At 37.8% G+C, this 72,089-nt stretch overlaps 1 protein-coding gene across 7 annotated transcripts; it reads left to right on the top strand.

Annotated features, from left to right (window-relative positions):
- The first annotated feature begins 41,362 nt into the window (after nt 1-41,362).
- Nucleotides 41,363-68,647, top strand: MYL1 (myosin light chain 1). Of its 7 annotated transcripts, none has more exons than XM_004004891.6 (7): nt 41,363-41,626; nt 54,535-54,562; nt 59,367-59,510; nt 62,823-62,996; nt 63,449-63,526; nt 65,383-65,425; nt 66,254-68,647. In XM_004004891.6, exons 1-6 carry the CDS (start codon nt 41,501-41,503, stop codon nt 65,409-65,411), a joined length of 579 nt encoding a protein of 192 aa, XP_004004940.1. In that variant the 5' UTR covers nt 41,363-41,500; the 3' UTR covers nt 65,412-65,425; nt 66,254-68,647. The 7 variants fall into 7 exon arrangements, with proteins under 7 accessions (XP_004004940.1, XP_004004941.1, XP_060266371.1 ...); XM_004004892.6 differs by lacking the exon at nt 54,535-54,562 and adding an exon at nt 54,256-54,280 and having other exon boundaries at nt 41,363-53,480; XM_060410392.1 differs by lacking the exons at nt 41,363-41,626; nt 54,535-54,562 and adding exons at nt 53,411-53,480; nt 54,256-54,280 and having other exon boundaries at nt 65,383-68,647.
- The last annotated feature ends 3,442 nt before the right edge of the window (nt 68,648-72,089 follow it).

Here is a 72,089-nt window from a genome sequence, read left to right as displayed (position 1 = left end):
CTATTAGTGCTATTGTATGAATAATATTAAGTATTAGAGAGACAGTCCTTCTGAGGCTGGAGGAATACGGATGACTGCAGAAATGAAAGCCAGGATAGTTATCACAAATGTAGAGAAATGTGGAAGACAGGAGGGATGGACAGACCAGTCAAGGGGGTTAGGACATTTAGGGGCCATGCAAAGATATGAAAAAAGGATTTCCCTGGTGATCCAGGAGTTAAGAATCTGCCTGCCAATGTAGAGGACAGTGGTTCCGTCCCTGGTCAGGGAACTAGGATCCCACATGCCATGGGGTAACTAAGCCTGTGTGTCATGACTACTCAGCCATCACTTTAGAGCTCGTGCTTGCTCTGAAGAAAGAGAAGCCTGTGTACCACACGAAGAGTAGCCCCATTCACTGCAACTGGGCAAAGCCTGTGTGCAGCAATGAAGACCCAGTACCGCCATAAATCAATAAATAAAAGATGTGAAAAAAGATGGCATGTTTGAGGAAAGGGGCCAGGTGGGAGGTGAGTCCAAGGACGTAATTGTAAAAGGGTCTTAGGTTTCTTCTTAAGGAATCTGGATATTATCTTGTCTGCCAGTGGTTATCTGAACCAGCATCATCAGTATCACCTGGGAATTTGTTGGAAGTACATGTTCTAGGACCCCATCACAGACCTGTACTGTGCTGGACTTAGTCATTCAGTCATATCCAATTCTTTGTGACCCCATGGACTATAGCCCCCCAGGTTCCTCTGTCCATGGGGATTCTCCAGGCAAGAATACTGGAGTGGGTTGCCATGTCCTCCTCCAGGGGATCTTCCCAACACAGGTCTCCTGAATTGCAAGCAGATTCTTTACTGTCTGAGCCACCAGGGAAGCCCTAGAATACTGGAGTGGGTAGCCTATCCTTTCTCCAGGGAATCTTCCCAACCCAGGAGTCGAACCAGGGTCTCCTGCATTGCAGGTGGATTCTTTACCAGCTGAGCTACCAAGGAAGCCCCCATCACAGACCTACTAACTCCAAAATCTAGTGGGGAGTTGGGGAGAACCTATCAATCTGTGGTTTAATAGGCCCTTCAGCTGATTCCAATTTATCATAATTTGAGAACTGTTGTGATCTATATTAGGGGGCCATAATACCAATCATATGTTTTCAGAAATACCATCAAAATATAGAAAAACCATCCTCTTTTTTTCTTCAGCAGAGTGAAAGATAAGGCTAGATTTGCAAATGGAAGATTTATGCATCCACATGGAAGATGAGTGAAGGAAATGAATTTGTGAGGATGGATGGCGGCCAGTCAGTTATGGGAAAGGAAGCAAGGAAAATGTCAAGGAGGATCTATTTCTTTAACTTCCTTGAGAATCTTGTGTGGAGGCTAGCACACTTGGTTTTTAATAGTGTGGCCAGAACTCACATCCCAGTTTCTTTTATTTTGTGATTACAATTTAGAAAAGGATTGCACAAGCCCAGTCTTAGTGATCAATAATGCATGTATTTGTGCTACTTTAGGAAACAGCCTATCCAAGACCCAGGACTGTAAGAACAAAAATAACATACTAATCAAAAAGATCTGATATTGGGCTTCTTGTGGAAGTGATCAATTCCAGGGCAAGGGAAAAGAAATACAAGAGGATCCTGGAACATCCTTTGGTGCCACAAAGCAAAGAAATGCTTGAAAAAAGGTTGTGGGAACACTGACATGACACAGAAGTCACAACTCCTAAGAGCCATATGCTGAAACAATTTAGCAAGAAAATAATAGTACAAGTGTAACTCAGAGATAATTTGGGTTTGGTTCCAGGCCACTGCAATAAGGTGAGTGTCACAAAGCAAACCACACTTTTTTCAGTTTTCCAGTGCATATAAAAGTTATGTTTACACCATACTCCCTTAAGTGTGTACTCTTAAGTGTGCATAGTCTTAAGTGCATACTCTGTTAAGTGTACAACAACATTTTGTCTAGAAAAAATGTATATACCTTAATTAAAACATACTTTATTAGAAGTTGTGGCACATATATACAATGGTACATTCGGTTCGGTTCAGTTCAGTCACTCAGTTATGTCCGACTCTTTGCTACCCCATGAATCGCAGCACGCCAGGCCTCCCTGTCCATCACCAACTCCCAGAGTTCACTCAGACTCACATCCATTGAGTCCGTGATGCCATCCAGCCATCTCATCCTCGGTCGTCCCCTTCTCCTCCTGCCCCCAGTCTCTCCCAGCATCAGAGTCTTTTCCAATGAGTCCAACTCTTCGCATGAGGTGGCCAAAGTACTGGAGCTTCAGCTTTAGCATCATTCCTTCCAAAGAAATCCCAGGGTAGATCTCCTTCAGAATGGACTGGTTGGATATCCTTGCAGTCCAAGGGACCCTCAAGAGTCTTCTCCAACACCACAGTTCAAACGCATCAATTCTTCGGCACTCAGCCTTCTTCACAGTCCAACTCTCACATCCATACATGACCACAGGAAAAATGGTACATTACTCAGCCACAGAAAGGAGAGGATTGGAGTCAGTTCTAATGGTATGGATGAACCTAGAGCCTGTTATCAGAGAAGGCAATGGCCAGTGTTCTTGCCTTGAGAATCCCAGGGATGGGGGGCGCCTGGTGGGCTGCCGTCTATGGGGTCGCATAGAGTCGGACACGATTGAAGTGACTTAGCAGCAGCAGAGCCTGTTATACTGATTGAAGGAAGTCAGAAACTGAAAAACAAATATCATATATATTAACGCATATATATAGAATCTAGAAAGATGGTACTGACGGACCTAGTTGCAGGGCAGCAGTAGAGATGCAGACAGAGAACAGGCTTGTGGACACAGTTGGGGAGGAGAGGGTGGGACAGACTGTGAGAGTAGCATTGAAACATATACAACCACCATCTGTAAAACAGATAGCCATGGGAATTGGCTGTGTGACACAGGGAGCTCAAACCCAGGGCTCCGTGACAGCCTAGAGCAGTGGGATGGGGTAGGATGTGGCAGGGAGGTTCGAGAGGGAGGGAACATATGTATCCCTATGGCCGATTCATGTTGATGTATGACAGACACCAACACGACATTGTAAAGCAATTATCCTCCAATTAAAAATAAATTTTCAAAAAGAAAAAATATTTTATTGCTGAAAAATTCTAATCAGCATCTGAGCCTTCCATAAGTCATAGTACTAACATCAAAGTTCACTGACCACAAATCACCACAAAACAATAAAACATTTAAAAGTTTGAAATATTATGAGACTGACCAATAGAAGTCAGCAAATGCTGTGGGAAAACTGGTACCAATAGATGTACTTGATGCAGGGTTGCCACAAACCTTCAATTTGTAAAAGAAAACGTGATATCCTCAAATTACAATAAAGCAAAAGTTCAATAAAATGAGGTATGCTTGTCCTGGATGATGATCCAGGAGCACATCACTTTTGTTGTATTCTTGCCAGAAATACACACACACACACACACACACACATATAAATATATATACACACACATATATATATACATAAAACCTCAATCTAATTATGAGAAAACATTGTACAACACATACTGAGAGCCTTCTACAATATACTGAGCAGTACTTTCAAAAGTATCAAGGTCATGAAAGTAAAAAAGAGACTGAGGGCCTATCACACAAAGAGGGAGAGACTAAAGCAACATGCCAACCAAATGTGTGGGATCCTGAACTACATCCTAAAGTAGAAATAAACTACTGGTGAAAATTTGGTGAAAAACAGGTAAAATGTTAAGAAAGTCTGTACTTCAGTAAATAGTATTATAAGAGTGTTAACTCTCTGGTGTCAGTAATTGTACATTGTAAGTTTCCATGTTAGGGGAAGGTGGACAAAGACTACACAAGTGCTCTACCTACTATTTTTTACAATCTTCCTTTTAAGCCTAAATTTATTTCAAAATTAAATTTTTAAATGAAATAAATAACTTTCATCATTTGAATCCTCTTGCTGACATGCAGTTAGATGAATAACACCAGTAGTTCTTTTCTTGGGAGGTCTAATGGCTACAGCCTACTATAATTATTTTGAAGCTGGGAAGTGGAAGTGGGAAGTGTTAGTTGCTCAGTCGTGTCTGACTCTTTGTGACCCTGTGGACGTAGCCCACCAGACTCCTCTGGCCATGGAATTCTCCAGGTAAGAATACTGGAGTAGGTTGCCATGCCCTTCTTCTGGGGATCTTCCTGACCCATAGATCAAACCAATGTCTCCTGCATTGTAGGCAGATTCCTTACCATCTGAGCCACAAAGGAAGCCCATGAGGCTGGGAACCCTACCCAATGTTTCTTGATTTCCTAAAACCCTAGAGGCAGATTTACTTTGAAGCTTCATGAAGCTTAAACTTCACTTAACAGGTCCCACTGAGCGCTAGGAGTAGCTGGGAACTGTACAATGTTCTGTCTAAGTGAGGAGAAAGCCAGGTTTCATTCACAAGCATTTCTATGTAAGCAATTTTGGTAAATTGCCTAAAGAGAGCTCAGAAGAAAGTTAAATCTCTAAGCTTCAGTAACTTGTTATGATTTCTCACTCTGAATATTCACTTGTTCACCTAAGCTTGTGTTTCTAATTGCATTTTTATAAATTGAGTCCCCAAATTATAGAAGATTCAGTTCCAACAAACCTGAATAAACTTTTGTACCTAGCACAGGTGCTCAATAAACATTTCAATTAAATTATTAGAAAAATAACCTCCACTTCTAAAATGGAGTTGATTAGTCAACTAACAGCGGACTTGGAAAGGATTAATTTGAGGAAGATTTTTGTACAATAACAATTGGCCACACAAATCCTTTAATCTTTAAAGGTACTTTTACATTTATACTCATAGCATGTTAGCACTTTCAAGATCCTTAGAGATCTTTGAACGCTTCCTTTTATAAATGTGTGAAGTCAGTCCCAAGGAGGATAAGCAATTCAAGGACACACAGCTAGTGGCAGATTGCTTGGGGGTGGAGGGGTACAAAGTACTGATTTCAGAGAAGGTCAGAGGAGGGTTGTCAGAATTTGTAATCACTCCCTGGAACAAAGTCTTCTATTTTTTATTCCTCTTACTGATAACTACTATCCCAGAATAGCACAGGGTAGCTCTGTCCCTCTTTGTATGCTTTACACAATATAATGCAAGTTTGAGGGAAACAAATATTAAGCTAGCCTAGTACACCAAACTAGCTTAGCCACCAAGGTCTTTGCAAAACTCTAAAGTTTAAGCAATCAGTACAGCTGTATTCAGAGAATGAAGCAGACTAATATAGGGTAGGATTTGGAGTTGCCTTGAGATTAGAGTTAGAGGAACGTTCCTTAGAGGCTGTGCAACCTCCTCCAGGGCGGTATGTGCTCTGGAGAACACTTGATGCCCCTAGACTTTTGCAGTGACTGCAGTCTGTCACCATCTCCCAGTGACTCCAGGCTGAAATCAAATCCACCGTGACTTCCTCCCCCCTCAGTCTGGAGCCAAGCCTAGAAATAGTTCCACTGCTGTTTGATGGCGTTTGGGAAGGGAGCAAATGTTCTACACAGTGGCGCCTGTTGGCTCTAATCAGATAAATTAAGGGGTCGAGCATGTTTCCACCATTTGGTTTAGTTTTATTTTAGTCCCCAAGTCCCCTCGCTCCCATTTTAAGGCCTGGCACTTTCTCACTGGCGAAGCCCACGCTGCCTTGTCACTGAGAGAAGCTTCCTCAAGTAGAAGTACCACATACCATAGCCACCGTGAGGGACACCAAGGTCCTGCAAACCAATTGTGCAGCTGTTCTGTAACATCACAGAAGACACTTCTTTGTCTTCACATGCTTACAATCATCACCCTTCAAAAATAAACTAATGAGGTCTTCTTGGGAGAGAGAGAGCACGCTGGGTGACTTTTTAGAGTAAAAGGGCATTTCTTAAGAATGGGAAGTCAAATGGGAAGTTTGGGCAAACAGACTCTGGCTCTGTTTGTAGAGAGGGTATAAGGTTATAATTTAAGAATAATATCTAATTTCATCTTTGAAGATAGTTGCAATTCAAATCACAATTTTTCATCTATTGCAATAACACTCAGTTGAACCACATTCTGCTGCTATTCTGATGCTAAGTCGCTTCAGTCGTGTCCGACTCTGTGCGACCCCATAGATGGCAGCCCACCAGGCTCCTCCGTCCCTGGGACTCTCCAGGCAAGAACACTGGAGTGGGTTGCCATTTCCTTCTCCAATGCATGAAAGTGAAAAGTGAAAGTGAAGTCACTCAGTCGTGTCCAACTCTTAGCAACCGCATGGACTGCAGCCCACCGGGCTCCTTTGCCCATGGGATTTGCCAGGCAAGAGTACTGGAGTGGGGTGCCATTGCCTTCTCCGTGAATCACATTACCGTGATGATATTCTACTGTTTCTGACCTACAAAACTATAATTTTATATAGTTCACATAAACATGTATTTGTGTCTTCAGATAATTGGTTCAGCTCTCTCCTTTTCCTTCCCTATGTACATACGTCTTGGAATTCCTAACTGCAGGAAAAATCCCCAAAACCACAAAAAACTGCAAATGACATTGTTCTGAGGTTACTAGATTACTAAGAACCTTCCTTCTGTCATTGTAGTTGATTCAGTGCTGACATGAAATAGCTTCCCTCTGTAAATTCATATACTGCCCTCAAATATATAGAGAGAAAATACCAGCAGGTAAACATGGAATAAAAGAAAGCAATACGAATTGCCGTTAGTTTTGTTTTCTCTCTCTTCCTATCTGCCCAGTTAGCTATAAACCGTGAATCGGTGATACTGACTAGAGAAAATCTTATGCCAATAAAGTCATCTCATCAGTGATAAATCCACCTTTTATTTTAGAGATGAAACATTGGCATTGGAACAGCACTTAAATTTCTAGCAGAAGATTGGTTACAATGGCAGAAAAGATTGCAATTCTTGTTCCAATACATACAAGTTGTGTGTTTTAGGACAAACTGCTTAACATTTCTGGGACTTCAGATTCTCCAGGTGCAAAATGGAGACAATGACTGTTCTCCACTTTATAAGGCAGTTGTAAGGGTTTGACAAGATAACATGATGTCTGGCCCCAGGCTCCTGGTGACCATCATTTTTTCTTCCTTCTTTTTTTCTTTCTTTTTGCCTGCCTTCTTTCTTTCCTTTGTTTCTTTTATAGAGTACTATGTAAAACACAAACAGCTGGCTGTTTACCCTTTCTGAAAAGAGTGAGGAGAAAGAAAAGCTGGATGGTGCTTATTCCTCTATGTGTATCCCACTATCTCTCTGCTTGTATTTTCCCCATTCTGCTTCTTTGCTACCTTCCTTGGAGTTATGGAAAGAGATTATCGATCCCTGCTGCTATAGCAATTTCATGATCCTTTGAATTCAAAGGATTTGAAACCAGATAGAAAACTTGACAGTGAATCTTGATAATCAACTTTATCTGAAAATCATTCAAAACAGCTTTCCAGAGAGGCATAAAAGACCCTCTGAGGTGTCAAGAGTATTCTATAACTTGATCTAGATGATAATAAAAATTCATTGTGCACTTTAAGTAAGTTATACCTCAATTTTAAAAAAAAATTAGGGGAAAAAATGTCAATTTAAGCTTCACAATTGGTTGGTTCTTTGGATAGATATCAGTAGTCTCTGACAGTGAAAGAGACAGGTAAGAGCCAAATCTTCTGGTAACCTGGCTAACTAGGTTGGAATATTATCTAAGAAGCAAATCTCAGACAGAATTCTGTCATTCATATAGACATCGATTAATCAGCAATCACAAAAGCATCCATACAGTCATACAGCCGGTTCAGGGAAGCTCTGTGAAGTCCAATTCCCTGTCCTTTAGGCACGAATGAGCACATAGTGCAAACGGTGTCCCAAGTCAGATACAATGATGCTCTAGAGGCAGGATCAGCAACTTTCTGGTCAGGGCAGTCAACTCAATTCCAGGGTAATTTGTAGGGACTGGCAAAAAAATCGGTCCTTGAAATAGAGCACCTTCCAAAGGGTGTGGATTATTGATTTTACCATATTTATAAACTTTTCAGAAGCCCCTGTTCTATATTTCCAGCTAAACCACATATGTTTAGGGCTTCCCTGGTGACTCAGATGGTAAAGAATCTGCTTGCAATGCAGGAGACCCAGGTTTGATCCCTGGGTCAGGAAGATCCCCACATATCTTTAACATCACTCAATAATCATTGAAAAAGTATCTCTAACTCTCCTTACAAAAAAAGTCTTAATGACCTGAATAACTGCGATGGTGTGGTCACTCACCTAGAGGCAGACATCCTGGAGTGTGAAGTCAAGTGGGCCTTAAGAAACATTACTACAAACAAACCTAATGGATGTGATGGAATTCCAACTCAGCTATTCAATTGCTAAAAGATGATGCTGTTAAAGTGCTGCACTCAATATGCCAGCAAATTTGGAAAACTCAGCAGTGGCAACAGGACTGGAAAAGGTCAGTTTTCATTCCAATCCCAAAGAGGGGCAATGCCAAAGAATGTTCAAACTACCACACAATTGCACTCATTTCACATGCTAGCAAGATAACATCCAAAATCTTTCAAGCTAGGCTTTAACAGTATGTGAACCGAGAACTTCCAGATGTTCAAACTGGATTTAGAAAAGGCGGACAAACCAGAGATCAAACTGCCAACATCTGTTGGATCATAGAAAAGCAAGGGAATTCTAGAAGAAACATCTACTCCTGCTTCATTGACTACACTAAAGCCTTTGATGTGTGGATCACAACAAACAGGAAAATTCTTAAAGAGATGGGAATACCAGACCTCCTTACCTGCCTCCCCAGAAACCTATATTCAGATCAAGACGCAACAGTTAAAACCAGACATGGAACAATGGACTGGTTCCAAAGTGGGAAAGGAGTACATCAAGGTTGTATATTGTTACTTTCATATCACAAGTTTATAAAGGAGTTTATAAATACGGTAAAAATCAATAATTCACATCCTTTAGAAGGATCCTTTTCAAGGACTGATTTTTCGCTAGTCCCTACAAATGAACCCGGTATTCAGTTGACTGCCCTGACCAGAAAGTTGCTGATCTTGCCTCTAGAGCATCATTGTATCTGTCTTGGGACACCGTTTGCACTACGTGCTCATTCGTGCCTAAAGGACAGGGAATTGGACTTCACAGAGCTTCCCTGAACCGGCTGTATGACTGTATGGATGCTTTTGTGATTGCTGATTAATCGATGTCCTTTTAACTTATATGCAGAGTACATCATGTGAAATGCTGGGCTGGATGAAGTACAAGCTGGAATCAAGACTCTAGGGAGAAATATCAACAACCTCAGGGATGCAGATGACACCACCCTAAAGGCAAACAGTGTAGAGGAACTGAAGAGCCTCTTGATGAAGGTGAAAGAAGAAAGTGAAAAAGATGGCCTAAAACTCAACATATAGAAAACTAAGATCATGGCATCTGGTCCCATCACTTCATGGCAAATTGATGAGGAAAAACTGGAAGCATTCACAGACTTTATTTTCCTGAACTCCAAAATCACTGCAGACAGTGACTGCAGCCACGAAATTAAAAGATGCTTCCTCCTTGGAAGAAAAGCTATAACATAGACAGTGTATTAAAAAGCAGAGACATCACTTTGCTGACAAAGGTCCATCTGTTCAAAGCAATGGTTTTCTCAGTAATTATGTAAAGGTATAAGAGTTGGGTTATAAAGAAGGCTGAGCACCAAAGAACTGATGCTTTTGAACCGGTGCTGGGGAAGACTCCCGAGAGTCCCTTGAACTTCAAGGAGATCAAACCAGTCAATCCTAAAGGAAATCAACCCTGATATTCATTGGAAGGACTGATGTTGAAGGTGAAACTCCAATATTATGGGCCACCTGATGAGAGGAGCCAACTCATTGGAAAAGACCTTGATGCTAGAAAAGATTGGGGGCAGGAGGAGAAGCAGACAGGAGAGGACGAGATCATTGAATGGTATCACTGACTCAATGGACATGAGTTTGAACAAACTCTGGCAGATAGTGAAGGACAATGAAGCTTTATGTGCTGCAGTCCATGGGGTCGCAAAGAGTCAGACAAAACTGAGTGACCGAACAACTCCCCTTACACAAGTTAATGAACTCTCTAATGTGAATTCAAAGAGCCACATTTGCAGGCTTTATTGTCTCTGGAATCCACACTCATTGAAGTTTCAAATGCTAAGGAACAATTCCTGTTGTAAAGTATTTAAGTATTTAAAATTAAACATGAACAATACATTTGGTATGTGTTATATATCTATAAAGTCTGCATTTCATACTCGAGTACACACCTTGGACTGTTGAAACAGCAATAAAAATGACTCTCCAAGCATCAACATTGACTCCCATTCTCCCCTCCTCTACCCTGCTCTCCAGGAACAGAAGTTTAGATCTAAACCTTGGGCAAAATGGAGTCATAAGACACATATACCTGAACCCATAAATTATAAAGATTTAGTAAAAAAAGAAAAAAAAAAGCACTAGAACAAACACTTTCTCATAGTACTTTGTTGTTCCTTCTAGAATTCTCCTCTATAAGTGCTTTTTCTCTCTCCTCTTTCTCCCCTGCAGCTGGCTGGCATGGTAAATGGGACTTGGAAGCATCTCCCATCCCATTCTGGATGTCAGATGAGACCTGAAAGTGAAAGTCACTCAGTCCTATCTGACTCTTTGCAACCCCAAGGACTATACAGTCCATGGAATCTCCAGGCCAGACTACTGGAGTGGGTAGCCGTTCCCTTCTCCAGGGGATTGTCCCAACCCAGGGATTGAACCCAGGTCTCCCGCATTACAGGCAAATTATTTATCAGCTGAGTCGCCAGGGAACCCAAGAATACTGTAGTGGGTAGCCTATCCCTTCTCCAGCAGATCTTTCTGACCCAGGAGTCAAACCAGTGACTTGGAATCATTGTAGGCAGATTCTTTACTAGCTGAGCTACCAGGGAAGCCTGAGACCTAGTAGAACCAAATAAAGGTCAGCTAAGGTTCAGGCCAGTTCTGATTGGGGAATTAAGGATACAGTCTCCATTTTCTGTATGTTTCCTTACCTCCTTCTCTATTAATTAAATGTAAGCTGCAAAGCCTCATTAAGACCTCAGCAAAAGGAAAACAGAAGCAGGTTCTTTTCACCTGCATCAAATCTTAAGGTAAAAAAGTAAAAGCAAATCTAAGGTAAAAGAGTCATCAAACTCATATTGATTGGACAAAGTAAGATAAAAGACCACAGGGATTCAGAAGGATTCAAAATCAAATCCCTAAAGACAAAGAAGTTGTATGCAAACTTGGAGCATTTCTCAGGATTCTAGCAAGAGTGGCTGTGCAGTGTCATCAAGACCCAAGTTTGCACCCACACTCCTAGACACTTATCCCATCGACTATTTATAGTTTTTGCCACTTATCATCTGTCTGAGCAAGAATTATAACAAAGAAGAGAGAGAAAGCAAACTGGTATATCCACTAGTAAAATTCATACTCAAACTTGGCAGGGCAAGTACAAAATTTTACAAATTCTACCATAACATTAACATTGCCTTTGTTGAAACAATGAATAAAAGGGTGACGTCAGTTCCAAAAGATATTTCACTGAGATCAGGCACTTAAAAGCCTCTACACTGAAGTCTGCTTCAAATAAAACACTATATTTTTGAGCAATCTAGATTTCTAGTTGGAAAGTCTTCCTGGTTGCAGATGTCTTATTGCTATGAACATTTCCCAGCACCGTTTTCCTGGAATTATTCCTCATTCATTTTATTCTGAACTGCTTAGGAGAAAAGAATATTGTTCACATAATCTCTGAGAATGGAGAACAAACAGATTCAGAAACGAGAGTTTGGAAATATTCTGCTGGTGTTCAGCTTAATACCAGAGTTGAAGCTTTGTCCTTTTCCCTTTTAATCCTTCACACAATCAACAAGATGTGTTTCAGGACTAATTACACAAATACCAGCCTAAAAGCCTCATTATACTTTACAATAACCTTCAATTAAATGCAATGGTATTGAATTCGAAAGAGAGCTTTGCACTGACTCAAAAGCTCCAGTTGGAAACAAAATGTGCTTGTCCAGAGAGGTCCATTCAAAATGTTAGGTCTTAATAATTTCAAAGAGACCCTCAGATCTTTACAAACATTTGTCATTAAATTTAGTTATTAAAAGCACTAAATTTTTAAAATATTTAAACCATTCTGGGTGCATGTTAATTCTTATTATGAGTTACTTATTTGATTTGCAGCATTTACTAAATAAACTGATAGTTACACTTTAACTAAAGAAAAACCCCGCAACTGTTGGATAATAAAATCATTATGAAATTAATTAAGATTAAACTCAGAAACCCATCAATAAGGAAAGTAGCAAAACTGAGTTGAGGCATTTCTCATGAGCTGGTGTTTCCTCAGTGAAGGAAACACTAGAATGTGGCTTAGTCCTCTACCCCTACTCTAATTGGAACTCATCTACTATTTATGCAATAAATGTTTACTAAACACTTCTGCCAGGTGTATCCAAGTTCTGACACCCACAATCCAGTGTGACAGTAGCTTTACCAATAACTAGAAACCCCTGAGGCATTCCCCTACTATATGAATGACCCTTACTACCTTTGAAGGAAATTAGAACCCCACCAAGAACAGGGCATTTGGAGTAAATTCCATGGGAAATATAGGAACTATGGGGAAGCAACACTAGTCACTATTTATCACAATCATGGAAGAAGCCAACCAGAAGGGGAAAAAAAATTTCTCCTGTCCCTGACCCATTCACTAAAATCCCCTCAATCAGAAGACAAGATGGAAATGACAAAAAGATGGAGCAGTAACTGTGGGAATAACTCCAATCTTGCCTGAATCTCCAGGTTAGTACAGGAGTCTACACTGAATGGGGATCCATGAACTTTCTACAACCCACATGTAAAGGCTGGATGGTTAGGTAAAATTGCTAGAAATCTTGTTTTGAAATTTTCATTCAAGGACATGAACCATAAATCCAAATAAAGATTTAAAGGGGCATAAGAAACCTTAGGTGTAATGGATATACTTATTACATTGACTGAGGTGGTTTCACAGATACAGATGTAGATAGATATATACATTTATAACACACTGTACATTTAAACATATTCAGTCTATTATTTACCAATTAAGCCTATGAAAGCAGCTTTAAAAAGTAATTTGATGTAGATTAATAACATGGAAGAGTAATTTGAGGAAGAAGACAAAATTTTCAATGGATTTGAGAGTTATGTGAATAATTATTAATATAAAAATGTTTTTTCAAGAAGATTCATAATAAAATATAATGCTCTGAATCTTCAATTCCAGATTGCATCAACAAATTCTAGGAAATGAGAAGGTGAATGTGTACTTAAATGTTAAGAAATCAAGGGGAAGCCAGTAAAACTGCTTAATTGTTAAAGTTCACAATGAAATATATTTGTAAGTATCTTTAATGTAAAGTTATCCAATGAGGAGTATAAAACTCCTAACTAGCAAAAAAAAAGACAAAGAAAATTTAAAAAATGATCAACTTTCAAAGACAGAAAGGTTTATGTACACTAGATTCATTTTTAATAAAATTATAGTGAAAAGATAAAATATATATAGTTGATACTAGTGACACTAATCTCCCTTCTTTAATGTGATTTTATTGGGAACACTTAATACTACCAGAAAGCACTACAACATTGGCTTCCAGAATATTTTACAATCATGTCACTTAGCATAGGCATGTTCTGTGAATATTAATATCCTGATTCCAAGCTGTTCATCAACAGTGACCTTCAAGCATGCTAAGTACCCTTTGCAAAGCTTGAATTTAGAGAAAGAGATCTTATAGCTGAGAATTTAATTTTTTCTTTACAATATAAAAATGAAAGAACTGGAAGGAATAAGGAGGTACCTGGCTTCTTCTTTTTATCATACAATTAGCACTAAATGTATTTTAATTTAAATATAACCATCAACACATTTGAAAAGATACTTCTCCAAAATGGAATCATTGGAAAAAACATCCTTCTGCATAGCATGGTTACTGTACAACTACAGAGGCTGTCCCTTGAGATTTTAGCATAGGCATAGAGAAATAGATCAAAAGGGAACAGTAAAAACTCCAGAAACATTACAAAGTATATGAAAACTTGTTTATAGTGGGAAAAACAGACTGTTCAATACGTAGACTCAAGACATTTTATTTCTATGTAAAAAAGACACAGATGTGTATAACGGACTTTTGGACTCAGAGGGAGAGGGAGAGGGTGGGATGATTTGGGAGAATGGCATTCTAACATGTATACTATCATGTAAGAATTGAATTGCCAGTCTATGTCTGACTCAGGATACAGCATGCTTGGGGCTGGTGCATGGGGATGACCCAGAGAGATGTTATGGGGAGGGAGGTGGGAGGGGGGTTCATGTGTGGGAACGCATGTAAGAATTAAAAATTTTAAAATAAAAAAATAAAAAAATAATAAAAATTTTAAAATCACTATTTTACACCATACTCAAAAACACAGAAATATAGAAGACAATATAGGAAATATTAATACCTTAAAGAATTTGGATTAGGAAATAATTTCTTTAGAATGATTTCTTAACCAAAAACCACACCCTTTAAAAGGAATGGTTAGTAAAACTGACAACTTTGAAATTAGAAACCTGTATACAACAACATATGAATAAAAAGGTCTATCACAAAGAGAGCATATTTACAAGCCATATAATAATTATTTGAATTCAGAATAAAGAGCTCATTCAAATGGATAAGAAAAAGGCAAAAAAACCTAACCATAAAATGGGCAAAGGTTATATTCATACAATTCACAAAAGATAACTCTAAATGGCCAATAAGCATATCAATAGTAATGTTCATCCTCATTAATAATTAAAATGCTAAGTAAAGTAAGAATATTAATTTATCCTATTCAGATTGAAATATATTTTTAAAATCTAATTATTTCCCAAGTTTTAGTGAGAACTTGGAACTCTCAAGTATGACAGGACAATGAAGTCTGTCTTAGGAGATCAATCCAACAATATGTAGTAAAGTTAATACCTGTATCCTATGAACTAGCAAGTCCATTCTATATATCTTAAAGAAACTCTTGCAGGTATACAAAGACATATATATAAGAATGCTCAAACAGCTTCAACAGGAGAACAGATAAATAAATTATGTGATATTTGACCAGTGAAATATTATATAGTCATGAAAATGACTGATTTGAGCATCATGTATCAGTATGGATAAATCTCAAACAATACTAAATGTATGAAGCAAGATACAGAAGTGTATGCATAATTTATTATAGGTCCCTATATTTTTACATGCATTCAGTTCAGTTCAATCACTCAGTCGTGTCTGACTATTTGCAACCCCATGGACTGCAGCACACTCTGTCCATCACCAACTCCCGGAGTCCACCCAAACCCATGTCCATTGAGTCGGTGATGCCATCCAGCCATCTCATTCTCTGTCGCCCCCTTCTCCTCCTGCCCTCAATCTTTCCCAGCATCAGGGTCTTTTCAAATGAGTCAGCCCTTCGCATCAGGTGGCCAAAGTATTGGAGTTTCAGCTTCAACATCAGTCCTTCCAATGAACACCCAGGACTGATCTCCTTCAGAATGGATTGGTTGGATCTCCTTGCAGTCCAAGGGACTCTCAAGAGTCTTCTCCAACACCACAGTTCAAAAGCATCAATTCTTCAGCATTCAGCTTTCTTTATAGTCCAACTCTCACATCCATACATGACTCCTGGAAAAACCATAGCTTTGACTAGATGGACCTTTGTTGGCAAAGTAATGTCTCTGCTTTTTAATATGCTGTCTAGGTTGGTCATAGCTTTTTTGGCTGCAATCACTGCAGTGATTTTGGAGCCCCCCCCCAAAAATAAAGTCTCTCACTGTTTCCATTGTTTCCCCATCTATTTGCCATGAAGTGATGGGACTGTATGCCATGATTTTAGTTTTCTGAATGTTGAGCTTTAAGCCAACTTTTTCACTCTCCTCTTTCACTTTCATCAAGAGGCTCTTTAGTTCTTCGCTTTCTGCCACAGGGTGGTGTCGTTTGCATATCTGTGGTTGTTGATATTTCTCCCGGCAATCTTGCTTCCAGCTTGTGCTTCATCCAGCCCAGCTGGATATGCATTAAATACTTTATAATTTTATAGGCAAGGAAACAGAATAAAGACTTTTATTATGAATACAGAAAGTAAACAACCAGTATTCTTTTTCACTGTGCCCCATGACAGCTATAATAGGCATGGAGTTAACTCAAAGTCCAGAATGGGTTTTATGTTAACCAAAATTTCTTGAGAGAAAATTTACATTTACATAAGAGTTGACTCATTGGAAAAGACTCTGATGCTGGGAGGGATTGGAGGCAGGAGGAGAAGGGGAAGACAGGGAATGAGATGGCTAGATGGCAACATTGACTCAATGGGCATAAGTCTGAGTGAAATCTGGGAGTTGGTGATGGACAGGGAGGCCTGGCGTGCTTCGATTCATGGGGTCGCAAAGAGTCGGACACGACTGAGCGACGGACCTGAACTGAAGTGATGGTTATCTGTTTTAAACCACACACAAACAATCTCCTTTCCCAAAGAGGTGGGAGTCTGACAACAATAAAAGCAAGCAAGTAATGCAGAGGCCTCGAGAATATCCCTTTAAAGTTGTACAGTGAATCACAGTGTTTTGTGGCACGTCTGTTAGAGGCTGCATTTCAAAGTGTTAAAAAAAATCAAAAGAAAGAGGAAAAAGATATCAACTAGACTAACTAGGGAAGGCTAACTCTATGTAAGTAGGGTTGCAAGATTTAGCAAATAAAAGTACTGGGTGCTTAGTTAAGATTGAATTTCAGATAAAATAATTTTCTAGTGTAAGTATATCCTAATATAAAGCCTCCATCATAACTCAGAAATTCACTCTAAACATGGGAATTTCTGCTAGGAAGTAATGTGGAGTTCAGTTCAGTTCAGTCGCTCAGTCATGTCTGACCGTTTGCAACCCCATGAACCGCAGCCAGGCCTCCCTGTCCATCATCAACTCCCAGAGTCCACGCAAACCCATGTCCATTGAGTCGGTGATGCCATCCAGCCATCTCATCTTCTGTCATCCCCTTCTCCCACCCTCAGTCTTTCCCAGCATCAGGGTCTTTTCAAATGAGTCAGCTCTTCGCATCAGATGGCCAAAATATTGGAGTTTCAGCTTCAACATCAGTCCTTCCAGTGAACACCCAGGATTGATCTCCTTCAGGATGGACTGGTTGGATCTCCTTGCAGTCCAAGGGACTCTCAAGAGTCTTCTCCAACACCACGCTTCAAAAGCATCACTTCTTCTGTGCTCAGCTTTCTTCACAGTCCAACTCTCACATCCATACATGACCACTGGAAAAACCATAGCCTTGACTAGACAGACCTTTGTTGGCAAAGTAATGTCTCTGCTTTTGAATATGCTATCTAGGTTGGTCATAACTTTCCTTCCAATGTGGAGTAGAAAAGAAAATTACAAAGTAGACAGGAAAAACAGAGCTTGACTACTTATAAGAGTGACTGAGACAGGATGTGTTATGAACCTGACTCACAGCAGTTACTCACTGAATAGCTTTTAAAAACCAATTTAACATTATGAATATGCAATACGACAGCTGCTTTACCAATATTGGGGCTATAAAGATGAATTGTTTAAAATGATCTCTTGTTCCAAAAGAGCTCACTTTTTGCGTGTGGAAGATATTTACAAACCACATAAGTAAACAGTCACAGCACAGCTTGCAACGTTCTGTAACAGAGTTGTGTGTGAAATATGTAGTCAACCACCTGACTAGAGATCATCAACAGACTTTCGATTTCTTTTACGTCAGACGCCTAAGCCTTGCATTTAAGGGCCTCCAGGATCTAGCCTGGAGATATCTCTGCGGCTTTATATCCTACCGCTTGCTCTGTATGCGTTCTTCAACTCTCACATTTCCTTGAACATATCATGTCCTTCAGGGTCACATGCTTTAGGTCACACTGTTTGCACCAGACCTTTTCCTTACTCTCTTATCAAAATCCAACACAACCTTTGAGGTCTAATGCAAACCACACTTCCGTCCCAAAATTTCACCCATTCCCCTCAGTCAGAATTAGTCTCTCCCTCTCCTATTCTACTCAGAAAGTTCACTTAAACCACTGTTGGGGAACTTAAAACTCAATGGCTTTAACAGTATTTAACCCTCTCTGTTACCTGCACTAGACCGTGAGCAGGCACACAATTTATTCATCTTTGTACCACCCTACACACAGCAGATGTGCATGTTCAGTAAATGCTTGTGGTGCCTTTCCAGATGGACCTAGGCTATTATTTCTGTGAATGCAAATAAACAATCATGATGACAAAAATCCTTTCTCAGGTGCCTAAGGATAAAGTTTTTTAATCCAGTTGAAACATGAAAATTTGACATACATTTTTATATGAAGTAATTTAAAACTGACAATATAATATATCCCCATATAGATGGAAAGATAACTAGTATATATTCTGAAACAAAACCAAAAAATATCACATAATGTGTAAAATATAATCTTGTTTTTATAAAAAATACCATTTTTAAATTATTACTAATATTAGGCTATACATAGAAAAATGTGAAAAATATATGCTAAAATATTATTACTGGGAAAGGAATTATGGGAAATATATTTTTTCTAAATTATAGACTTCTACAGTATTTAAATGTACAGGTGTTAGTTATACAAAAGAAAAACAACAAAAATTTTAATAAAATACATAAACCCAAAGACTCACATCATGGAGTCTTATGCCCACTATTGCTTTTTTTCTTTTTTTTTTAATTGGAAGATAATTACCTTACAATGTTGTGTTGGCCTCTGCCATACATCAACAAGAATCAGCCACAGGTCCACTATTGTTTTCATGTTAAAATTTTTACTTTTGTCTAGCATTAAAAATAAGACTTTTCTGAAGGTAAATGAGTGGCAATAATTTTACTGTTCAAAAAGCCCAAACACTTCCTCTGCCTTTCTTCTCTTCCCTGTTGGAGTCCCCAAGGAAACGACCACCTGGTATCAGGATATTAGGACTCATACAAAACACAAAAATAGTCAACTAAAATTTACTTCTTGGGATTTTTTTTCCTGTGCTTATTAGTCTGACAAACTTAGGTACCTCTATTTTGGTCCAATCCTCCTCAACGTTAGCTGAAAGAAATTTTTCTCTAATACTCACATAATGAGTCAAGTGCAGTATTGATTTAGCAGAAGGATGAGGAAAGCACTTCAATATCTCCCTAACTCCCCTGGGCAGGTTAAGGAGAACTTAATTTCAACCTGAAGTGGTGAACTATCCTGAGATGAAGCCCCTTTAACTGAATTGATGGAAGCAAGCTAACCGCGGTCTCAAAGCGAAAGTACATCTTCTTCTGCAAACCAGTTTACAAGAGTTTGGCACAGAGGGCAGGGGCGCCAAGGTAGGGGAGTGAAAAGCAGAACAGCTTCCTGAGCTGATAAGGAAATTAAAAATCATCCCAGAACAAACACCTATCAAATGCTCTTTTCAATACTTAAGGTATTGCTGAGAAAGTAAAAAAAGAAGTATATCTCATCTTGAAATATTCTTGAATGTTCAGTGTTTAATTTGGGGAACCTCTTGATTTTGGGACAGGCTTCCCTGATGGCTCAGACAGTAAGGAATCTGTCTGCAATGAAAGAGACACCAGTTCGATCCCTGGGTTGGGAAGATTCCCTGGAGAAGGTAATAGTAATCCACTCCAGTATTCTTACCTGGAGAAACCCATAGACAGAGGAGCCTGGTGGGCTACAGTCCATAGGGTCACAAAGAGTCAGAAACGACTGAATGACAAACACTTTACTTTTGATCTTGGAAAGCTGTGAAGAGTTTCCCTCTCCCAGTGTCCTGCAAGGGAACTGAATGACAGGTGAATTCCAACTGGAACTGAGATGATCAGCAATCTCTCTCCCACTTAAGATTAGGAAGAATCAACATTACAAAAATATAGCTCCGTTCAACAAATGCCGTGGGAATAAATAGAGTAGAGATGTGGGACGTTAAACTTTTTTTCAGAAGTGTTATAGAATCACTAGATGATTTTGGTTCTCACCAATATGATACTTTCACTGAGTATTCCTTGTATTCAAAGCTCCCTTCATTTATTAATGTATTCATCCCTTTATTCAGTGAATATATATATTCAGTGCTCACTATGTCCAAAGCACTGCTAAGTACTCATGATACCATTTCACAGATGCTTTTTACCCACAGACACCAATTATAAGTTTTTGCTTCTACTCAATTGTTACTATTTAGTCACTAAGTCATTTCTGACTCTTCTTCAAGGAGAGGGGAAAATGGATATTATTCCTTCTCCTTTGCATCCTGGCTGCCAGCTCTCATTTCGGTGTGCATGGGTCTGGCTAGCAATAGCACTGATTTAATTAGTTACCTTTAATCTGTATAAACTGATTCAATGGTGGGTAGGAATATTTGTGAATTGAGAGTCAATAAGTTTTCAATTGCACTTTCAGGCCCTCTCATACAGGAAAAATACTTTTTAATTTAATGCAGTAAGTAGTTCATAAACTTTACATTAGAATCACCTGGAAGAGTCTTTTTAAAATTCTGATGTCCAGAAGCAATGGAGAGCAGACAGAGAGAACAAATTTATGGACATGGGGGTGGAGGGTATGGAGAGAGTAGTGAGTAGCATGGAAACATATACAACTGCCCATGGTAATTTGCTGTATGACTCAGAGAAATGAATTGGGACTCTGTAACAATCTAGAGGGGCAGGAACAGGTGGGAGGAAGGCTCAAGAGGGAGGGAACATATGTATACCTATGGCTGATTCAAGCTGATATATGGCAGAAACCAATACAACATTGTAAAGCAATTATCCTTTGATTACAAGTAAATAATTTAAAAAAAAATTCTGATGCCCAGGCTGTAATCAGAATTTCTGGGAATGAGACCAAGCATCAGTGTTTTTTAACAACTCCCCAAGTAATTCCAATGTGCAGTCAAGGTTGAGAACCAATGGTTTAATGAAACTTGGGACAACTATATTTTTGCATCTGGGATTTATTTTTCCTTTTTTTCATTTGCAGGGTTTGGTTTTTGTTTTGTCTGTTTGTTTACCATATTGCTGACAGCTAGAATGCTAGAAATTTCACCCCATAATATTGAGATGTCATTTTCTTAAAATCATAGAGATTTAAATATAGTCATCAGAATAGGATAGCCACTCCAGCATAGCCAATGCCCAGTGTCAAAACCTGTATTTCTCCAACTAAGGGTAGTATGCTCACAGACTATATGAGGGAACTTTCAAAGTACTTGCAGAAATTTAATCTGCAAATCTCTGAGTGCTTGCCTGGTGATAAAAGTGCAGTAACTCTACCACATACAGGAAAAAAACCAGCCACCCTTGGAACGTCCCTTCCTTTATCTTTTCTTTCTTTCTTTTGCTGATCCATTCTGTAACACTAGAAAGGCAAACAGAGCAGAAGAGCAAATAACTGTTAAATGTTTGTGCTTCAAAGATCATTTAGAATATATGAGGAAGCAGTTTAGAAATTTTTAATTCTCCCTTTTGTGAACCTAGATTTCTTTTTCAAGGTCTTTGTTTTGAATACTCATGTTTTCATACTTCAGCCAAGCATTATAGCCATATAAAACATTAGACCAAAAATGACTTGATGCAACCAATGCAGTTTTACAGAGCAAAGAGAGAAAGGGGCACATTTGATTTCAGTCAAAATGATCACTTGGATAAAAGGAGAAATCAATGTTGTCAGCAGCAGAGGTCTATATAAAAATATGGAAACTCCAATTTTAAAAATCACATAAAATGTTGTTTGCACTCATGTTGAACTGTTGTTATATTAATATCTCAGTTCTCACCATCAGGTAGCCAAACTATGATTCTCAAAAGATCTCACCATTTCACTCAAATTTTTAAAATTATGAATTGTTTTGCAAAGCACAAATCGTAAAACAAAAATCCATATAAGTACCATATAGCTCAAGAAATAAAACATTACAACTACAATTAAATCCGTCTATCTACCCCCCCATATCTTATTCATCCCCGCTCCTTCTTAGAAGGAACATTTCTATATTAAATTTGAGGTTTGTAATTTTCATGTATATTGTATTTTTATTCTGTCTGTTTAGACCATAGACAATATAATACTGGTTGGACGTTTTAGGCTATAAATGGAGTCAGACACTGTGTTTGCTTGTATAAACTGCTTTTTATCTTTCAGCATAATGCTTGTGAGATTCACCTAAGTTGATGTATGTACTGTTTTATTGATTTTTGCTTCTGTAGAATATTCTGTTATATGAATTATATCAATATTTTATGTTGGTAATGGTTTATGTTGTCATCCATTTGTGCTTTTGCTTTTATGCTTTCCGAATTTTTCACTCCAACAACGTTGCAATACACATTTTTGCATATGAGGTAATATATAAATACCCAGGACTGGAATTACTGGTCCATAGAAAGTACACAATTTCAACTCCAATCCACAAAGTAGTTATACCATAAATGTACACTCCCACAAGCACTGGATCAGAGTTCTTGGTTTTAATTTTCTGGTAGTGCTCTAAAATTATCTTTAGCAAAGCCTAGCCACCAAATCATGTAAATGAGAATCACAATAAATGATATTTTTAAGATATAAAATGTCACTTGATACTCCACTGTTAAAGAAGGATCTTATGTGTTTTGAACCTTTTAAGGAAAAATAACTTGTGTAGGCATTATTGGAGTGTGGATATTTTTTAAATTACAAAAGCATTTTACAGATAAGTAGGATATAAATTTAACAACAGTAGTTAGGTCCATAGGGACAACATTTATAGAATAGTTCTGGAAATGGATTATAACTAATGTAAGTAGGTAAAGGATTAAAACACCTATTCTGTGTATTAGGCATTAAACTTAATGGCCAGAATAAATTTCAACAAATGCAAATACTTAAAAAAGAAAGAGAGAGAAGAAGAAAGGGATAAAACTGCCCATTTGTGAAAGTGAAAGAATTGCCTGGTTTGTGTTGAATGGGTTTCAAGTCTGATAGGCATCTACCCAGACTATGAAAGTTAAAAATTAACAGCATGGTTTTTTTTATTATTATTAAAATTGATGTGTATTTCTGAAGGCTGGAAATTGTGTAAGTCACAGCACAAAACCAGACCTCAGGTTCATGAGGGGAAAAAAACAGATTCCTTTATTTTTTTCATTCGTTCACGCAAAAAAAAAGATATATATATATACATATATATATATGTTACTAGAGAACGTCCTGTGTGTTTTTCCATTGTGTAGGCACAGTGGGCCCAAGGGGAGCTCTGTGCATGCAGAAATTGATTTCAGGAAGCACAATGTTTTTCCTCACATGCAGATGCCTATTACATTGTCTCCGGGCCCTGAGATATTTCCTTATGAGAGGGTTGATGTTGCTATTAGCTGACTGAGGGAGAAAAACAGAGACAAGAGGGAAAACCCCAGAAACTAAAAACACAACCACATTGGGATTTGAAGAAGCTGGCCTCCAAAATGGCCTCCAGTGATTCTTACCTCCTGGTTTTCACACCTTATGTAGTCCCCTCCTGCATCAAACAGGACTGACATAAGTAACTATGCTGAGAATAAAAGGGTGTGACACCTGAGGCTAAGCTATGAAAGACTTTGCAGCTTCAGCTTTCTGTCTTGAATCACTTGCTCTGTGGGAAGCCAGCAGTCATTTTGTGAAAACACTCATCCAGCCACACAGAAAACCCACATGGCAGGGAACTGAGAGCTCCTGTCAACATCCCTGCTAGCTAGCCATAGGCATGGACCACCGGCGCCTTTGCAGATGACTGCAGCCCCAGACGACATCTTAGTTAAAACTTTATGAGAGTCTCTGAGCCAGAAATACTCATTTAAGCTGGTTGTGAGTTCCCAATTCATGGAAACTATGTGAGATGAATGTTTATTGTTGCTTTAAGCTGTTACACATGTTGGGGTAGTTTGCGATACAGCAACAGATGACTAACACAAGGTTGGAAAGATAAATAAGACCAACTCTCTTTCTTCCTGTCTCCAAAACTGTAATATATGTTTCTCTTGGCTTCCCTGGTGGCCCAGACAATAAAGAGTCTGCCTGCAATGCAGGAGACCCGGGTTCAATCGCTGGGTCAGGAAGATCCCCTAGAGAGGAAATGGCAACCCACTCCAGTATTCTTGCCTGGAGAATCCCATGGATGGAGGAGCCTGGAGGGCTACAGTCCATGGGGTCTCTAACAGTTGGACATGACTGAACAACTGTCACTTACTTTTTCTACTTAAAGGATTATAGGACTTTCCTAGTGGCCCAGTGATTAAGAATCTGCTTGCCAATGCAAGAAACACAGGTTCAATCCCTGGTCTGGGAAGATCCACATGCCACAAGGTAAATAAACTCGTGTGCCATAATGACTGAAGCCTCCCCTAGAGCCCGTGTTCACCAACAAGAGAAGCCATTGTAATGAGAAATCCATGCACCACAAGAGAGTATCCCTGCTCAAGACAACTAGAGAAAGTCCTCACAGCAACAGAGACCCAGCACAGTCAAATATTAATTAGTTAATATTTGAAAAGGATTATAAGTCTCTAAGAGAGAAAAATATCTAAGACACTAGCCTCAGAAAAAAAAACCTTGCACAGTACAAAGAAAAATGTATCACCCAAAATAAGCCTATTCATTTATTTACTCAACAAATATTTATTGAGCATAATACAAGAAGACTCTACACATGGACATCACCAGATGGTCAACACCGAAATCAGATTGATTATATTCTTTGCAGCCAAAGATGGAGAAGCTCTATACAGTCAACAAAAACAAGACCGGAAGCTGACTGTGGCTCAGATCATGAACTCCTTATTACCAAATGCAGACTTAAATGGAAGAAAGTAGGGAAAACCGCTAGACCATTCAGGTGTGACCTAAATCAAATCCCTTATGATTATACAGTGGAAGTGAGAAATAGATTTAAAGGACTAGATCTGATAGATAGAGTGCCTGATGAACTATGGAATGAGGTTTGTGACATTGTACAGGAGACAGGGATCAAGACCATCCCCATGGAAAAGAAATACAAAAAAGCAAAATGGCTGTCTGGGGAGGCCTTACAAATAGCTGTGAAAAGAAGAGAGGTGAAAAGCAAAGGAGAAAAGGAAAGATATAAGCATCTGAATGCAGAGTTCCAAAGAATAGCAAGAAGAAAGAGAAAGCCTTCCTCAGCGATCAATGCAAAGAAATAGAGGAAAACAACAGAATGGGAAAGACTAGAGATCTCTTCAAGAAAATTAGAGATACCAAGGGAACATTTCATGTAAAGATAGGCTCGATAAAGGACAGAAATGGTATGGACCTAACAGAAGCAGAAGATATTAAGAAGGGGTGGCAAGAATACATGGAAGAACTGTACAAAAAGATCTTCACGACCCAAATAATCACAATGGTGTGACCACTAATCTAGAGCCAGACGTCTTGGAAAGTGAAGTCAAGTGGGCCTTAGAAAGCATCACTATGAACAAAGCTAGTGGAGGTGATGGAATTCCAGTTGAGCTGTTTCAAATCCTGAAAACTGATGCTATGAAAGTGCTGCACTCAATATGCCACCAAATTTGGAAAACTCAGCAGTGGCCACAGGACTGGAAAAGGTCAGTTTTCATTCCAATCCCAAAGAAAGGCAATGCCAGAGAATGCTCAAACTACCGCACAATTGCACTCATCTCACATGCTAGTAAAGTAATGCTCAAAATTCTCCAAGCCAGGCTTCAGCAATACGTGAAAGATGAAATTCCTGATGTTCAAGCTGGTTTTAGAAAAGGCAGAGGAACCAGAGATCAAATTGCCAACATCCGCTGGATCATGGAAAAAACAAGAGAGTTCCAGAAAACATCTATTTCTCCTTTATTGACTATGCCAAAGCCTTTGACTGTGTGGATCATAAGAAACTGTGGAAAAATCTGAAAGAGATGGGAATACCAGACCACCTGACCTGCCTCTTGAGAAATCTGTATGCAGGTCAGGAAGCAACAGTTAGAACTGGACATGGAACAACAGACTGGTTCCAAATAGGAAAAGGAGTACGTCAAGGCTGCTTACTTAACTTCTATGCAGAGTACATCATGAGAAACGCTGGACTGGAAGAAACACAAGCTGGAATTAAGATTGCCGGGAGAAATATCAATAACCTCAGATATGCAGATGACACCACCCTTATGGCAGAAAGTGAAGAGGAGCTAAAAAGCCTCTTGACGAAAGTGAGAGAGGAGAGTGAAAAAGTTGGCTTAAAACTCAACATTCAGAAAATGAAGATCATGGCATCCAGTCCCATCACTTCATGGGAACTAGATGGAGAAACAGTGGAAACAGTGTCAGACTTTATTTTTTTTGGCTCCAAAATCACTGCAGATGGTGATTGCAGCCATGAAATTAAAAGATGCTTACTCCTTGGAAGAAAAGTTATGACCAACCTAGATAGTATATTCAAAAGCAGAGACATTACTTTGCCAACTAAGGTCTGTCTAGTCAAGGCTATGGTTTTTCCTGTGGTCATGTATGGATGTGAGAGTTGGACTGTGAAGAAGACTGAGCGCCGAAGAATTGATGCTTTTGAACTGTGGTGTTGGAGAAGACTCTTGAGAGTCCCTTGGACTGCAAGGAGATCCAACCAGTCCATTCTGAAGGAGATCTACCCTGGGATTTCTTTGGAAGGAATGATGCTGAAGCTGAAACTCCAGTACTTTGGCCACCTCATGCGAAGAGTTGACTCATTGGAAAATACTCTGATGCTGGGAGGGATTGGGGGCAGAAAGAGAAGGGGACAACCGAGGATGAGATGGCTGGATGGCATCATGGACTCGATGGACGTGAGTCTGAGTGAACTCCGGGAGTTGCTGATGGACAGGGAGGCCTGGTGAGCTGCGATTCATCAGGTTGCAAAGAGTCGGACACGACTGAGCGACTGAACTGGACTGAACTGATAATACTATATATTAGATACTATTCCACATTAGAGAACTACAACAGTAAACAAGATAGCCATGAATTCTGTCTCACATAATTTACATAATAATAAGTAAAACTGCATAATAATCAGGTAAATAAATAACTGAAATTCTTATAAATACCATGAGTCCATCAAATGAAGTGTTGCGATAAGGAATAGGGGAAGTAAAACCTACTTTGGATAGTGTGATAGATAAGGTTTCTCTGAGGAGATGACATCTAAGCTAATAGTTGTTGGACAGGAAAATACAGTCACTGAAAGAAAGGTGGAAAGGTCAGTGCAGGGAGAGACAATAGCATTTTCAAAGGTCCTGAGGCACAGAAACATAATGAATAAGATGAAGAGTCAAATGACAAGAGTCCATGAATGAGGAGGAGGTTAGCAGGGATAAGGTGGGAGTTCATCCATTTTTTTCCAATATTCTAGGAAAAATAGGTTCATTGTGAGAAGGCAAACTATAAAAATAATTCCACTCACACACAAGGCCTGCTTTAGATACTCCCTTTCCTTCACACCTAAAGAAATATAAACTGAGAAAGAAATAGGACAGAAAGATTAAACCAGTCAATCCTAAAGGAAATCAACCCTGAATGTTCACTGAAAGGACTGATGCTGAAGCTCCAATACTTTGGCCACCTGATGCGAAGAGCCAGTTCATGGAAAAGACCCTGATGCTGGGAAAGATTGAGGGCAGGAGGAGAAGGGGGAGAAAGAGGATGAGATGGTTGGATGGCATCACTGACACAATGGTCACGAGTCTGAGCAAACTCAGGGAGATAGTGAAGGACAGGGAAGCCTGGCATGCAGCAGTCCATGGGGTCACAAAGAGTCAGACACACCTTAGCGACTGAACAACAACAACGAAGAAGTGGGACCAAACCACACGTCAAACTTGAGCACTCAGATTTCCCACTCCTCCCAGCCCCAGCCAAAGGTCTTTCTCCCTCTCCCAGGATATCTTAGATTTCTAGACTTGTAGTATCAATGCACAGCCCTATAGAGGGTTTTCATATGCCTCTGATGGTGGAGTCCAGTCTTAAAGTTGGAGAAATGTACAGGAATATATATGTAGCTCAAAGACTGAATTTGAGGGGAAACCTAAGGCATATTGGATTTAACAATTACTGAAGACATAAAAAGTTTAGTTGGAAAGTTTCTAACACCTCTCAGGGGATTATACGACAGCTTTGGAGTTCGAAGACCAAGTTTCCTGAGTGTTCAGACTTAAAATTCTGCCTCTGTGTAAGACCTTTCAGACTCTGTTTGCTGAAGAAAGAGACTGTGAAATGTAAAGGCTGGAAGTCACATTGTAGCTCTGCTTGCTGGCTAGGTGCCGAGAGGCCTCATGCTATTTATTTAGCCTCGTTGTAATGCCCTTTCCAATCCAAAATTCATTCTCGCCTCCAGAAGATTATTGAAATGGGACTTGTGAGATATACAGTCTATTTCAACAAACAGCAATCTAATTCTTCCTTTACACATTCCTGGGAAGGAAAAAAAAAAAATCACCTTGCCCGCTGGTACACAGTCTGCAGTGCACTGAAGCTACAAGCATCTTGACTGCCAAAAGGACACCGAGGGGATTTTCATATATACAGTGTGGATGTGTCAGAAGAAGCATCTTATGAGGAGTTTAATCTGTTTGTTTGAAAGAGTGCAGCAGGAACAGTCCCATGGGGCTCACCTCAGGGCAGGCGATGCTTTCACTCTGCAAAGAATCTCACTTGATGAGAATCAATAAGCGTGCTTGGTCTTGACTGCAAATAGTTCATTACAAGCTGAGAAAGAGGCCACTGCAGTTCCATTTTGCCTTCTTCCCAGCTTTCATGGTCCTAACTTCCTCCATGTCAGAAAAGCCCACAGTTGTGTGATATACAAGAATGTATGGGGCAATTTAAAAGCAAGAAATCTCACATTGAAGTTTATTATTATGGGGAACAGGTATCTGGCATCTTTTAGATCCTGGTGCCGTTTTGGAGTGGGCCCAGCATGCTCTTTGTGCTATCCTCTCTTCTAGAACTCCTCCAAACGCACAGGCTAAGGCTGCCAGTCCCTAGAGAATGTTTAACATGCCACAGTGTGGCCTCCTGGAGTCACAGATACTCTCCTGGCCGGAATTAGAAAACCTTGACCGGGAGAAGTAGCAAATGCACTGTCAGCCATGGCTATTCCTGTCCCTGCAGTTGCTGCCCATCCTCCAAATGGAGACAGCGACACTCACGCCCCCTGAAGCCCCTAAAACACACTTGAAAACAGCAGCCCTCAGTTCCTTCGACTTCATCTGTGGCTCAATTGCTAAGTCGTGGCCGACTCTGTACCCCATGGACTGCAACACACCAGGCTTCCCTGTCCTTCACCATCTCTTGGAATTCACTCAAATTCATGTCCATTGAGTCAGTCTACTCTCACTCATTTTACTTTGAAGGGCAGTATTACTTCTTTTCATTACTGAGCTTTTTATTAAGTTATATGTTTGGGACGGTGGCAAAATAAGTGTACAGCTTGATGAATAATCACAAAGTGAATATATTCAGGCAGCTACCAATCTCTCCACTACCTGACTCTCCTTTCCGAGTTAACCACCACCCTATCTTCTTATGCAATCAGTCCATTTCACTTGGTCTTGAACTTCATATAAATAGAATCATATTATATATACTGTTTTTTCTAATCAGCGTTCCCTAAGTCAACACTACATGAGACTGATCGAGTTATTATATATGCCTGTAGTTTGTTCCTTCTTACTGCTGTGTAACGCATCATTATATGAATACACTGTGCTTTACATGTCCTCTCTACTGTTGATGGATATCTGAATTGTTTTCAGCTTTGTGCTACTATGAATAATGTTGCTAAGAAGGTTTATGCCCACATGTAGACATTGTGGTAAGGTATGTTTATAGCAGTAGAATTACTGGTTTTTAAGGTAGGCACATAATTAGTATTTCTTCTTAACGTTTTTTGCCCTGGGAGTTACTTTGTACTTTATTTCCCAGAAAAACAGCAAATGCTTATTTTGCCAGTTTGTTCTTGGAACGATGGTAAGTATTATAGAATGACCGTGAGCTAACAGACAGTCGCTGTCCTTGGGCATCTGTGCTGTCGGCGGTCCTTCTCCGGAGATGACCAGGAGGCATTTCTGACCCGGAGTCTGACCAATCGGCTCCTGTGCGTCTGCTGCCGCAGACCCTTTACTTGAGGTAGCGCCTACTGCATGCGCCCTTCTATGTCACCGTCTGGGATTTTCTGTCCCTTTCATACTCCCCTCTTGCCAAAATCACATACTACAGTATCAGGATTACACAATGAAGCAAGCTCTGAGCAATTTTAATCACTATAAATGTCCTTCCTTAAGAAACCTTACACCCCGCCCCCAAGGGAAGCAGCATGCTAACCATGCAAGGAATCGCGCTGACTCCTTTTCCACATGGCTCACCATCTCCCTCTGAAGGAAGGATTCCTAAGCACTGATCCCGGCTTGCCCTGGATGTGGCATGACCTCTAGCAAGGTAACTCTAAGAGCAGTAGAAGAAAAAAACACCAGCTCCTATTTACACAAGGATGGGATTTACTGAGAGTTAAATAAATAACACTGATTAAAAACTTAGTGATGAAAGGAGTGTAAATATCAAAAAGAAAAAAAAATTATCTTTATTATCCACTCTTAGTCCCTTAAAAAGCCTGCTGTTAAATATCTATCTGCTCTTAAACTAAACTGTTTACAACATTTCAGAACACTTTTAAGAGTATCTCTTAATCCTCAGTTGGTGAATTATTTATTTTTATCAGAAAGTCTCTTCACTCATCCTACTTAGTTTCATATTAAGAAGCACTAATGAATGTTCTCTTGTTACATTTTACATAATTAAAATTGTTTTTTAGTCACTGTTGTCCCTTCCTTCCACTAAATAATGCCAAAGTCTTTATCATCTCAGAATGGATTCTGATAATCAATTTTCTATTCATTGCCTTTCTAATCTAGCTATCCAAGTTCTTCCAAGCTCTCAAAAATTAGAGCTCCAAACTGCCTGAGTCATTTAATTATCATTAACCAATGTCAAAACCCATGCCACTCACTTATTTATTCATTCATTCAATAAATAAATACTTGTTTTGAACTTACTATGAGTTGAGAGCTTGAGGTTTGCTGTAGAACCAGACAGATGAGTCCCTGATCTCATGGAGCAGCACACTTCCTAAAATACATTAGAAGACAAATTATAAAATATGAAATTTATAAAGGCTATGAGGAAAATCAAATACTGGCCTAGATAATGACTGAAATAGGGACTCCTTATGATAACATGACTGGGGAAGGTCTTTCTACAGAGGCAACACTGAAGACTGAAATCTCAGTAATCCCAGGAGACTGGCATGAAAAGCTGTTTGGAAAAGTATTGCACGCAAAGATACAGCAACAACAGCCTATATACAACAAAATGCACCCCTAAGGTGGAATGGTCAGTATGACTACAGTGTTACATGCAAAGATAAACGTAGTGAAGGGAGGCAGGTGGGAATTAGGTCAAATCCACCTTGTTGAACAATGTTAGGAGTTCATCTTGCAAGTTCCATAGGTCATAATTCCATTATTAAAAGATCCCATAAATGTTTTTCTCTGGATAATAAATGCCAGGAGAATGACTTTCCTAGTGGTCCAGTGATTAAGACTTTGCACTCCCAATGCAGAGGGCACAGGTTTGATCCCTGGTTGGGGAACTCAGATCCCACGTGCCTCATGGTGAGTCAATAAATAAATAAATATAAATAAAACACACACTCCCATTCATTAAAGCATTAAAAAATATGCCAGGAGGATGATCCTATCACTACTGTCTACTCTGTTCCACTTTGTGTTTCCCAGTACTCCCAAGATTTCTCAGACATTGGAGTCTCTAGCCTTTGGGTAGTTATTTTCCCTCTTTGAGTCTCTCTTCTGAAACATAGCATTCAAATGGATCAACAAGATTTAATTCTAACATAACTGGACAGCTGATGTGTAATCCACATAGTTTTTCACATGTAACTTCTCTTCTCTCAGTCAGTAGGGAGCAATAGTAAAGAGCTTAGGCTTTTAATTATCAAAACCAGATTCTATTTCTGTTTTTAACACTTTTACTGTGTGTAACTAATACATTATTTTACCTTGCTGAGTCTTTCGGTCTGTAAAATGGATAGTAGGATATATCTCTACCTCAAAACTGTTGCAAGTTTTGATGAAGATAATACACAATAACCATCCATGGATTGCCCCTATAATAATGCTGTTCACAAGCAAAATTCATAGAACTTTGTAGTAAAAAGAGATGATGGATTGTACCTTATCAATTTCTCTTATTTTGTATCTAAGCCACTCTAAAACTAAAACAACTGTCAATGGTAACTTCCTTCTTTCCTCTATTCCTTCCTTTCTTTCTTCCTTCCTTGGAAGTAAACCAGACTTCCCTAGTTAATATTCTCATGGGGAAATAATTCAACAATTCATTGCTTGCTTTAGCTTTGAGGTTGGGCCATATGAACTACACAATCATTACCTAAATAAATCACAGATACAGTCTTATTCCTGTTGGGGCAAATTGTGATTGGAGAAGTGGATGATTTAATGCATGCTACTTACAAAGGCTTGAGAGACTCAGAGACATAAACTCTACTTTTTATTCAATTTGTTAAGTGGGAAAAGCCAATAAGAAGATATAATTTCCATACAATTCTCACCCACCAAATGTGGATTGTAATTTATAGACAAAGCTCAAGCAAGGAAGTAAATTGTAAGTGATAGAAGAGCTATAATAGGCAAATATTGGGGTCTTGTGGATATGTCAACTAAAATCCAGATAAGTAGCTGTTGGGGCATGGAATTAGGTGAAACCCCCTCATTCCACATGCCTGTCATTGGCAAGTTTTCATATAGTTATCACACGGACATGAACTTGGCTATATAAGCATAAAGGGAAAAAATTCCTGAATCTTAGTTGAAAGTTTAACAAGTGGGCTTTTATATGAATTCTTTGTATTGTACCCATATCAAATCCTTATTGTTGGCTTTTTGAATTATGTTATCATTTATGTATTACATAAACAAACTGCAACCACAGAAGAAAAATAGAAAATATACGTTACCAAAAGGAAACTCATTCATACTTTTCTCACTCAGAAATAACTATTATTAACACTGTGCTCTTTATCCACACACATACACACAGTAATTCTTCACATATCCAAGCTAATTCTTATTTTACCTAAAGAGGCATAACAGAGGAAATTGAGGCAAACTTCTAAACCTAATATAGTACTTTGTTACACCAAAAAATAATTATCACAAATGAAAAGGACATTTCATATGGAGAAATTAAAATTTTCACAATTTTTGTTTACTACATACAGTCATCTTTCAGTCTCCAGGGGAGAATGATTCGGGAACCCCTCCTTCTCCAAAGATACCAAACTCTGTAGATGCTCCAGTCTCCTATAAAATGGTGTGTTATTTGCATATACTACAGCCTGGTGTGCTGCAGTCCATAGGGTCACAAAGAATCAGACACAGCTTAATGACTGAACAACAACAATTTGCATATAACCTATGTGCATCCTCCCATATATTTTATATCACCTCTAGATTACTTATAATACCTAATTCAATGGAAATGCTATGTAAATTGTTGCTGTGTTGTTTAGTGGCTAAGTCATGTCAGACTCTTTTGTGACCTCATTGACTGTAGCCCACCAGGCTCCTCTGCCCATGGGATTTACCAAGCAAGAATACTGGGGAGGGTTGCCATTTCCTTCTCCAAAAATGTTGCTGTCATGCAGCAAGTTGGAAATTTCTGGAATTTTTTTCAAATATTTTTGATCCACAGTTGGTTGAATCTGAGGATTCAGAACCCATGGATATGAAGAGCCAATAGTACTCAATTAATTAACAAATTTTCTTCAGGATTGTATGAGAGTTATGACAACAAATTCCATTCTAATTCAACAAGACTTTACTAAAAACTTTTAATGGTCCCTATATGTGGGTAAATATAAAATAATTGTCTATGCTTCTGAGGAATTATATATTCAGGGAACACACACACACACACAAACTTTCTGATTACTTGGGCAAAATAATTGGTAGGAGGCAAGAAAACACATTGAGTTTTGGGAGCTGATGAAGTCAATGTGTCTTTTTCAAAGTCCTTGCTATGAAGCTGGAGTAATATTACTGTGGCTCAGGTGGTAAATAATCCACCTGCAATGCAGAAGACCCAGGTTCGATCCCTGAGTTGGGAAAATCCCCTGGAGAAGGGAACAGCTACCCACTCCAGCATTCTGGCCTGGAGAATTCCATAGACTGTGTACTCCATGAGGTCGCAAAGAGTAGGACACAACTGAGTAACTTTCACTTTCACGTCCTTTCCATAAAAATAAAGATAGGCAAAATCCATTACATACTTTGCATTCTCAAGATTTCTCTGAGTTTTCTGTCACCTACTTTTATTCTAGTTGGCTGGACAGATGGGATTTCTAAGTTACTTTGCAGATACAGACTCAGCCAAGAAGGCAAATCTTTGAAACTCGAATGTCTTTTTGATTTGTATGAAGGACAATTGATGGGGCCACTTTCAATTTCTTTTTAATTGTGACCCTCATTTAATTTTTTTCTTTTGCTTTAATATTTATTTATACAGATATTTTGTTGTTGTGTATGGCAACTCTTGTTAAGGTGGCTTGTGCACTGCCATTTCTGTTGGCTAGAATCTTCATCCCTGCTCCCTTCATGTATTACTGCCTTTCTTCCTGTTCTCAATCCAACTATCCTTTCCTTAGGGCAGACTTCACTGATACCTTCAAGTTTTTCCAACTCCATATTCTCCTAACCCTGCTTATATACTCTTTCAAATACCCATCTCAGTATAATTTTAGATTTATGTGGGTGACACACCAGTGCTTTTCTCCCTCAACAGACTATAACCTCAAGTTTTTGCTCACAATTGTATTCAGAGTGTCCAGCATGGTTCACAAGACATGCTAGATATTTAGTGTTTGTGGAATAAAATTTCCTGAGAATATATTTTTTACCTAATTTGATTGCAACTCCTAGAGATAGTGAAGGACAGGGGAGCCTGGCATGATGTAGCCCATGGGGTTGCAAAGAGTCAGACATGACTTAGTAACTGAACACACACACAGTTTTTCAAGACTCATAAATAATACCATTTTTACCCATTCTATGTCTAAAGTGAGTAATTCCTCTTTAAGAACAGCTTGCTATAAACCCAGTTCATAGTAATATATATAATAGGCTCTGTATACTGTATTATCATCAAAACAGGAATATAAAGTAAATCTTTATTCTCTGTCCATGGCTTAAGGAAAGATTTGACTCTGAATTCAGCAACAATATAACCTATACCTAAGAAATAGGTGTACCAAAGTAGCTCCCAGCCCTAATACAAAACAGAAATCCAAAAATTCTGCTGAAGGTTGTTGCATTTACTCACTTGCTAGTTGACACATTTTTAATTAAACTGACTTTATAAAAGTAAATTTGTTTTTCCTTGTGGTTTCAAATAAGATTCATTTAATTATTACATGCTATTACCCAAAATTATCTATTCATTGTAAATTTTGAGCATCTAATATAAATCAGCCACAACACTGAGCGTTGGGGCTGCTGCTGCTAAGTTGCATTAGTCATGTCCAACTCTGTGCGATCCCATAGATGGCAACCCACCAGGCTCCTCTCTCCCCAGGATTCTCCAGGCAAGAATACTGGAGTGAGTTGCTATTTCCTTCTCAATGCATGCATGCAAAGTCGCTTCAGTCATGTCAGTTAAAGAAATCCAACCTAAACAATCGTTTCTACATTTTATCATTTCTCTTTCTCTAAAACATCAAAAAATAAAAGTCCAAGAGCTAAGTCATTACAACCCTTATTACAATTTTTCGTCATTTCATTCTCTAGTACTTCAAAACTCCCAAGTCTCTTCCTCTCTCATTCCTAGAGAATATTATAAGCATTCAAAACTCATCTCCTTTGATAAGTAGTAAGAAGCTTACTAAGTAGATAAGTAGATCAAGCTTAGCATGATCTAATTCTTCAGGGCTATGTTTGGTTGCTGAAGAAAGGTGTGTATGAGTATGTGTGTCCTTGTAGCTGTGTGTGTGTGTGAGAGAGAGACAGAGAGAGAGAGTGTGTCCTTGTAAGGGTGCGTGTGTGAGTGTGTGAGTGAGTGTGTGTGTGTGTGTGTGTGTGTGTGTGTGTGTGTGTGTGGAGGGTATGTATCCCCGAGATCCACAGTTCAGGCACAAATGAGAAAGAGTAGAGAGGAAGGAACAGTGCCATCAAAGAGAGCATCACAACAAATGAGATTGTAGAAGTGAGTCTCTGTAGCTTCTCTTCACGGATCTCAAGCCCCCCCTATACTATTACCTTTCTTCTGCAACATACACAGCCGTGAGCATTTGGAGAAGCACAGGAACATCATCTTTCAAGTCGTATCCTAAATCAGGATAACAGCTTCAGTGTTCAGAAGAGGAGTAATGGGAAGTAGTCTTCCTAATCTTTCTCTACAATCCCTCCATCAGCACTCAGTTTGAGCTTTCTGTGTATGCTCAGTCATTTCAATCACGTCTGACTCTTTGCAACCCCATGGATTGTAGCCAGCCAGGTTCCTCTGTCAGGGGATTTTCCCAGCAAGAATACTAGAGTAGGTTGCCATGCCCTTCTCCAAGGGGTCTTCCCAACCCAGGAATCAAGCCTGCATGCCTTGTGTCTCCTGCATTGCTGGCAGATTCTTGACCCGCTAGACCTTTGGGGAAGTCCCTTGAAATTTTTGCAGTCCTCTTAACTCATTTCTCACCTGTCTCAACAGGAATCAACCTAGACATGTATTTATACATACAAAGGTAATTATGTAGATTTTTTGTGGATATATTTACATATATGGTATCAAATTCTGTAACTTGCTATTTTCATTTCTTACAGATCTTTCCTTATCCCATGGAACCGTATAGAAAAACACCACATGGACCATGTCAATTTAATCAATATTCATTGATAGGCATTTTTGTTGTGATCTTTTTCCTGTTAGAAACAATGCTGTACAGGATCTTGGTTCATAGGCATGAGTGTTTCACTATGGCTAGTGTTTCTCAAAACTAGCTTTACATAAGGATCATCCACGGAGCTTGTAAAAAAATACTGCTGCCCATGCTCTGTTGCCCCTTCCCCACACCAGACCCATTAGATCAGAATTTCTGGAAGAAATTCTGAAAGAAACAATTTCTTGAACCCAGGTATGGGAATTTAATAAAATCTTCACAAGGAATTTTAATATCCAACCAGTCATCCAATTAGTCATTACTAATTGTGAAGAATTAGCATTGCAGAGTTGAAGGATATATACATTTTATACTTCGGACTCATTTTGTAAATGGTTAAATTCCATATAATTGCAAATTTTATAATATCATTACTTCTTCTGTTCTAAGTTTCAGAAAATCTAAAAGTATAAATCAAGTACAAGGAAAGGGTCTCCTTTTAAGTTAAAATGGCATCTCCTCAAATATAAAAGTGAGTGTCCACTCCACTTCAAATAATTATTTTCACAGCACTTGGTTTTCTTTATCCCTTGTGACAATTTGCCATCCTTTCATTTACTTGATTACTGTTTTTCACAGCCCCCATCTCCAGCAAAACTCCAAGAGAACAGGAACCAAATCCATCTTGTTCACCCAGTAAGCCTAATGAATGCTATTATAAAAGCACCTAGCATATTATAAGTGATCAGTATGTGTGATAAATAAATCCCTGTGGTTGCCTGGTCAGTGGATGAGATTGTTAGGCTATTATAAGGACCAGGGCAGAGAAAGGGAAATACTGCTTCCTCTCATTTCCCAGGCTCTACATTTCCAAATAGAAAACAAATACTTTATCTTAGTCCAAAAGAACCTAAAGACCTACACCATTACATAAGAAAAAGATTGATGTGTATCAAATCTTGACCGTGTAGTTAAAAAAAAAAAATACAAAGGGTTTAGAAGGTAGGATATGACAGTCCACCTTTAGTAGTGAATTTATCCCTTCTCTACTATTCCCCTGCACTTTGGTAAGCCTCAGAAAAACTTATACAGCAAATGGTACAGTTAAGCATGAAGAACACTTGGAGATCTGCTCACTGGCAAATCAGCTGTCACTGAGAACATGACTCCTCAGCTGTTGCCCTTCTTTCTCCTTACAAGTAAACCTTGTCACATGGCCTATAAAAAGGAAGAGTCAAGAGAGAAATTTCACTTTGATTTTAATTACTATATTAAATTACTCAAGATCATAGTTACAGAAAGGCTCTAAATTCTTCTTTCTCCACAGATAATTTCTCTGTCTGGTTAGTAACATCTATCAAAGTAATGTATACATCATGTCCAATAGACTAACCATTTCAGAAAAGGCCTCAGGGCTGTAAATAGTGTGCATGTTTAGGCTTCCCTTCTATAATATGCCTGACCAAAACACAATGATTGTTGACTAAGTATGAATGAGATCTTACAATTCCTTTCTTTGAAGTTTCAGGGTAAATTAGTTTTAGGGATTTTCATTCTTGGGATTTTTAAATAAAGTATTTATTTTAGGGTAGTTGTAGATTTATAGAAAAGTTGAGGGGAGATCCCATGTACTCCATACCCAGTTTCTTCTATTATTAGCATCTTGGTTTAATATGGTACATTTGTTATGAACCAGTTCTGATATACTAGCATTAACTAAAGTCTATGCTTTATTCAGATTTCCTTAGTTTCTACCCAATGTCCCTGTTTTATTCTAGGATTCCATCTTGGATACCACATTAATTTACTCATCATGTGTCCTTAGTCTCCTCTAGGTTCTGAAAGTTTCTCAGACTTTCCTTGATTTTAATAATCTTGACTGTTTTTTAAAGTGCTCTTCAGGAATTTTGTACAGTATCCCTCAATTGGGGCTTAGATTTTTCACATGATTAGACTAGGTTATGGGTTTTGAGGAACAGCCTGTCAAACACCATCTCACCCTCTTGGTCAACATTAATATCATGAGTAATGTCATGTTTTGACAGCATATACCCTTGATAAGATATGAATGACATTATACCTTTGTGATTTCCACTTTTCAAGCAGAAAATTCTACACCAATATATTTTTCCTCTGTGAATTCATAAACCATGATATTTATTTGATAACAAGAAAGGATTTAGACACATAGTGAGATCAAGCCATTTCCCCCTTATCATGAAATAAAGTATTCCAATTTCAAATTGATTTGCTCAGAGCCCATAAAGTTCTTTTACTTGTAAGCCTGTCACAGATTTTAAGGGATTTCCGCACATGAAGCAAAGTATTAATACAGGGTATGAGTTAAAGGAAGAACATTTCCATTATGCAGTACTTTCTTTGATAATCCGAAGGAAAAAAAAGTGGTAGACAAAATTTCTGCTATTTACAAAAATAGTTTCTATTACAAATATAGCATTATTTTTTGAATTCTAATTATTTTAATTTGAGACAAGCAATATACTTAGGTAAACTATGTTCAGATTCTCATGACTCTCTTTGTCTATAAGAAATGAGTAGCATAATTTAGGTAATGATTGAGTCGTTGATGTGGGACAGCAAGGAGGAGGGAGTAACAAAAAAGCTTCTCTTAAACCTATGTGGATAATATAGTCCAGTGGGTCAGGCCACGATGTGAAATCAGACTAACTGTGGATCAGCTATGACTTAATGAATTATTGCTAATATGAGTCTCAATCCTTCTGAGCAATAGAGAAGAGTAGTGACCATGTTGGGGAATGCTTTTAATCAGACCTAAAGAAAATGGCTAAAATCTATAAGCACAATTATATTCAACAATTAGAATATATATCATCTGTTTACATGTTTTATATATATATAATATGTACACATATAAATATATATATATAATCTTATATATCTAATGTGTAAATATATATAACATGTAAAAAACTCCAATACTTTGGCCATCTGATGCAAAGAGCTGACTCATTGGAAAAGACCCTGATGCTGGGAAAGATGAAGGGCAGGAAGAGAAGGGGTGACAGAGGATAAGATGGTTGGATGGCATCACCGACCCAGTGGACCTGAGCTTGAGCAAACTCTGTGAGACAGTGAAGGACAGGGAAGCCTTGTCCCTGTTCACAGGGACTGGCATGCTGCAGTTCGAGTTTGACGTGACTGAGCAACTGAACAACAACAATGCGTAAATATGCTCTTTTAAAATCTCAGACTTGCTATTGGGTTTTTTTCTGACTAATTAATAACTACTCAGTAATTAGATATCTCACAAATTAACAGGAGTGAGGATGGTACATTGGCTAATCATGTTTCTTAATATGAGTCTAGTCTTGTTAACTGAGAAAGTCAAGGACAGAAAAGGAAAAACTTACAAGTTAGTCACCAAAATTTCCACCTAATGATAAAGTCCTTTTCTCTCTTTATCTCTCTGGTCATTTAAGTAAATTTAAAATTTTATCTTATGTCCCTAGTATGGATGAAAAAATTAGATGATAAATAATTAGACTTGGTTCCATTTAGGAAGTAAAATGGATTAGGTATCTACTGTGATTGAAAGTTACTTTACTCTTAGAAAAAGTGTTTGGCAAGAGGGTAAATCTTCCTATTATTTCCTCCCCATTTGATATTTTTCATTATAGAAAAAAGTTAAGTGATAGGAAGCAGCTGCAAATTATTCGTTTTAGCATACTGTTCACCACAGTTTAAGAGAGAGGGAGTCAGAGTTTGTGCTCCCTAGAAGGGAAGCCACTTTAAGACTTAATGGGCTTTCCTTATACGTCTGCTTTTTATTTTTAAACACCACTACCTTTCTGCTGACAAACATTTTCTTGCAAATTATGGCAAGAGAGGAGGAGCATGCACAAAGAAGCTGGGTGAAAGTTGGTGATACTCTGCCAAAATTCTAAGCTGAAACCAAATCCTTCACTAAAGTTTCTTAGGCATAGGAAAAAAAAAAAATGATTTACAACTTCAGCAGAACTGTAATTCTATGAAGAGAAAGTATCAATCAATCTACTTTACTGTCATCAAAGGATCTAAAGCTGGCTGGCTTTGTCATACTTCTTTCTCCTTTATATATGAAGGTGGTGGGGGCAGGGGGGGTGGGGTGGAAAGCAAGAGGAGTTAAAAAAATTGATGAAGCCCTGACCCTTTTGATTCCATTTATAGTCTGAGCCGGAATGCCATCCCCCTGGACTAGGGAACTGTCCAATCCAGCCCCAAGTGTCAAGATTCTGTTAGGCACTAAGTGAAATATATATGCATGCCCTTATACCATTTAACACTCTGGGTCCACCTGCAAGACACTGGGCTGTGGATCAACCGAACCACCACTCCTCTTCCAAGAATCACTTTGACAGGTTCTTTTGGAGGTGCTCCTTCTCTCTCATTTTTTTTTAACCCATCCTTTTAAACAAAATGGCACCAAAGAAGGACGTAAAGAAACCTGCTGCTGCTGCTGCCCCCGCCCCGGCCCCTGCCCCAGCACCTGCACCTGCACCTGCCCCACCCAAAGAAGAAAAGATTGACCTCTCTGCCATCAAGGTAACAAAAAGGGCAAATTGTTTGGTCACTGAAACATCTCTTAACAATGGGGAACACTAGGGACTTGCAGAGGGGGCATGTTTTTCATGGAGAGGAATGGAATTACTAAGCAAACTGATAGATCTGGGTAGAGGAGAATCCTGATTTTAAAAAACTTAAAACTGCAGCATACAATTTCAGCAAAATTATTACGAGTATGGCATTATATTTGAAACCTGTGTTTGCTGTACTCTTTGTTTTCTGTTTCTTTTTTTCCCTCAATTGTCAAAGTCTATGTTTTACAAACATTTAAACCAATGGTTTCTTTTTTTTTTAATAAAATCTCTGGAAACTGAAACTCTTCCTTAAAGCTACATTAAAAAGAGAGTTTTAGTCCCTACTTGTTTCCAAAAGTTTAAAAACAGCTGATGACCCAGTTGTCCTAGATGTATATGACAGCTGCTGTATTTCATCTGAAAAAGAGATTTTTGCAACTCAAGTTAATTCCCCCTTCAGCTTTGCTTAATAAAATTTGATACAACACTAAATGAGATCTCAGTGCAGATAACTATGCACTCAAGTGTTTCAGTGACTATAACTGTCATCTTGCTTATTTATATACAGCATTTAATTCAAAATGTGAGTTGCTTCTAAATGAAACTAACCTCCCCCACCACCAATATTGTAAAACTTGTTAGTTATATGGCTTTGAGCTTCTGTCTTTGAGCTCTTCCTTGCATACTGATCTTGAACTAAGGAGAATGTGATTGATTTTTGTGTCAACGTTTTGCTGTGATCAAAGTTCTCGACTGCTGAAGGGTTATCGGCTTTTGGAAAAATGATGCTATGGATGTGCCTGTTACTTCTCAGTAATATGACCTATCAAATGTGCACTGTCTCTTCATTCACTGGGCTCTGATTGGTCCAAATGACAGTTTGAAAATCTTCATCAAAGGAACCCTGCCTTATATGGAAAACTAGTAGCTGAAGTGCCTAGGAGGTGATCATTTCACTGAAGCCAACAGTTCTGTGCTTAATAAATCTGAATTTTGCTAACTTAATCCTTGTTAGTATTTAATATGTTGTTTAGTTGCAACAATCAAGCTAACCTATAAAAAAATAATTCATTGACTATTTTAGTATAATTGTAGATATTTAAAATATTTTGACAAAAATATTGAATTAGATTACCCTTAGATGTATGTGATAACATTAAGTAAATATATTTAAAATTTTTACAATAGTACAGTTAAACATGAAATTTTATATTTCAAAGTAGAAGTAGATCATCGTAGATATTTTATCTTGAGTTTGTAAGTCACTGAAGTCATATTTGAAAAAAGTTCATTATAGAATCTAGTATTGGTTAGGAACTATTCTTAATGAATATCCACTTAGGAGAAGAAATGAATGTTATATCTTCCAATAAATGTTTTTCTATCTTGAGAACTGTATGCATACAGTTCATTAGGAGAAAATCAAATTTTTCATCTCTAGCAATACTGGTTAATGTATCTTATACATGCACACTGATTACATTGTGCAATAAGCAAGATTACAGATACTACAATAATTTCGACTGCCTCTATTCTTTGACTCTCCATTTTATATTAATACTAAAGATATGAATCACTGTCAAAGTGATTCCTCTTTATATTTATCGTGATTTATAAGACAATATCACCCTTTTGTATCTGGGACTCCAAGCATTTGGAAAGGAAAAAAATGTGCCTTCTTAAGGAGAAAATGAAGTATCCCACTAATGAAAACAGGCATTAATTTTCTTCCCCAAGGAACTGTGTAAGAATAAGTAAGTAAATAAAATTTTAGTTTGGCAGGTAAAAGTCTCCAAGACAAGACAAGAAAGGAATCATTTTTTAAATCCAAAAATTAAACTGATTGCTTCTTTGTAGCAGAGAAGTGATGCTTTTCTGTATCTTGAAAACTGGTTTATCCTTTCATCTGTATCTTGAATTAATGCTACTGTGAGCTAGCACACACACACAAAAAGAAGGAATTTCTCCTAGAGAGTCTCTGTAAGGATAGGATATACTCCATCTTCACTATTTCATTGTAGAATGAGAGAGGTGATGGATTTTAATAAGGGACACAAACTGAAAAGGGACGTTAAATGAATCTAGAAGAAACATTATCTTTTATTCAGAGAGCTCATTCTTAACAGAAAGAGAAAAAAGAATAAAACAGAATTGAAATATATTTTTGTAAAAGAATTTAAATGGCTTTAATGATATGTATTCAACACTATGAAATCAGAACATATTTATACATATGATAACATAGCCAAAGAATGTGATGCAACTTGAGAAATTTATAAAATCTAATTTCATCCCAGTAGGTAAGAAGGCTAATTAAGATGTGCATTAAAACATTTCATATTATGATTTTTTAATCACTCAATGATATTTCTAAATATATTACCTCATATAAGTTATAAACTTTTTTCAAGCAGAGAAAATGGACTTTAAAGAAATTAATAGAGCTATTATATGCGTTCATTAACTTCCTGAAAACTCGATAAAGGGAAAAAGACTTAATTGGATTTTACAGTCTTTCATAAATCATATAAGATTAGAACTCTAGCTGTTCCTTATACTTTGATTAGGGCTGAAGTTTAAGTGGAACTATCTTTGTGTAGTGTAATCACAGCAATCATAATATTTAATCCCTCAGTACTATCCCAGTTATGTTACTAGCCATATATTTGACTCTCCATGAACTATGAACAATATGAACTGGTTTTATCAGTTTCTTAAATGTGTTTTCCAACCTATTTCCTGCATTATTGGTTATTTGTTTAGGACATTTCTTTTGTTGTTCTGACATTAAACCTTTGATATTTTCTGAGGGATGGCTTACCTGATATGCCCTTGCCTGATGGATTTTTTATGAGTATCCTTTTCAAACATCAGCTATGCTGATATCTGAGCATTAAAGCTATTGTCCTGGGTGGTTCTAAGCACTCTTTGCTTTCAGAGAGTGATACTGTAGAACATTGCCTGGCAAAATTGCAAATGTAGGAAGTAAAACCCACCATGAGTTTAGCTGCAAATACAAACAAGATTTAACCCCTGTCACCCAAAACTACAACCAAATGAAATAACAGAAGTAGATAAGCAATGAGATGATCAATTGCCTAGATTTTAAAAGATCTTCACTTTAAGCAAATTTTTTGCATGATGCATGCCTTAGCTGGTATGTTGGGATTGCTCTGAAGTGATGAGATTTTGAATATGTCTGTCATTGTGCTGTTTAAATTTTAATTCTTGTTGTAGTCATCACTCAGTCAGGTCATCCCTGACAATATACTGCGGGCAACATTTAAAAAAAGTTGTAAAGGTACAGAATGCATTGACAGAAACTCGTCAATAACAAGTCTCACAGCAACAATTGACCATGTGTTTGGGAAGCCTTAAACTTTCAATTTAATGGGTAAGGTGGAAATATAACATTTCCAATAAATGTATCTCTTTACTGATGAGTATTCGGTGGAGGCAAATATTATGTATTCATTGCAACATCTGACGTGTTCTGGTCCAGGTATAGGATTGTTGGTGTTAATCTATAAGTTATTTTTTCTCATCCCTAACAAAGCTAGGACTTCCCTTGTGGCTCAGCTGGTAAAGAATCCACCTGCAATGCGGGAGACCTGGGTTAAATCCCTGGGTTAGGAATATCCCCTGGAGAAGGAAAAGGCTACCCACTCCAGTATTCTGGCCTGGAGAATTCCATGGACTGTATAGTCCATGCGACAGTATAGTCCATGGGGTTGCAAAGAGTCGGACGTGACTGAGCGACTTTCACTAACAACCACAAACCCAGTCCCACTTAGAATTGTTGGAAAAATAAATGAGCTCATAGCTTATGAAAAGGTTTGAATATTATAAAGCTCTTTTAATAATCAATATTTATTATGAATTTATTCTGTGCCTAATTGTAATATTTAATAGTCAAAACATTACACTTAGGTTGTTTTTAGCTACATTTTGCAAGAAACCAAGCCTAAATGAGGTCCAGTGTCAAGTCCATCTTCAAATAACAAGTATGTAATAGACCTAGGATAACCTACCAGGATAAATCCAGAGTCAACTGTATTAACCATTTCCTAAACTACCTCCTGTTATAAAGGGTAAGTTGCTGTTTCTAAGAATGTGAAAAGAAGACTTTTTTGCTCTTAAAGATGAGGGTAAGAGTGATCAATGTAAGAGTGACTCTCATGCTGCCCTGCACAGCCCTCTACAGCCAGAGGAGGGGGTTACTGGCACCCATCAGAGCTAGTTCATTGAGACCTTTCATCTTGGCAATTCATTACTGCTCTGTTTTCCTCAGCTTTCCCTTATCTTAGCACATGTTGCTGACAGGTTGGGTGTTCTCATTTACAGATGGAAGGTGAGATATTAGAATCCCAGAAAGACACCCTAATCACTTTGGTCCAGCTTCCCGTAAAAAGTTGTAAATGGAACATGGATATCAAAAATGCTGTTAGGAGAGTAGACTGGTAATTGCCAGGGTGGGGTGGGGATGGGAGAAAAGAGTGAATATTATCAGAGGGTACAAACGTGCAGTTAAAAGATTACTGAGTTCTAAGGATCTAAAATACAATGTAATGACTATAGTTAACAGTGCCATGTTGTATACTTGAAAATTGCTAAGAGAGCAAATTATGTGGTTTTCACCACAAAAAAGATAACTATGCAATATGATGGTTATATTAACCAACTAAACTTATTGTGGTAATCATCAAAATCATCATGTGTTAAATCATCATGTTGTACATGTTAAACATACAATATTGTATGTCAATCATACTTCAATAAAGCTGGAAAAAATTATACCAAAGTATATTTAAATGTTGTTAAAAGTAGTGAAACTTATTGAATTTTAAAATAATTTTGCTTTTGGTTAATTAAACATGAACTTATGTCAAACCTGACATGCAAATTTTGCCATTAGACTAATATTCTAAGAATAGTATGGGTTTATATTTTGTTTACAAACAACTGGAAATCTCAACCAAATATTCTTTGGGGTGATATAAAGGAACATAATGCCACATGTATGATTAAATCGTAACTAGTCTGAGGAAAAGAAAGAGAGAAAGGAGACATATAGTCAATTTCTAATTAGAAGGAATATGTGAAGATGTAAGTTGTTTCTAAGTTTTCTTCATATAATTTTAAGAATCTGTCTTATTTTACCCTGGCCTTTTAATACAACTAGAATGTCAACCAGTTGCAATATTCATCCATTTGCGGCATGATTATAACTTCAGGAGCAAATCAAAAATTATTTGAGACTATCACTAAGTATTGGTATCAAGTTTCCACTTTGAAACATCTACCCTGCAAAAGAAGAGAACAGGTGGAGTGGAGTGAGAAAATATTAAAGGGCATTCTGTAACTCTGTCTAAAATTATATTTTAAATAATATTTAACTAGATAATGTCTTTGCAAAGTAAAGGCAGTTTGGAAAGGAATAGGAATGTTTACCAATAATTAGTGAATAGCACTTTTAATTTTAAAGATAATGAAATTTTTGCAAGACAAGGAGACCACAAAGTGACAGTGCCAAATTTAGCCTCTTGACATTTTAGTGCTGCGAATGAACCCCCTGGCAAGTTGTCTTTAGAAGCCTTTCCATAATTACCCAGCATTAAACACCATCTGACTCATGGAAATTGTGGCAAGGATTATATTTAGTCTGCTGATACTACACTTTTTTCTTCTTCTCTTCATACTAGAATACTTTTTGTATGAAAAGGAGATCTTCTATAATTTGTTCCTATATCAAGTTCTACAGTTTGTTTCTCCTCCCAAATCAGAATCTGGAAGGCAAAAATTGCAATATATATAAGTAGTAATGGCTTCAATTCTACTGGTGAAAATGTCAATTATATAGATGATCAACCCTTGTCCTCTTGATCATAAATCAATAATAGTGGATTGAAGCCAGAGCAGAAAATTTTTTCCTTAAGACAAAACTACATCTTATTCAACTTGACTTTCTTCCTTTCACTGTGGCAAGTGAGGTTCTTTTTCCTAGTTAGGTACCCAATGATATACCATCTTCTGATATAAGTAAGATATAAAACACTCATTAGAACAGTGTTACAAAATTTTGTTTTGCTCAACTTCTCTTTATCTAAACTGGTTCAAAGTAATATATCAAATTTTTAGGCAATTTTTTTCCATGGAAAAAAGCGACTTGCTGTAGATACTACTGAGAAAAGGATGAAAAACTCAAAACATTATAGAACCACAAGCAATCCTAGAAACCATGCAGAATAATATTTCTTATTTGAGGAAGCTATAACTCAGAGATATTACTTTACCAACAAAGGTCTGTCTAGTCAAAGCTATGGTTTTTCCAGTAGTCACATAATTGATGTGAGAGTTAGACTATAAAGAAAGCTGAGCGCAGAAGAGTTGATGCTTTTGGACTGTGGTGTTGGAGAAGACTCTTGAGAGTCCCTTGGACTGCAAGGAGATCCAACCAGTCAATCCTAAAGGAAATCAGTTCTGAATATTTATTGGAAGGACTGATGTTGAAGCTGAAGTCCCAATACTTTGGCCACCTGAGGCAAAGAATTGACTCATTGGAAAAGACCCTGATGCTGGGAAAGATTGAAGGCAGGAGGAGAAGGGGATGACAGAGGATGAAATGGCTGGATGGCATCACCAACACAATGGACATGAGTTTGAGTAGGCTCAGGGAGTTGGTGATGGACAGGGAAGCCTGGCATGCCGCAGTCCATGGGGTAGCAGAGAGCAGACACAACTGAGTAACTGAACTGAACTGATAACCCAGATAAGAGAAGTTATTTAATCAAAAGACATGATTCATTACAGAAGCACCAGAACAAAATTTTGAATACCTCAAACCCCTCTAGGACTTTTTCCACCCTATCAAAAGACCTGAAATCACCATAATAATAATGTCAATATTCACATATCCATGTTGTTACAAAAGGAAGTTCTACTCCAGAAAAGTAGGAAAAAGAAGATACTTATAATTCCTTAAAATACATACACAAAGACTTTTATTCTAATGCTCTTATTTTAAAAATAAAAAAAGGAAGGAAAGAACATAAACACAACTTGGATTTTTAATTAAATTACGCACAAATGCACAAAGTAGAACAGGAGCAACTCAAGAAATCTTAGATTTGTTTATCAACTATTAACAATGGGAAAGCTGATGAGAAATCCAAAGAAGTGCAGACTTAGGTCACATTTTAAAATTTTTGTTAAAATTCACTTAAACTTCTCTGTTAATTCCTGTAGGTCTAAAATGTATTGTTTTAATAATCCAGCCTTTGCTCTAATGTGAGTGAATTCAGGTGACTAGTTTAGGCATCCTAAGCACAGAATTACTCATTTCTTCTTCTGTTTGGATCAATTTATCCAATACAGCCATCTCTTCGATCTTATATAGACAACTCAGGCTGGTACTGTATTCTCGTTGCTCTTAATTTCTCCTTTTTACACCATATTAGAGTCACCAAGCTAAATATATCCTTTGTTGAAATAAAAAGTGCAATAAAATAAATTAAATTAAGTGAACTGTTCTGAAGTACAAAACTCTCAGAGTTCCAAAATGGTACTTCTGCCTGCCTTTTACAATAATTCATCATAACTCTAAAGTTAGAGTAAAAATAATTAAGTTTTTGTTAGGGTTTGCTTACATCCAGGTTTTTGTTCTCCCTGCCAGGCATTAACTCAGCGAACATGCAACAACTTTTTCTAGATTGAAAAGCGGTTAGAGTAAGGTCTTTAGTTAACCTCACCAGTCATTCTCCTTTGTATCTAGCAGTGATGATTGAGCTCTTTAAAACTACAGTCTATCTTCCTTCTTAGGGCATTAGCCCTCAGCACTCAACGTCACATATCTCCCAGATCATCTTTAATTATAGCTCTTCGTATTATACTTATATCAGTCCAACAGCCTGTTTGAGTAAATGCATGTTAATATTTTTCCTATAAATCAACTCTTTCTATATACCAGCAGCTTTGTCTTGTCTTTAATCAGTTAACTAAACCTCATGATTACTATTAGAAAAATATTTCTCAAAGTAAGAAACAATCTGAAAACATTGCAATAAAAATCTTTTTTAGTACCAGTATCTTGTCTACTACATATCTAAATCCAATACTGTTTACTATATGAATCATAAAAATGTGGAATGTAGTTATTTTACCAACAGTCATTTTAGTATGTAGACTAAAATGAAAAAAAAAAAAAGCTTTAAAAAAATAGGGGGTGGTCAATTAGAAGTCCTGATCATAACATTTGTATAAAATCTAAGATATGTTCTGGAAAGATAAGGGCATATACATCAATAAGGGCTTCCCTTTGGCTCAGCGGAAAGGAATCCGCCTGCAGCGCAGGATACGCAGGAGATGCGGGTTCATTCCCTGGGTCAGGAAGACCCCCTGGAGAAGGGCATGGCAACCCACTCCAATATTCTTGCCTGGAGAATCCATGGACAGAGGAGCCAGGCCAGCTGACAGTCCATAGAGTCGCAAAGAGTCAAACACGATTAAAGTGATTTAACATGCACACATGCACATAATATCAATAATTTTAAATGAGCATGCCTACTAACTATGTGCCTGGCAGTTCTAGGTGCTGGAGATGCAGTACCAGAGGAGAATGAGTGCATGAGTGCCCCTTCCTCTAGAATATAAGCTCTTTAAAGGAACTGACACAGTCTCTCCCCTCCAGGAAGATAATATTCTAGAGGAGGAAACATGTTTGAAGGAGGAGCTTACTGTACACCTGTTCTGTGCTGTGCTATGTGCTAAGTCGCTTCAGTCGTGTCTGACTCTGCGACCCCATGGACTGTAGCTGGCCAGTCTCCTCTGTCCATAGGATTCTCCAGGCAAGAATACTGGAGTGGGTTGCTGTTTTCTTCTCCAGGGGATCTTCCCCTGACCCAGGAATCGAACCTAGGTCTCCTGCATTGGCAGGCAGATTCTTTACCACTAGTGCCGCCTGGGAAGTCCCTGTTCTAAAGATTTTAATTTAACGAAAATTCTGTTGAGTATCTAATGCTGACAAGGTATTGTATAGGATCATGGGGGACACGATCTAAGAATAAGGCAGGGGCAGCACTCCAGGAGGGAGCGGTTGGCTCACACTCTTCACATCATGGGCCAAGGGAATGGGTCTCCAGTAGCAGCCTGTGCTCCCCAGAAGTTTACAATCAGGAAGGTTAAACATACTGACGTGGAAGAAAGGAGTTAGACAAATAGAAAAGGTTCTTTCAAGGGTTTTGAAGGATAATTAATTTCCAAGAAACAGAGATGACAGGAGAACATTCCAGACAGAAGAGACTTATATCTAATTTTCAAAATAAAATGATGCCGTATAGCAAACCGAGTCCAAAATCAACTGACATTTTGTATCCATATCATGCCTTTGTGCAAAGGGTTGATTACTCCATCATTATAACACCCAGGAGGAGATACAAGTGAAAGTGTTTACCATTTGTCAAAGTGTAAAGTGTACCAGAGAATAAATATCATCATCTTCCATTTATTCTATGAGGCCAGTGTCTAGGTCTTTTGACTTCTAAACTACAATTTATTCTCTAGACTAGACTAGACTGTAGCCTTCTCTAGCATTATCGATAACTTTTAAAAATGTTTTCTTCTTTCAATAAGCATTAAAAAAATCAAACTCTTATTCTTTATGTGATAAATATATGAATTAAAAACTAAAGTGAAGTAGTGTAATAACTGCCTCCATTGTATTTTAATAAATAATAAACTTTTATTAGTATGCAAGTGGCTATGAATAACTTGTTTATAACATAAATACAGCTATTAAATTGACTTTCCAGTTTACATGACAGATTTTACACACATTGTATTTTATATGTATTCAAGGACTCATTTTTCTATCTGAAAAAAAGAAAATGAGCATTATGTAGGGTATATGACGAGTATGATATAGGGGAACTTTGACGATTTAATAAAGAATACAACAGTTCTCAATGCTGATCATAGGGCGATTCAAATGCAATGACTCAATACCTAAAACTAAAACAGAGAAAGATGGTATGCTGTAATGGCTTTGATTTGTGCATCAAAAGTCACGAGACTCCAATTACAGTTATCGAAGGTGACAAATTCCCACCTTGGTCCCTGTCTTTCATTTTCCCCTAATGATTCAAAGGATTTAAATCTTTTTATTAACTTCTATTTCCCAACAACCTTTCAAAATGTCAGTCTATTCATGAAAATGTGTTTATATGGCTTCTAATACTGTTTAAGTTATACTTTCAAGCCTCATTTTGGGATTCAGATTCTATCAGATTTTCTTCACTACTTGCAGACTTTGGACAAAAAAGAAAAAAAAAGAATGACATACATTTAAATGCTGATTTCTTTCCAAATGGCTTGGGGAAAGTTGCAAAGTATACCTCTGTCTAGCAGAGGGAGACTATGCTTTTTGTGATCATTTTCTTAAAAATAGTTGCTAAAACAGCACTCAAATTAGAATTTATCTCTAACGTTTGTTATGCCTTTGAGCTGCTTTTAAGTATATAGAAAACTGACAAACATGTCTGAGTTTCAGTGGGCATCTAGACTGATCTTTTCCCAATATCATTCTAGGAAGTGTAGGAAATAGGAAATTACCTGCTTTCACATAAGCTGCCATGAAAATTTAATACCAATCCCATGGACACCTTCAAAATTCTAAATTACAACTTGCATTTCACAGTCTTCACTTTGGATTCTTTTGGTTCTCAGTCTGGTGACTGAGTCACAAAGTGTTTGACATGACAGGAAGGGAAACAGCATGTTCTAGTAAGAAAGTAAGCAACGTTTATAAATTTTAAAAGAATATGTATAGAATGAGAGGAAAAAAATACAAAATGGCCCATCAGCTTTCCCTCCTAGAGGAATTTCATAAATTCAAAAAATATGACTAGTCAGCCACCATAAAGGGAAGAGTGTGTGCTCAGTTATTCAGCTGAGTCCAGCTCTCTGCGACCCCATGGACTGTGGCCTGCCAGGCTCCTCTGTCCATGGAATTTTCCAGGCAAGAATACTGGAGTGGGTTGCCATTTCCTTCTCCTAAAGAGAACAAGGAAGGAATCTAATACCTACCCCTAAGGTAAGAATGCTAAGGAAGAATACTAAAAATGGAGATTAAAACCATACCTGGCTTAAATGAATTCTATACTTCTGAGAGTACAATGTGCAAAAGAATGGTCTTTAGTTGGCGATTTCACAAACTGACCAGATTTTCACTTGGTAGGACCTTAAGAAGCACATGGAATGTGTGTGTCCCTTTCAAGTCCTCTGAACTTTACCACAGAGGACAGAGCTCCAGAGGCTCTTCCTTCTATAGCAGTTGCCATTTGAAACCCCAAACCAGTCCCATCCAGTAAGTTCCATTTATACACACACTGCTGACTTAAAGCTTGCAAAGTCCATAATTCACTAAGAGAAGAGGTCAGGTGGAGTCTTTCGAGAAAGTCTAAGCCCCTCTGCCACTGAACAAATAAGAATCTTCTTCAGGGAAGACGCTCCAAGAGACTGTCTCAGGAATAAAGACCATAAAAGTACTGATAGGCATTGGTCTCACCATGGCCATCCACTCTTAGGTTCTGATTTCCTAAAAATAGACCTCAGGGTACAGATCTCTCCTTCCCTTTGCCCTAAGAAAGTTAAAAAACCCTCCAAGAGGAGTGGCTACTTCTCTCGGGAACCTGATGCTAGCTGTGAGGTCACAGCTTCTCCAGAAATAAAAGGCAGCCTCAGCAAGGGAGGACCCACGGGACTGGAGCGGCCCTCAACTCACTCTTCAGCTTCGCCACTGTCTGCAGCCCAGCAGCTCCACCATGGTGGGTCCTATGAGAAAACTATTTGTAATTTATAGACAGATGTGATAGTAGATAGGAATGAAACTGAGGAGAGAACATGCTCAGTGTGAGTCTGTAGAATCTACTTTTGGTTTTTATCTAGGTGTGTTGAGGATAGACAAGATTAATTCAAGATTAATTAATTAATTCAAGATTAATTCAATTAATTAATTAATTCAATTATTATGCCAACTAGAGAAATACATCTTACTTGCAAAAGAAGTACTTTATGCTTCACCAACTTTCTATATCTCATAAGGTTTATTATATCTAAATTTAGGGGGGAAACCTGCAATTATAGCAAAATATTGCACCTTAAAAAAACAATCCAATGATGCTGATGACTAAAATTAAATAAACTACTTTTGATGCATTGAGTAAAACATGCTGGTTAAATAGAAGAAAGACTTCAAGTGATCTTTTTAATGCAGTGTGTCTGTAGTTCTTAATATAGTATATCTATACTAGACATATCTTAAATGCACCTCAGACTATGATATTGTTCCAGGAAGAATTTGATTTAATATTTGTTAAATTATTGACTCATGGGTTAAGATACAGAGAGATATTCCCTAACTATGTTTTGCAATAGCTTTTTATTTTTCCTAGATTCAAAAGTATCCTAAGGCAAACTTCTTATTCTCTGACACCTACACGGCTTCCTAAAAACCTCAGAACAGAGAGCACTCCCTTCTGTCAATGCATTTGAAAGAGTACTAGTTGTTTCTTTCTTTCTTCCTCTCTCTCGCCATTGCAGTCCTTCAGTGCTGAGCAGATTGCTGGTAAGTGAATTGAGCTTCTCTACTTCAGAGGTAGGCAAAGCACTGCTCAGTTTCTGAAATAATACTCATCTCCAAGGCATGTTACTGTGTGGCTCAGACTGTGAGTATCCAAGCTATGCCTGAACTCTGAAAAGTAGGCATACCTTTTGAGCTTACTTTGACGATTACTCAGGGAATGAGCTTGGATACATTTATAAAATCAGGACATTTTTGTTTGGTTAAAATATTCTTTGTGGTTAATTTCTTTCTAACAGATCGAGTTCTCTAAGCAACAGCAGGATGGTAAGTTTAAACGATATAGTTGTTAATATGTGCACACTCATAAAGATGGCATGTGAGAAAACCAACTCCCTTGAGATGAGATTAGCTCTTTCTAATTATCCCCACTCGTGCTGTCACTCTAAATATAAATGCTCTCAATCCCTCTAAATATAAATTCTCTCAGCATGAACCCTTCATTTATAATCAGTAATCAAAGGTTTAAGCAAACAAAAGCTAAACAGTACAAAATAATTCCTTGTGTTCACTGATTTCTAAATAGAACTAATTTGATATAGTAGGTAATACTATACATATACCCCCCAAAAGGATGTGGATCTTGGATGGCTGATTTGTTAATCAAATACCTAAACAGAAATTTGGCAGATCTAAATTGTTCACTTTAGAAAATAAAATTGATAATAATACTACCCAGTTACCAAATACACATGATTTCAATAGGCACCACAGTGAGTTGAGAGAAATAGAGGGTGAAGTGGGTTTAGGGGGAAAAGTACACTCAGAGATAGAGGGGGAAATGATTTATTTAAAAAAAAAAAAAACTGTGGAAGGAAACTTAGACATTTCCTAGTCCATCTTTAGAGATGCAGGACAGACTCCCAGAGGGATGTTGAGACTGACTTAAAGATCAAAAAAAATAATGATAGCATCAAAATCAAAACTAGCTGAATTAATTAGGAATTTGTTTCATAGAAACAATTTCTAATTGCAAGACTTTAAGCTCAAAGAGATTCAAAAGAATCTGAATAGTTTCACTAACACTTTCATTGTTTCTTCTTCAGGTCTTTAGATCTAAGAGATCCCATGGCCTATGAATCTTGTTTTTTTACTGGAAAGTGTAGGACAAAATGTTTAATGGAAAAAAGTCACATACTTAGATAAATTGAGACAACAATACATCTATAGAAAGAATGGAATAAAATAATAAAATTTTAGTTATATAATATTGTACAAATATTGGTCATAAAAATAAGTATGTGTATATTATATATTTATATATAATATAAAAATAATTGTGAAGATATTCATAAGAATATAATTATAATTATACTCCATGCTATACCTAAAGGAGTCAACATTTTTCAGCTTTTTCTTGAGTGTCAAGAATACCTCACATTTGGACATCAGTTAAAATATTTCAAAAAAGGAAAGAAAATAAAAGGATGTTTGCCATAGCAGACTCATTTATATCTACTTCATGGTCAATGCCTTCATGTAGACAAATTAGATGATTTGATGACTCAGCTCAAGATCATTTGCCTAGTACTAAAAGGACTAGTTTTTCTTTGAAAGCAGTTGGTAATTCTGCTATGGTTTGCTTGACTTTTAATCTATTTTGACTAATGATGCTTCTACAATATCTGGTACTATATCCAGTCCTCTCAAATATCTAACTTACAGTGTCATTATGACTGCCAAACTACGGTAGAACCAAGAAACAGAAGCCTTAAAAACCCTTTGAGCGACCTTTAAATTAAAAGGAAAACTTATATTTTAGGAAATAAATAAAGGCATACTTTGTTTGCTTCCTTCTTCAACGATTAGCTTTTCTCACGGCTGCTCTATTTGAATGTATCACAAGTTTGGAGTAAAGACAGGAACACCAGAAAATTATAGCATTCTAAAGGTGTTAAGGCCTGTGCCATCCAGAAAAGTTGCCACTAGCCGCATGAGGCTTTTTAAATTTAACATGTAATTAAGTAAAAATAAATGCATTTAAAAGTCTACTTTCTGCTTTGCACTAGTCATATTTTAATGCTCAAAAGCCATGGGCAGCTCATTACTACTACCTTTTTGGGAAGCCTGGATACAGAACATTTCAATCATCACAAAAAATCCTAGAACAGTGTTGTTCTAGACTAGGGGCTGGCAAATTTTTCCTAGAGGGCTAAATAGTAAATAGCTAAGCCTTTGTTGGCACTACAGTCTCTGTGGAGACAACTCAGTTCTGTCCCTGAGGTATGAAAAGTCATAGACAATACATCAATGAATGGGAATGACTATATTCCAATCAAACTTTATTTACAAAAAGAGGTGGCCAGCCTGTAGTCATTGGCTAACCCATGTTTTAGACTCTTCAAGGGAATAACTAAGCTTTAAAAATCTGGAGTAAGAAGAGCAATATCTTTCTGTTCTTGGCCTTTAAATCAACAAAAGTGTTACTGTCAAAGAGATTCCATTACAGCCCATAAAACCCTATTTCTATATCAGCATCTGACCAGTGTAATAGGGAGCCCTCTGAGCAATCTGCTTGAAAGCCTGGAGCCAGTAATAAGAGCAGTTCAGTTTCACAATTCCCTTAGAAAGATGAAAAACTGTATTTGACTAATGACCCCACAGGACCTAGAGCATGTCTTTTAGGTAAGGGAAATTATCTGTGATGTCAATTTGAATAGAATTTGAGGGGGACGTTTCAGCAAAGAGTGGTAACATTATCTATAGTTGATTGTGAATTCAATGTCTAGTAGTCTTGGATTAGAGGATAAAAGCATAGTTAAGATATTTTTCTGAGTCATCTAGCTAGATAGTATCTCTTGATCTGAGGCCACTAATGGCCTAAAAGGAAGGCTTTCACTTCTACCAGCTCATTCACAAATGAGTTTTTAAGTGTTGGTATTAAACTCCAAGAGATCACCACCAGTACTTTTAGGTTTGCCAGGAAAAGTGATTCAATTTAGCTTTGTAGTTTCAATTAAAATGTCTTTATTTGCTCCTAAATCCATAGTAGCACATCTTTCTGTTTTTTGGTGTACACTTCTTAATTCTGGGTTAATGTAATCCTGAAAGGCAAAACCAATTCTATCAAAGGAAAGTTACCAAATTTAGGGCGAGTAAGCCATAGAATGGGGCTTTCCAGGTGGCACTAGTGGTAACAAAAAAAAAAAAAAAAGAACTCGCCTGTTAGTGCAGGAGACATAAAGAATGTGGGTTCAATCCCTGTGTGGGGAAGATTCCCTGGAGGACGGCAAGGCAACCCACTCCAGTATTCTTGCTTAGAGAATCCCTCTGACAGAGGATCCTGGTGGGTTACAGTCCATAGGGTCACAAAGAGTTGGACAAGACTGAAGTGACTTAGCACACATGCACACAATCAACAGAGTGACTGTTATAAAAACAGACACTTTTAAAATGCGTACTTACATACACCCATGAATACAAGTACAACTAGGGAAATCTAAGTAAAATATGTGGACTCTATCAATGTGAATATTCTGGTTATGTGAATATTCTGGTTATGATCATATACATATATATATAGTGTATATATATATCATATACTATAATTTTGAAAAAATGCTACTATTGAGGGAAATGCTATTTCCCCCAGACAGAGTATTTAAGAGATCTCTTTGTATTTCATAAAATTGCATGTGAATCTACAATTATCTTCACAAAATTTTAAATTAAAATATGTATCTGTATAATAAAACTAATATAGCAACATGTTATCATATGTCATACCTGAAAAATGTAAAGTTTAAAGCAATCACTATAACAATAGATTCAAATAAATATGCTTCCTTCTGACTCTGTTACACTGCTGCTGCTGCTGCTGCTACGTCGCTTCCATCGTGTCCAACTCTAGGAGCCTCTTAAAGTCATGCATCGATGGTTAAAGGACACCAGAGAACTTAGAGATTTGTGTCATCTTTCTAAAATTTTCCTGAAAAATGAAGTTACTCCTGAAGAAAATTAGTTAAGAAGAGAGTCTAGGAAGTTTGTACCTCAAGAGAAGTTTTTCTATATAACTTGAGAAGTTTGGGTTAACCTAACATGACACAACCCAAATTGAATGTTTGTTTTCTTGAAATTTTATTAACTTTGTTAATTATATGAGGGGTTTTATGAGGAATTCTTAAGATTTCTCCAGGCATCAGAATTTCTTAACCCAGTCCTGTTTCCAAGGCAGATGAAGGCGATATGAACAAATATGGTGAGGATTCTCAATTTCCATATCTAATAATTGGACTGCAAGGAGATCCAACCAGTCCATTCTAAAGGAGATCAGTCCTGGGTGTTCTTTGGAAGGAATGATGCTAAAGCTGAAACTCCAGTACTTTGGCCACCTCACGCGAAGAGTTGACTCATTGGAAAAGACTCTGATGCTGGGAGGGATTGGGGGCAGGAGGAGAAGGGGACAACCGAGGATGAGATGGCTGGATGGCATCACCGACTCGAAGGACGTGAGTTTGAGTGAACTCCGGGAGTTGGTGATGGACAGGGAGGCCTGGCGTGCTGTAATTCATGGGTTCACAAAGAGTCGGACACGACTGAGCAACTGAACTGAACTGAACTGAAAATATGACTTGAAATTAGAAATGCTGCTTTAAAATACGGAGAAGGCACTGGCAACCCACTCTAGTACTCCTGCCTGGAAAATCCAGTGGACAGAGGAGCCTGGTAGGCTGCAGTCCATGGGGTCGTGAAGAGTCAGACATGACTGAGGGACTTCACTTTCACTTTTCGCTTTCATGCATTGGAGAAGGAAGTGGCAGCCCACTCCAGTGTTCTTGCCTGGAGAATACCAGGGATGGTGGAGCCTGGTGGGCTGCCATCGATGGGGTCGCACAGAGTCGGACACGACTGAAGTGACTTAGCAGGAGCAGCTTAAAACAGTCCCAAAAAGAAATGTCAAAAGAGGGTTGACATTGAACTCAGAAAAAGGAAATTTCAAAGATAGCAACTTAAGATACTGGCAAAAGTTATAAAATAGAGGAGAGTTTGAACTGGATCCTTGATGACATTTGGGTTCCTTTATAAGTTTGAGGCAGAAAAAAAGCAACCAAATGTTTCTTGCTTCTTGCAGAATTCAAGGAGGCATTTCTCCTGTACGACAGAACAGGTGATGGCAAGATCACCTTAAGTCAGGTTGGTGATGTCCTTCGGGCTCTGGGCACAAATCCCACCAATGCAGAGGTCAAGAAGGTGATGGGAAACCCCAGCAATGAAGGTAACCACATGTTTTTCCAAGAAGCTGGGAGTGTGTGTGCATGCGTGGGAGTGTGTGCATGCGTGGGAGTGTGTGTATGTATAAGAGAGAGAAGGTTATTGAGAAACAAGTTCCATAGAATAGGATTTAATTTACTCCTGATGGTAACAGTGTTTCTTGGCTATCTAGTCTCAGTTTTTTCCTCCATAAGATATATTAACCTTCCTTTGAGAATTCATAAGCATAATTTCGTGTTAATGAAAGGAAACAATACCTAATGCTAATATCATCATCATCATGCTATCTAAATATACCCTGCTTCTGTGACCATCTTAAAAGAAACTTGGCTATCTTAATTAAGAATAGACAGATGACACCTTAAGAAAAATTCTAGAAAGAATTAAAAATCTTAAGCCAAAACCTGCATTTGGTTGCCCAAGGAAAATCCTAAGGCAAAAGCTACTGAAATATGTAAGTGGCAAAACTGCAGAGGTAATTGCTGGGTAGGGTAATCTAGTCATTAGTCAACAACAAGGAAATTTTTTCTAATCCCATGGTTCATGGCAAAGTATAATAGTCTGTTGGGAAATACCACTCTGAACAAAACAGAAGAGACAAAACTGAAGTTTTTTTTCAAGTAGATATCTCAGTTTATCTTTACTGTATGGAGAATAACGCTGGGAAGGCAATCTCTTTTTTCTAGAAAAGAGTATGTTCCTTTGTTACAAAAGAAAAATATTTGATTAAGAAAAAAAACTACCTCTAAATCAGTCTGCCGGAATTTTCCTCAAATTATAGTTCCTTTGGACAAAAATGTCCACATAACTTATTCAAAAAGTAGCTGAGAATATCAGATAAAGTGAGAGCTCAGTTAGCCAAATTCATTCTTAACTGCCATTTTCTTTTTCTTTTATTTTTCATGCCATTAATTTTATTAAAATTATAGTGCTTATAAAAGAAAAAGCCACATTGAAAGCAAAAATTCGATCCTCCCAAAACATGACCATTCACTGAACACTATTTCAGGCCTCTTTTCATATATTTGCACAAACTCTAAATATGCTATGAAGGAGAGGTACCTGACAACGTTAAAGCATAAACTAAGGGAATGCCTTTTTTGTTGTTGTTTTTTTTGTTGTTGTTGTTTGTTTCTTTGTTTGTTTTAATTTTTATTTTTACTTTATTTTACTTTACAATACTGTATTGGTTTTGCCATACATTGACATGAATCAACCACGGGTGTACATGCGTTCCCAAACATGAACCCCCCTCCCACCTCCCCTCCCCATAACATCTCTCTGGGTCATCACCGTGCACGAGCCCCAAGCATGCTGTATCCTGCGTCGGACATAGACTGGCGATTCATTTCTTACATGATAGTATACATGTTACAATGCCATTCTCCCGAATCATCCCACCCCCTCCCTCTCCCTCTGAGTCCAAAAGTCCGTTATACACATCTGTGTCTCTTTTGCTGTCTTGCATACAGGGTCATCATTGCCATCTTTCTAAATTCCATATATATGTGTTAGTATACTGTATTGGTGTTTTTCTTTCTGGCTTACTTCACTCTGTATAATCGGCTGCAGTTTCATCCATCTCATCAGAACTGATTCAAATGTATTCTTTTTAATGGCTGAGTAATACTCCATTGTGTATATGTACCACAGCTTGCTTATCCATTCATCTGCTGATGGGCATCTAGGTTGTTTCCATGTCCTGGCTATTATAAACGGTGCTGCGATGAACACTGGGGTGCATTTGTCTCTTTCAATTCTGGTTTCCTTGGTGTGTATGCCCAGCAGTGGGATTGCTGGGTCATAAGGTAGTTCTATTTGCAATTTTTTAAGGAATCTCCACACTGTTCTCCATAGTGGCTGTACTAGTTTGCATTCCCACCAACAGTGTAGGAGGGTTCCCTTTTCTCCACACCCTCTCCAGCATTTATTGCTTGCAGATTTTTGGATCGCAGCCATTCTGACTGGTGTGAAGTGGTACCTCATTGTGGTTTTGATTTGCATTTCTCTAATAATGAGTGATGTTGAGCATCTTTTCATGTGTTTATTAGCCATCCGTATGTCATCTTTGGAGAAATGTCTATTTAGTTCTTTGGCCCATTTTTTGATTGGGTCATTTATTTTTCTGGAATCGAGCTGCATAAGTTGCTTGTATATTTTTGAGATTAGTTGTTTGTCAGTTGCTTCATTTGCTATTATTCTCTCCCATTCAGAAAGCCGTCTTTTCACCTTGCTTATATTTTCCTTTGTTGTGCAGAAGCTTTTAATTTTATACATAATTAAAAGCTTTTAATTTTAATTAGATCCCATTTGTTTATTTTTGCTTTTATTTCCAGTATTCTGGGAGGTGGATCATAGAGGATCCTGCTGTGATTTATGTCGGAGAGTGTTTTGCCTATGTTCTCCTCTAGAATTTTTTTATGAATCATTAACTGCCATTTTCTAACTTATCAAACTTCTGTCTTTAATGGAATTATTAAATAAATGTTCATTTATTTAGCATTCAAATTTAATTTTCTCAATGTACTAGATTTCTACACTATAAGGAAAGACTGGTAAATGCAATTTTGTTTTATGGGTACATAACTTTATCTATTTGTGTACATCTGATTAGTCTGTTTCATACTTTTGCTATGAATACCATTTACCTTGTCAGAAGGTTACTAAAGAAATTCTTATCATCTCCAGACTTCTAAAACCACAAAGTCAGGAGATCACAAAGTATTTAACATGCACATTCTTCTCATAGGCTTCTTTTTTTAAAATTAAAATTTAAAGAAATTGAAAGCTCTGCAAAAGCTCAAACAATGGTGGAATACATATTAAAGTTCAGCTAGTTTTGCTATATTTATATGCCAATAGGTTTGTTATCAGTATATTTCTATATTGCTTCCCTAGTATTTATAGTATTTATTAATTGACAATACTAATAAAATAGTAGTTGACACTGATCAAGCACTCAGTTTGTCCCAGGTACTATAATAGACTGTGCATTATTACCTCATTTAATGTTCACATAGCACTACAAAGTATTTCTTTTGAAAGATTAAAAATTTGAGGCACAAAGAGGTTAAGAAACTTGCCCATGACCACGTATTTGTAAATGGTGAATTAAGGATAAAAGCTCAAGCACTAGAACTCCAGAGGTCATGCTATTCTCTGTTACAAACTTTCTGTCAGCAGCCATTTGCCAACTGAAATTTAAGCTGTATGAAGATCTTTCTGATGATTCAGAATGAACATTCAAGCTTAATTTGTAACTTAGTGGTAACATTTTATGATAGCTGATAACTCTCCAAATTGCAATTTCTTTCAGAGATGAATGCCAAGAAAATTGAGTTTGAACAATTTCTGCCCATGTTGCAAGCTATTTCCAACAACAAGGACCAGGGCACTTATGAAGACTTTGTTGAGGGTCTGCGTGTCTTCGACAAGGAAGGCAATGGCACTGTCATGGGTGCTGAACTTCGTCATGTTCTAGCCACACTAGGTAAGAAAAATTCATTTCAGTGGACTTAATAGGATAGAGTATGTAGGAAGGAGCATGACTGAGGGGAATCATGTTATAACCAAAATAAGTAGGGGGAAAGACTAAAAAGGGAAAATGAAAAGGAATAGTCAAAAGTTAATGACCATTTCAATTAGCCTCAATGTCAGTGAGTTTATTTGGGGGAAATAGTCTTAATAACTTGAATTATTGGTTATGAATAAGTAACATATGGCATTGTAGTTCTTACCGGATAGAGTGTGGATGATCAGGTATAATGTGCATTTAATTCATTTATTCAAAAACAATTTATTGGCAAACTTCCTGCCAAAGGAACAGGAGTCTTGGTGTCTATCCTACAAGAGGTCTCCAGGAGTCCAAATCTCATCACTTATGGTGTAATTTTGAGAATATTCTCTGGCTTTCTTCTTGAACAAAGAGTTATGTTTCATCAGGTGAAAAGATGAAAGAAGAAGAAGTGGAAGCCCTGATGGCAGGTCAGGAAGACTCCAACGGCTGCATCAACTATGAAGGTATAATTTCATGTGCTCTGGTGGTTACAGCAACTCTGAACTGATTGGGGTGATGGCGGATGCCTTTTGAGTTTAAAACAACTTATTTTTCTCTACTCTCTTATTGAGCATACACATGTTATTTATTATCAACCAATTACACAATAACCCTAAAAAGATATCTTGTAAGGATCTGACTATATACATAAATGTTATTTCAGTGGGTTTTAACATTTTTGTGCACTGTTATACAGATTAAAATGTGTTTTTACTTTTTTATTAGATCTTTTTAAATTTTTTTTTAAATTTTTAATTGGAGGAAAATTGCTTTACAAGATTGTATTGGTTTCTGCCATATATCAACATGAATCAGCCATCTTACTAGATCTTCACGACACCTCTGTAAAACAGCATTTGTATCAGAATAAATTTTAATATTAAATGTAATATTAATTCTTTAATATTACAACTGAAGATATCACAAAATCCTTTGCAGCAAGCAGTGATGAAAATGAAGAATCCGAGTGCTGAAGATGTTTAGCTACTTAGTGAAGGTCACATAATTAATAGCAAGGCTGGTGCTAAAATTTAGTCCTTCTTATCTGGTGTTCTTTCTTAAATGAAATTTATCTCATAGTATCCAATTATCTATTTCCTGCCACCAGTTTACAGCAGCTTCACCCAGAGGGTCTGAAAAGCAATGCACCACCCAAAATAAAGATACAAGATAAAACTGCATGATATAACTTGTAAATTTGAAATGTTGCAATAAAACTGAGAAACTTATCCACTCTCCCAAAAAGACTAATCTCACCACATCTCAATAAAGTATGTTGATAGCTTTGATGTCAATATGGACTTACAAAGTCTAATAACTTGGATAAAGTAAGAAAAGAAACACAGAGGGGAGAAGAAGGGAGGGAAAAGAAATGGAAAAGAGAGAAGAGAAGAGGACAGGAAAGGATAGGAGAAAAAGAAAATACTCAGCTAAGCATATCTACACTGACAATCTTGGTTAAACTTTACTTTTTTCTATAAACAACATTTTACATTCAGTTACTGCCATAGTGGGAAGGTCACCTGGAGAAGGAAATAGTAACCCAGTTTTCTTGCCTGGAGAATTCCATGAACAAAAGAGCTTGGCAGGCAACTGTCCATAGGGTCACAAAGAGTCAGACACAATTAGCAACTAAACAACGACAACAAAGAACAATGTCCAACAATATAGAATGTATCAAATAGATTTTGGTACATCTACACAATGACATTCCCCACAGCTCTAAAAAACAACAAGGACAGCCTTATTTATGGTTATGGTAATATTTCTAAGACAGTACATTATGCAGTGAGAAAAATAAGAGCAAAAGGGTTTGTAGAACTGCCACCATTTGTGTAAAAATAATTATATAATGTATATTTGTATCTGGTGGGGGGGGGGCTTCCCTTGTGGTTTAGATGGCAAAAAATCTGCCTGCAATGTGGGAGACCTGGGTTCGATCCCTGGATTGTGAAGACCCCCTGAAGAAAGGAAAAGGCTTACCCACTCCTGTATGCTTGCTAAGCAAGCGTAATAACTCCACCAGCTTAGCTATAAAAAGGAACTAGATAGCTAGGAGACAGTGGTGAGGAACATTTTTTGTTATAAACTCTTTCATACTTTCAAGAAAAACATTTAACCATGTGAATGTAACACTTAAAAAGCTAAATTTATAAAATCAGGGGAAAAGCCATAAATCTAGTATTAATAGTGGGCTATACAGAGTTTAAATAAACTCTAGAGTTACAGCTAAGAATAATTAGAATTAAGTTAACTTACCATACTGTTCTTTTATTTAATTTAACTCTTTTCTAACTCTAAACTGTATTTATCCCTACAGCTTTTGTCAAGCACATCATGTCTAACTAAATGGAGCTCTCAAGGTATCTATCTGTTCCCTCTTTAATATATAAGGCTTTCTCAACATTGTATTTAATGTAAAGAGTTATTCATATTAGTTATTAATAGTTAGAATAAATAATTATTCATATTAACCAGAACACATTAATATGATTAATATTATATTAATATTAATGAGTTATATAACTCCTTGAGATGGGTTATTTAGAAATAGATTATTTTTGTATAAGTGTACAAGCAAAAACTTTTGAGGTTTTTGCTTCCATTTATAGACCGTATCAAGGCTTCCCTGGTGGCTCAGCAGTAAAGAACCCATCTGCCAATGCAGGAGATATGGATTCAATCCCTGAGTCAGGAAGATTCTGTAGAAAATGAAATGGCAACATGCTCCAGAATTCTTACCTGGAAAATCCCATGGGCACAGGAGCCAGGCAGGTTATAGTCCATGAAGTCACAAAGGAGTCAGAAGCAACTTAGAAGCTAAACAACAACAAATAGACCATATCTTAATCTGTACTATATGCAGTGGAGAGTCAAGAAACTAGAGTGTAATTAATTGATTTAATTGGAACATAAGAACAGTAAAAGCTAAGTTTTATCCTAGGTTCTTTGAATAACTCTAAACTGTATTAAAGTAGTTTTTAATAATTATTGCTCTAGAAAAGCATATTATCACAGTCCAAAGTATAGCACTTGAAACCAGGTTTGTGCAGCAAGGAAATGCCATCGCTTGGAACTTATGGTTCATTTTGTGCTTTTTCCTTCTTTTTCACTTTACATTATTTCCTTCCCCATTTTCTTTCTGAAAAGATGCAATCAACATCTAACTTTTTTTCCCTTTTTCTTTATAGATCAAGCATTGTTTATGAAGACTGGCTGAACCTTATTTTAAGAACACCCATGACTAACTGTCCAAATCTGTTTACCATCATTTAGAAAAACAAAACAATTTGTACTATTCTAAACTGAAGGACTCCCTGAATTTTTATACCTTTTATGTTTCTCTCTGAATTATATTCATACCACACAAAGTAAGTGTCTGCTGATCTAGACAAGAATGGTGAAATACTGACAATCTCAGATCCAAGCCCTGCTCTTTATTTTCTACCATGGGTCAAAGAACATCCTTAAAATAATAAATCAATAAATAATTTTGGTCAGTCTGGAATGTTCATTTTGCATTGCATTGTTATCTTCCTGCTTAGAGAAACTAATTTTTCAAAATCCCAGTTCTTTTCTTAATGTTGATGAATTATAAAATTTTAAGAGAATAATTACAGTCTATAGAGCAATAACTAAATAATAATGATAATCATATATTATTGAAAAAGCAAAATAGAAAACCGAGGAAATTCAGATAGAGATAGTTTAATATAAATTATACACACGATTTGGCCTTCCCAGGTGGCACAGTGGTAAAGAATCCATGTGGCAAGCAGTAGATGTGGATTCAGTCCCTGGGTTGGGAAGGTACCCTGGAGAAGGAAGTGGCAACCCACTCCAGTATTCTTGCCTCGGAAATCCCACGGACAGAGGAGCCTGGCAGGCTACAATCTATGGGGTCTCAAAAGAGTCAGACATGACTCGGCAACTAAACAATAACATCCAGGCAATTTAAGAGAAAGCACGTTTCTTCAGCTTTGTGTAAATCATCGTATACATAGCTTGAACTATTTCACTTCTAGTGACAATCTGGCCTATTGGAAAATTGTAATAAGCTCTTGATCTGTCTCACTGAATGTCTTCAAGGATAAAATTTAAAGTGACCTTTCAGCTGTCACTTTAAAAAAAACCTCTCTGGGAATGACACTCTTACTCAAGACTCTTATCTATTAATATCCTCTCTCCTACTTTGTATGTCCATGTCCCAAAATCTTGATTTCATCTTTTAACACATGCTCTGAATAGTAAGATCAGCTGATAGATAAATTCACAGTGTAAACTTACTTCATCCTATCACATCCTATCACTTTTTTATTTTAAGAATAGAAGCAGAATTTGCAAGTTAGTAGCTGGATATTTAGAAGAGATGAAATGATAAATACTTCTCCCACTCTCTAAAGAGATATCTCTAAAATATATGGGATTTTAAAATCTCTGAAAAGTACCTGCCTGTCTATACATTTTTGGAAGCTAGAATGGCTTTGTCCTGATGTCAGGCACTTCAGGTCATCATGCTCCTTTATTTAGCAAAGGTCACTCAGATTTCAGTAGCCATCAGCTTTAAATTTGGCCTAAGTCTCTGTAGCCAAGATAAGGTTGGGACATTGCAATCATTTTTCGAAGGAGAATTTACTATGGCCTCAAGATCTTTAAGGTCAAGTTAGCCTAAGACCAGAAATTGGAAATTTAACACAGCACTATCCCATAGAAACTTCAGTAAAAATGGAAATCTCTATCTATATTGTCTCATATGGTAACCACTAGCCAGCCACATCTGGTGACTGAGAACTTGAAATGTGGCAAGTGTGACTGCAGAACTGAATTTTTTAATTGTATCTCATTTTAATTAATTAAAATAGCCCTCTGTGACTCATGAATACATACTGAACGAATCAGCTCTCAGTACACATTCCTATTTGTGTTGTTACATCAGGAAATAAAATGTGTTTTTAAAAATTACAACAGTCAGTATGTAGAGAAGTCAATTGGTACAAAAAACCCAATCCTAAAAGGCTCGTTTTTGTTTTGGAACATGTGGCTAAATTTCTCATCTTGGACACTCCTTTAATGACTTTCAGAAAAAATGTGATGTCCACAAGGCACTGAATATTTAGTTCTCAAGCTTGATATTTAATATTTTACCCTCAAGACCTTATAAAACTGCTTTAACTCCCCATGGGATAATATTGAATACACTGTCATGGGACCTATCCTTATTAAATTACCATGTGTGAGATGCCCATGACTCAAGTTGTAGCAGGTGCAAAATAGAATAGCAGGCAAGAGAGTGACAGCAATTTTTAACATTCACACCAGCTGGCAAAAGTGACAGGTGTTTAATTCCTCATTTGTTAAAAATAACTTGAAAAGCCTGCACAGCAAAGCAAATATTTTCACGTTTGTTTTTTAACTATGTTCAAGTTACCTTCCTGACATATATTAATGTCATATAATATTCTGTGTTAATTTTTTGCCTTAAAGTATATTTAAAACAGCACACAGAACTTAATTTTTCTCCTTTATGAATGAAATAAACAATGATTGTCAAATTAGAGAAATAAAATTTAATTTTTCTCAAGCAACATTGTATCCAAAATAACTCTTGACATCTTTTTTCTCTAACTGGATTTACATGTTTTTTTTCCACAGTGGCAAATATACCTTGAAACTTAAAAGAGTAAAGGAAAAATATCTTCCTTTAAATTCTAAGTCAAGAGAAAAATTATGAATCCAAAGATTTAGTTAACAAACCAAGTCCAAAAGACAAAGTGATTAAACAGCAAGTTTCTGGAATCCAAATTAAAGAGTTATACTCTCTTGAAACCAAGGAAGAGCAAAATGATGGAATAATTCAAACAATGATCTCAATTTTACAGTTTGGTGAGTGAGCCCCAGGCTAAGGAGAGACAGTGCAAAAGGAAGGATGATGGGGTTTAAAACATCTGCTGAGAATTTTTCTGGAAACTTCATATCAAGATACATTTTTTTTTGATTATTCATTAATTTATGGTAGGAAAAAGTACTAGCTCTACCCTACTTTGTCCTTCATGTGCCAGCTCCTACACTGTGACTGGCCGGAGTCTGCTTTTACCGTGACACTGAGAGGCGGAACCACCCTAGCCAATGTTGCCACGTCCTCTACCTCACACTGTAGACCTCACAGTCTGATTCTCCTCCAGAGTCAAGGAATCTACACAGAAATAGAGCATGCCACTTCTGGAAACAATGCCCCCACTTCTACACACTCTCTATACCCACGACCCCAGACTTCCTAGCCCAAATGGCCCCAAGCTTTCTTCCAGGAATAGGTGGGATTCTTCCTAGGTCTACCCTCCTAAAGGAAGACTACAAAACAAACACCAAGAGATGGCTAAAGTCAGCTGTTTTTGTTTCGTTTTGCTTAAAGTGAGGATAGAATTAACTTTAAGGTCCCTGCAGTGCAGAATGGAACTGGAGGTGGAAACTGAAGGAGAGCAGGCCACCATATCACCAAGGAGTCCAAGAAGTATAACTTGGCCTTCCAAGCTATTATGAAGCTATATTTGTCAAGGGAGTACCAGAGTATACATTATGTAAGTTTGTTAATTTGACTGATAACTTTTAATCAATTTAAATTTGTGATAAGTGGACCTCAAATTGAACTCTTGTCCCAGGCCTGCAAAAACAGGGGTGGACCTGCTGAGAAAAGATAAATTCAGATTTTCTAGGGGCAGATCTTTAGGTTGTCCATAAATACTCCAAATAACACCAGAAATACTTCTAGTACAGTTGAACTTTTTAAAAAATAATAGAGGTTAGGGCAATCAAGATGGCAGAGTAGAAAGATCCTGAATTCAACTCTTCACACACATGAAAATGACAACTACCTACAGAGCAACTATGAAAACAACCTGAAAACTAACAGAAAAGATTTTCCACTGGTAAAGACATAAAGAAAGAATCACAGCGAGATGCTAGGAGGGGCAGAGACATAGCATAGTCAGGACTCTAATCAGCAACCCACAAACAGAAGGGATATCACTGACTCAGTGGTAAAGAATCCATCTGCCAATGCAGGAGACACGGGTTCGATCCCCAGGTCGGGAAGATCCCCTGGAGCAGGAAATGGCAACCCGCTCCAGTATTCCTGTCAGGATAATCCCATGGACTGAGGGGGCTGGTGGACTATAGTGCATGGAGTCACAAAAGAGCTGGACACGACTGAGCACGCATGCACGCACAATTGTAAAGCCCTTCCTAAAGGGCAGGAACTCTAAGCTGCATATTGGGGTTTCCAGCCTGAGTGTCCTTCACCATGGAAACAAGCCCCCAGAACATAGTGAGACTTATGTTCAGAAGAAACTAGAAAGCTACAGAAAACAAAGACTGCTCTCAAAGGGTGTGCACAAAATTTCACATGTTTTGAATTACAGTGCAGAGGCAGTAGTTTGAAATGAGCCTTAGTCAGACCCATTTGTTCATCTTGGAAACCCTCCCAAAGAGAGAAAAAGAACCTTGGGACTTCCCCTGAGGACAGAGATGCTGGCAGCAGTCAATTTGAGCAGCACATTTGACAGCAGTAGTACTGGCACAGGCAAGAACCATTTTGGAATCCTCCCTCTAGCCTAATTAGTGCCAGGAGGTTACTCACCCTACCAGAAAGTAGGCACTAGCCCGGCACATTCCGGCTGAGTAGACAGTCATGCGCTGATACAACATCACCCACCAGTGAGCCAGCACCAGCTCCATGCCCCTCTCAGGTCACATGGGAGACTGGGTGCACCAAAAAACTGGGAAAACCAACAGCCCGCAAGATCAGCTCACTCGTAACGGGAACAGACCCCACTTGGTGATCCTAACCACCCATAAAGAAATCTAAGCACCGAAGAACTGATGCTTTTGAACTGTGGTATTGGAGAAGACTCTTGAGAGTCCCTTGGACTGCAAGGAGATAAACCAGTCAATCCTAAAGGAAACCAACCCTGAATATTTGAAAGGACTGATGCTGACGCTGAAACCCAACACCTTGGCCACCAGATGCAAACAGCTGACTCACTGGAAAAGACCCTGATGCAGGAAAAGATTGAAAGCAAGAGAAGGGGACAACAGAGGATGAGATGGTTGGATAGTATCTCCAACTCAATGGTCATGAGTTTGAGCAAGGTCTTGGAGTTGGTGATGGACAGTGAAGCCTGGCATGCTGCAGTCCATGGGGTGGCAAAGAGTCAGACACAACTGAGTGACTGAATGGAGCTGAACCACCCATGTTTCCCTGAAGTTTAAGGGGACTGCTCCATGGGTACATTAAACTCGAGTAAGGAAGGCATCCAGGCCCTAACCCGTGGAAAGACAATCCAAGACAATGAACAACTCCCTTCACACCCCTCCCCCAGACCATTATTCTTGTGAATCTCTCAGATCTAAGTCTTCTTTTCCAGAAACCAGCAAAAGATAAGTAAGTGTATGCATTGCCAAGCAGTAGAGATTTGAAGATAACTGATTTGCCCTAAATGGTGTTAGCTGCCCAGGGAGAGTCTGTGCACTGGCCAAAAATATATCAGGTTGCTTTTGCCTCAACACAAGTGGCTTGGTTAGAGTAAATGCAGATAGGCTTCTGAAAAATGCAATTTGGCTACCAGAACCCAATGGAACAACCGTGGAGCAGGGTAATGTAGGCCCTTCCTGGGATCACTTGACTTCTACCTTCCCTGGGCTGCTTAATAACCATTGTTATTCCAGCTTGTGCTTCTTCCAGCCCAGCGTTTCTCATGATGTACTCTGCATATAAGTTAAATAATCAAGGTGCCAATATATAGCCTTGATGCACTTCTTCCCGATTGGAATCATTCTGTTGTTTCATGTCCAGTTCTAACTGTTGTTTCCTGACCTGAATACAGATTACTCAAGAGACAGGTCACGTGGTCTGGTATTCCCACCTCTTGAAGAATTTTCAACAGTTTATTGTGACCCACACAGTCAAAGGCTTTGGCATAGTCAATAAAGCAGAAATTGATGATTTTCTGGAACTCTCTTGCTTTTTCGATG

This window comes from Ovis aries, chromosome 2, assembly GCF_016772045.2.
Source record: "Ovis aries strain OAR_USU_Benz2616 breed Rambouillet chromosome 2, ARS-UI_Ramb_v3.0, whole genome shotgun sequence".
NCBI lineage: Eukaryota > Metazoa > Chordata > Mammalia > Artiodactyla > Bovidae > Ovis > Ovis aries.
The sequence above is the reverse complement of the archived record's forward strand: the minus strand, read 5'-3'. Positions and strand labels throughout refer to the sequence as shown.

What these genes read in the sequence shown, in the direction of transcription:
- MYL1 (XM_060410388.1), top strand. Translation starts at nt 41,501, where the DNA reads ATGGCACCAAAGAAGGACGTAAAGAAACCTGCTGCTGCTGCTGCCCCC. An exon ending in TTGACCTCTCTGCCATCAAG is followed by an intron (nt 41,627 to 54,534) that starts GTAACAAAAAGG and finishes TCTTTCTAACAG; the next exon opens with ATCGAGTTCTCTAAGCAACA. An exon ending in TCATGTTCTAGCCACACTAG is followed by an intron (nt 62,997 to 63,448) that starts GTAAGAAAAATT and finishes ATGTTTCATCAG; the next exon opens with GTGAAAAGATGAAAGAAGAA.